This window comes from Schistocerca americana, chromosome 5 (genome assembly GCF_021461395.2).
Source record: "Schistocerca americana isolate TAMUIC-IGC-003095 chromosome 5, iqSchAmer2.1, whole genome shotgun sequence".
In the NCBI taxonomy this organism is placed as follows: Eukaryota; Metazoa; Arthropoda; class Insecta; order Orthoptera; family Acrididae; genus Schistocerca; species Schistocerca americana.
Window position 1 is genome coordinate 594,825,193 of NC_060123.1, and position 72,089 is coordinate 594,897,281.

The window sequence follows — 72,089 nt, forward strand, 5'->3', positions numbered from 1 at the left end:
AGGCAAAGATTTCTGTCCTTGAGGCAGAGCCTGAGGCCAGAAAAATTGAATTACATTTTTTATGAGGTGGGAGGTTGTGGGAGAAGTTGCAAGGAAAGGGTCAGAAATGAAACAGTTGGGATAGCCCTGTTTTCATTGAATTAAAGAAAACATATAGCCTGTTATCTGTTGAAGGATAGTAACCTCATTCAGCTGTACAGCAAAATAGGCCACAACAGACCATGAACAATTATTCAAGAGATAGGTCAGAAACTGACTGGGGGGGGACTGGCTTACTGCTCAGTAGCACTCTGGGAGACGTGTGTGAGACAACACCTGCAGGGAACACATGGATCAGGATACCAGTTCACAAATATTGTAAAACCAAGTGTTAGCTTAGTAATATAGGATACTGAGGCACCAACTAGAGATTGAGCAAAAAGGACCAGGCATTAATTGTTAGGCTCCAGTGTGTCGTATGGGCACATTTTTGGTACTGATAGTTCCCGCTTCTCAAGCTGTTTGTTGCCTGCAGAAGGCAGGTCTGCTGGCCAGCATTTATGTGTTGTCACGGCCAGGAGGCACTCTCAGTGACGGGCAGTTGAGCAGTGTGCTTGGCAGCAGCTGGAGAAAACGCTGTGACGACGTGGCTGACAGTATCCTTGGTCCTGTACTAAAAGTTATGTTTTTGGTCACTGCAGGTTTGGTGGGACTGAGTGTTGGCTGGGGCCATAAAAATTGGTCACTGAAAAGCACTATCTGTGTGCAAAACATAGAACACTACTCATTCTCAGCATTTGAATTTGCATGACATCTGTGTACACTTTGGTGCTGGGTTTTCAAGAACAGAGTGTTGGGGCAACTTGTGAATAGCATCCATTGATTCCTGATTCTCAGCTAACTCATCTTAAACCTATTTGATGGCAGCCCTTGCTCGAGCAGTTATCAACTTACTCTTCGATCTCTCAGAAATTATGGTAAGCACCAATTTGCAGTCTGCATGATTATGTTGCGTCACACAGTAGCTATTGTAACTCACTATCTTTGTTATCCATTGTGACATGTAAATATCTTCATTCATGGAAACTTTAAATTATCTCACTCAAGTTACATTTTTGTGAATGTGTGTAACTAAACTAGCAGTTCTCAAGCTGTTCGACTATGTTTGGCTGCACCTATAATTAAAATTTGTTGTTTATTTTGAAATCAGGTGTTTCATTCACTTTTTCTAAGTTTATCTACTGTGTCTATTTGTGTTGTTTGTGCAAATTGTTAATAAGTAGTTCATATGTTACAGGATAGCTTGATGTATCTGTTGTTTACATTGTGGTTCCAGCTAAAGAGGCCTGGGTACGATAAATGCCTTTACTTAGAGTATCTATCTCTCTAGCGGTGATTTCCATCCATACTTAAGTGAAGAAAGGGAAATTGCTTGGCTTTGCAACTCCCTCTTGTATCATACTTTGAATTTAATGTTGTCAGGTTATTCCATTTGCTTGGAACCAGTGGCCTTCATTCTAATTATCTGCAGTCACATGATAGTGGATGGCTGATGTTAATGACCTGTTAGTAGCTATTTTCAGTATGTTTTTGAAACTCGTAATGTGGAATATGCAGGTTAATTTTATACATTTGTGATCTGATTAGTCCTCTGTGCTAAGCATCTATCCATATTTTTAACTTAATGTTGTTCTCAAAAAAATAACTTATTTTAATTTTGTTCAGTCATTTCTGAAAGTTATGTAATATTTACCAACTGTTGTGTTGTTGGAAATTAATACCAGGGATAGCTGCTCAAATTGTCTTGCATCATTTTTTGTGTTTTAATAAACTGGTTTGTGTTTTTAATAAAAATGTTAATAACTTTGTGACCCATTATCCTTCCACTCAACATTGACTAAATAACACATTTCAGGGAAAAGACAACACTCTGGCTAAGATTAGGGGATACAGTATCAGGAATCACCCGGAAAAGTTAGGTGCAGCAACAACACACAGAAGTGTGGGCTTTGTTACAGTTCTGCAGTGATACGAGGGTGGATTTAAAAGTTCTCGGAATCACCACAAGATGTCAGTGCTAGTGCAACGAGTTGTTCATGTGATATTCATTGGACTGTTCCCTGCAAACACGAGCCGCGTCAGTGCTCTTGAAAGAGAGCTGTGGCAATGACGTGGCTCTGTTGTTCCCAAGTAGTGATTTGTGAAGATGGAAAAAATCGAGATTCGAGCAGTGATTAAGTACTTTGTAAAGAAAGGTATGAAAGCAAACGACATTCATGCCGATTTCCGGAATACACTGGGGGACTCTGCTACTTCATGTTCAACTGCTGCCAAGTGGACAAATGAATTTACATTTGGTCGGTAGAGCTTAGATGATGATCTGCACATTGGTCAGCCAAGATGTGTCACTACTCCATAAATCATTGCAAAAGTGCACAAAATGGTCATGGAGGATCACCTATTGAAAATGTGTGAAATTAATCATGCTTGACAGATGTCATCTGAAAGGGTATATCACATTTCAAGTGAAGAATTAGAAATGAAAAAATTATCTCCAAGATGGGTGCCGCGACTCATGACGCTGGATGAATAACGCACGCCGTCGCCATACTGAGGTATGAATTGTTGCCACACCAGCCTTATACAGCTGATATGGATCCGTCAGACTTCCATTTCTTCCCACAACTGAAAATTGTTTTTGGTGGATGAAGATTCACTTCAAACGAAGAATTGATAGCTGGAGTTGACTGCTATTTTGCAGGCCTGGAGGAAACATTTTCAAGATGGGATAATGGCACTGCAACATAGTTGGACCAAGTGCATTAATCTACAAGGATGCTTCATTGAAAAATAAAAAAAAAGTTTCAGTGATGTAAGTACTTTTTTCTATTCGGTTCCAAGAACTTTTCAAACCACCCTCGTACAATCAACCCTGGATGAACAAAGACATCATGTAATGTTTATCACAAACTGCCCCAAAGGAAACCGTAATGCTGACCAGACCAAGTGTGAGCTACGAGGTGTGCATCAGCTGCTACGAGGTGTGCATCAGCTTTAGAGAACTCGAGATGAGCAAATAGAATTCTAAAATGTGTGACCGACACTGTACATATCCAACTGCATTCTTAAAGTGAACTGTCCAGCTGTTGCTCCCCTGTCCCCGCCCCCTCCCTGGTAATATGACAGCTTTATTACAGCTTTTAGGGGGGAGGTGTTGCAGTCAGGTGAGCTAAGCAGGAGCTTTCAGAGTTGTTGAGTGGAGTTTACATGGCCTAACCTTGAGATAGCTGAAAATATGGTCGTGGGAGGGGGGGGAGCACCATCACCAATGGTTGAATTACTGTGAGAGAGAAGCCTTTTTAAGTTTAAATAACTCATACTGCTTCAAACAAATAATAATACTTTATTCTACATCGAGTGATTCATTGCGTATATGTATAATAACTGGCTACAATTCTTGATACGTAGCACAAAAATACATTCTTCTGAAAACATCACTGATTAACAAAATGATTAAATTACAAATACAATGGTTTGCTTAACACAATTTACATATTTTTTGAGCACTTCTTATTCTGCATGTAAGTATGGCATTCTTCTAATGTGTAAAATGGATTTTCTAACAGGAATTTCTTTAGGTGAAATGTAAGCTTCATTGTGGGTAGGGTCATAACTTTACTGGGCAGTGCATTGGCTATCTTTAAACCTGCATATTGTGGACCCTTTTCATAGAGTGCTGTTTTGTGGCTGCTAAAGTTATTTCTGGTATTGAACTGATACAAATTGGAACAAATGTTGGGATGCAGTCTTTTAACAAGTAATATGGCTTTTAGAATGTACATGTTTACTACAGTTAGTATACCAGTTTTTGGAAACAAGCTATTACATAATTCCTTATATTTTGCTCCACAGATGATTCTTATAGCCCTTTTCTGAAGTAGTAATAGCTTATTTAGATTTGCTCTAGTTGTTGTTCCCCATATTTTTATTCCGTAATTCAGGAGAGAGGAAAATAGAGCATGGTATGCAGTCTTTAGGGCAACAGTGTCTTTGCAGAACTTGCTAATCATATTGATTGCAAATATATTCTTATGCAACTTACATGCTAGAGTGTCAACATGTGTGTCCCACTTTGGATTGCTTTGAATTGTTAACCTGAGCAATTTTACACTAAGCTCTTTTTTTACTAATTCATTGCCTATGTGTTTAATTTCATCATTAGAACTATCATTGTTAAACTCTGTGAGACACAGTTTACTACTGCTTACATTTAAGTGGCTTTCATTAAAGTACTGTACAATTTAATTTGTCACGATATTACGGTGGATTTCTAGTTCATTAAATGATTCCTTTTAACACACAATGGATGTATCATCCCCATACAAAACTATTTTGGAACTCTGAGTCAATATCTTATGTTATTTACATAAATCAGAAACAGAAGAGGACCCAATACTGAGCCCTCGGGCACTCCATATTATATATTAGTGATTTTGGATTTGTGAACACCACTTTCAGTTTTAAGCAGTACAGACTGCTTTCGGTTACTCATGTAAGATTTTATTAGGTCATGAGCAGTGCCTCTGATGCCAACGTTCCATAGCTTTTCTGATAGGATTGTGGTGTTCACACAGTTGAAAGCTTTCTCAAGGTCGAGGTATATACCTGCAACATGTTGCTTGTTCTCGATGCCATTTATCTCCTCAATTAAATAAGCAGCTGCTGCGCTGGTGATTTACATTTTAAAAAGCCATTTTGATTTTCAAACATTGGGTTGTGCATCTGGAGAAAGTTTATAATTCTGCTGAATATGACCTTTTAACTATTTTGGAAAAGACTGGAAGTATTGAGATGGGTCTGTAGTTCTCAATTTTGAGTTTGTCTCCTTTTTTAAAGATTGGTGTTACCTGAGCTATTTTTAGTCTGTCTGGGAAGTTGCCTGACTCTATTATGTTATTTACTGCTACAGACAGGTACAGACATACTTTATCTGCACACTTTTAATACATTATTACTGAGGCCATCATGCCCTACAGAACTGGAAGATTTTAGAGAGATAATGATTGTAATTATTTCTTTGCAATTTGTAAGGGCTAGATATAAGCTATGATTTGATGAATTTCCTTTAAAATTATACTGCAGATTATTATGTTTGCCTTTGATAGCTTCCCCTACTGAAGAAAAATATCCTTTGAATATATTAGCAATTTCAAGTTGATCTTTTACTACCATCCAATTGTGGTCAATATTTAAGTCCGTACAACATTTGTCTCTGCCTGTTCTAAAACTGTATATCACTCCCCAGACACCAGTAGTAACATTGTGTGAAGTGTGAAGCTTGTTTGCAATGTAGCCCCTGGTCTGCATTAATAATTCTTTATAGTATTCTTGATGAGTTTTGAAGGCCTCCTTTAGCTTGACATTTTGTCTATTACTCAACATTGCATTTTGTTTAACTTTCGTGGCTACAACTGGGCATGTGGCATCAAAACATTATTAGCAGTCAGCAGCAAAGCTATCATAGGAAAACCGATCACTCTCAAGCCATGGTATGTGTGCAAACAAGCATTTCAGTCTATTGATGTTATCATTATACATAATTCTTTTGCTTATACATGGTTTCTTTTTAGTAACAAAGGGCATCTCATTTGCCTCCAATTGAAGCTTTATTGCATGGTGTTCAGAGATGGCTCCTGTACTAGGAAAGATGGGTTATGTTTGTTATATTATCCAGACAAGTTTTGGTGTTTGATCATTGGCTAATAAGTCTATATTTATATCCCGTTATTATAGTATTTACATGGCCATTTAACCCAGAAAATGTACTGTCTACATATTTCAGCAAATCAGATAGATTTTTGAAAAATGTACCCGTACATGCCCCAGATGCTACCCCCATACTTGTTTTTTCTACTAAAGGCAGAACAAAATTTCATGGAGAGTGGTTGACTAATGCTACCCCCATACTTGTTTTTTCTACTAAAGGCAGAACAAAATTTCATGGAGAGTGGTTGACTAATGCTAATTACATCTTCAGTGTACTAGTACTCAGTTATGACTAAAATATCAGGTTTATCAAGACATGTAATAATATCCTGATCATTGTGCTTGTTTTTAAGACTACCGAAATTCTAGTGTATGACATTAAGTCTGCATTTCTCTTGCTGGACTACACAGGATGATGTAGGGCTACCAAACTGTCCAGCAGGCTTTAAAAGTTTCCCAGGCCTGCCTGCAGTGGTTGGTTGTGTGGCAGATTCTGATTTGGTAGGTTGGACCATTCCATGGCAATGCACTTATTTACACCGCTTTGTGGAGAAATTCATCTAATTTCCTTGACAATTAATTTGCTGACAGTCTTTTTGCCTCTGTTATTAATGTACATACCATGAGTTGTGTGCAGGTCTCTTTCTAGATTGCTGACATTAACCAGGGCAACGTTGTGAAATTTATTACATATTGTTTTAAACCTATCATTTGTCTTCTGCAGCCGGCCGCGGTGGCCGTGCGGTTCTAGGCGCTACAGTCCGGAGCAGTCGCAGGTTCGAATCCTGCCTTGGGCATGGATGTTTGTGATGTCCTTAGGTTAGTTAGGTTAAAGTAGTTCTAAGTTCTAGGGGACTGATGACCTAAGATGTTAAGTCCCATAGTGCTCAGAGCCATTTTTTTTTTCTTCTGCAATTCAAAGTTCACTATAGATTGTTCCATTACATCATGTCTCTGGAATATTAATGGTAAATACTTCAGCGTTAATCAGCTTACCGAGTGCTACTTTCATGTGCCTGATAGTGTCATTTGCTTCGTTTTTTGCTACATCATTTGTACTTCCCATGATTATGACACAATCATTTGATGAAAAAGACTCACTATTTTGCACACACAAATGAATTAAGTACCTTACATAAACTTTTTAGAATAAGGTTAACTGTAGGCATCAGAATTTAAGAGGACTAAAAAAGCAAAGTTTAAGAACAACTACTCTGTTTACATGATCTAGAATGTTAAGAAGTTGTTCTATTATATCTGTCTGTTCACCAAGTCCAAACACTAACCCAAGTGTTAAGCAGAGAGAACTATAAATTAGTAAACAATTTCTGTAGACACAATGTAGAGAAATGAGGAATTTTCGATGTGTGTGTGTGTGTGTGTGTGTGTGTGTGTGTGTGTGTGTGTGTGTGTGTGTGTTGGGAAGGGGCCATCAAGTTTCAAATCTAATGATGTCAGTAGTGTCTGCTTTGGATCAACAACTGAAAGTTGGTGCTCATAAACTGCCCACTGGGTAACTTTCAAATATTCTTACAAAAATTTGAGTATAATGACTCAAATGCCATCTAACAAAACAAAAGAAAGCAAATGATAGTCTATGGATGATTCATATGAAAGAAATGATTAGGAAATGTTAATCAACAACATGTGTCTCTTTGGTTGATTTTCTCCCATCAGAATTACACAAGAAAGCAGTACACTAATAGACAACACATTTGTCTGTGAGCACTTAATCAATGATGTAAATGTTTATCCAGTAGTGAATGCCCTTTCAACTTGCCATACCACAAAATGTATCACAATGTAGTGGTATCATGGAAAACAGTAAGAATAATTAATGAACTGGCAATAGAAAGATTCAATGCAGCCTCACAGGGAGTGACAGAAGGAATGTGTATAATGTGACAGATATCAATTCCAAATTTAATTTATTTATAGATGGCTTTCTGTCACTCTTGAACACATTCTTCATTAAGAAAACAATGCATGGAACTAATAAGAGACAAAAAAAGACATTAAAATTGTATTATATCCAAGGAAAAGGTGTTTTTTTGAATTGTTAGGACAAACAGAAATAAGACTGATTACATTTTACAAGAAATATTGTGCTGTCTTAAGCAAGGTGATTAAAAAAAATTTTGTATAATGTCTGACAACGGGAAGTCCAGGGTGAATTAACAGCAATATTACGGAAAGGACAGATTGCCACTCACCATAATGATAACTACAGAAGCACACTGAACAGGAGCTGTCAAACCGTGGCCCACTTTGCCTTTAGCCACATTGTCTCTCCTAATATACTTGATTTCAATGGCTACTTCACAACCCGGGCCATCCAAATCTTCCCCTCCACCACCAGCTTTTTTGAACTGTACATATGGGAGTTATCCTTGCAAAACATTCTCCGCTTCCAAAATCATCCTGGCCTCAAGATATGGTAACCTACTATCCCCACACCCTCCACCCAACTGTTCCCTCGCCTCTGTCCTGTCACCTCCTCACAATTCACCCTCTTTCTGCACCCATAGCCCGTTATCCCTTCTCATTTAACTACCATGCAAACTGTCACTTTTTGACTCTCGAAAGTTAACAGCTATAACTGCACAGCATGCCATGTGAAATTTATTCCCTATGAAGGTAAGTATTCAGTTCTCACTAAAATATCAAAAATTTGGTATACATTGTCCACAAATGATCAACTATTCCAAATAACTCAAAATGTCAATAAATAAATAAACTCATTTTTAACAGGAATGTCTAGAGCTCCAGGCTACATGATCTCTTGTTATAAGAGCTGACCAGATTCCTCTCGACTCATGCATGAAATTCCTCTCCCAGTAACAAAGTGCGAAAGATATCTCTACTGTAATTGCCAAAATAACACAACAGCCAATAAGTTTAATATTTCAATTCACATAGCACGGTACTCTCCCTCTCTGTCAGTCCCTATACCGAAATCATTTCACATGGAATTACAAAATAACACATTCCCAAAAAGCAAATAGAAACAAATTAACCTCATCTTTAATCATCTGATGGGCTGAAGTAAGTTTTGTGTGTCTAAAATAAGAAAAACCAGCTACTTTACAATTATCATCTACCCTTTGTATGTGACTCATTTCAAAGCAATAAATTCAGATTCCCACACTTGCTCATATGTAGTTGTTCATAATTTGCGTGATTCATACTTCACATACACACCACATTCATTTACTCAATTCATTCAGGATAACGAAACAAATGATTATAACATTATCCAGGTGAAATAGTAATAATAACACTCTGAAATTGAAACTATTATGTAAATTTTTAATGTTTTGATCAAAACGTTTACTCCTTTATTTAAAGGTAGTTAATCAATGTTCTTCACTGACTTGTACTTAAAGCATATAAACATATCACGATGTTGTTAAAAAAAAAATAAAAAAAATCGTAAATACTGTGTGTTGGTAATTTTTTGCATACAAGACATGATTTAACACAAAAATCTGGAACGTATACTGTTGTTAAGTATTGTCACTGCAAAAGGTTACACAAAGTTTTACAACAGTTGAGTTATTAGATCTATTGCCAACAATTCACAGCAACGTATGCAATATTCAACAGCTGTTGAGTACACACACATGGCTTGAAAAGCCAGATGATTCAGTGCAAACATATCTTACTTTCATTGTGCAAAAGAGTTCTCTTTGGGTTATGACTCACTGTGTACGCTACGCAAGCTTCTGTCGGATTCCCTACGGACAATGTATATTGTTACCCCTCATAGCCAATGTATTTAATAATAGTTTCCTTGAAGCAGCTCAGAGGATCGGCATGGACAGTTCAAGGTATAAACCAAAATAATGTATGCAAGACGCAATGTGTCCTACATAATGCCAAAGAAATGACAAATGTAATGAACTCCCTAAAAACCAAAAACTCTCAAGTATTAGATATCTCAAATAAAGTATTAAAGTTCTGTTTTTCACACACAACCAATGTATTCATTCACATGTACAACTAATTACTATCGCATGGTATGTTTGGAGACAGACTGAAATATGCTATTGTCAAACCCCTGTAAGTTAGTAAGACATAATGACTGCAAACCAATTTCACTACGTAATTCTTCAAAGGTACAAGAGGAACTTGTGTATGCAAGAGCACTCACACGCCTCTCTCAAAATAAAATCCTTTGTCAGGCTCAGTTTGGATTTCAAAGGGTTATCTCCACAGGGCTTGCTGTTTTTAGGCTGACAAATCAGGTTATATGTAATTTAAATGACAAAACATTGTCAAGTGGTATTTTTCTATTACCTGTCAAAAGCATTTGATTGTGCAGTTAGGCCGGTATTACACTATCAAATTTCTTTGTCAAAGATTTGATCAAGGATGTGATCAAATATTCCATCAAATATATTTGACAAAGATCTTTGACGTAGCGCTAGAAGGGGTATACACTGTCATCAAATTTTTCGTCCAAGTTCCAAGATGGCTGACAACAACTTGTTATTAACCGCAGCAGTTGCACTTACCGCAATTGCATTGTGTGCACATGCGGAAAAGATGTGGGGGAAAAAGAGGAACCATACATACAAGGTTGTCAGTCTTCAATTCCTGGGATTACAACTTGATAATAAATTCAGTTGGGAGGAGCACACCACAGAACTGCAGAAGCACCTTAACAAATCTGTATTTGCAATTCGAGTGTTAGCAGACATAGGCAACATAAAAATGAAAAAGCTTGCGTACTTTGCCTACTTTCATTCCATAATGTCATATGGTATAATATTTTGGGGTAAATCGTAAAGTCAAACAAAAGTTTTCAAGAGTCCAAAAGCGTGTAATACGTATTATTTGTGGAGTAAATTCACGGACGCACTGCAGAAACCTCTTCAAAGAACTGGGTATACTAACTACTGCCTCTCAGTATATTTACTCCTTAATGAAATTTGTCCTAAATAATATATCTCTTTTTCCAACAAACAACTCAGTTCATACATACAATACCAGGAACAAAAATGATCTGCACAAGACTTAAAAGCACTTACTTTAGTTCAAAAAGGGGTCAACTACTCAGGAACACTCATCTTCAATAATTTGCCAGCAAACATAAAAAATTTAGTTACAAATGAAGATCAGTTTAAAAGAAGCCTGAAAGACTTACTAGTGGCCAACTCCATTGACGAAATTTTTAATAGAAACAAATGATGTGCTTATTCATACTATTAGTATTGTTATTTCAGCTTAAAAAAAATTGACGTGTTCCATATCCACGAGGATCTCCTCAGCACGGATCTATGGAACAAAAAACTAATCTAATCTGGGTGAAGCCGTGGGTTTTACGACGACACGATAAAAGCATTCAACAAAACTTGTTACTTGAGCTTGCAGTGGAAGACGTCAAGTCGTGCATTAATTACTTGGGAATGGATGAGCATACATTTCTGTATGTGCTCAGTGAAGTGTATCCTCATATCACAAAGCACAATATTCACTCAAGAACTGCTACATCTTCAGAAGATATGCTCACTGTAACACTCCGATTCCTTGCTACAAGAGAGGGTTATGTTAGGTTAGGTTAGGTCACGTCACGTCAGGTCTCGAATCTTCTTAATCTATTTTTGTATTCAGGGTACCCGACGTTGTAAAGCGCCTCATCAGCTTCATACATCTCTCTTAATTTTGTAGTTGTCGGCACACACCAATTGTATTTACCGGCAATGTTTATAAAAACACTACAGACGACAGAATGCTGTAGCGATGCTAGCGCTCCATGTGGTAACATGTCACATTGCAGTGAACAGAAGACAAGCGATTTCTTTGATCAAATCTACAGCGAGACCCTAGATTTGATCAAATATTGGACGACATTTGACAAAGTCCCTATTACACTATCAAATATCTTTGACAAAGATATTGGACAAAAAATTTGATAGTGTAATACTGGCCTTAGCCATATTATCCTGGAGAGGCCCCCCCCATACACTTGCAAGCTAAATTCCCTCGTATACTCACTTTTCTTACCACTACCTCTAGTCTTTTGGCTTACAACTGTAGTAATCATAACTAAATTGAATATATTAATTTTACATATATAAGCTGAACTGTTCTATATTTAATAGTTCAACATTGTGAGGAATAAAATAAAATGCAGCAGGAATCAAACAACTGACAAACTACCAGTCAATACATTTGAACTACTGTGCCATGGCACTGATATGTCAATTGCTGTTCAGAAATCCCTCATACTTTATATTAAATCTCAGGCAAAATATTCTAGGAACTTGAAAGGGACATCTACCTAATTCTGCTCACATTGTTTGAGCCAAATCTGTGAGCCCCATACCATGCCTTTGGGCTAGACACTTTTGCCACTGATTCTGCAGGCCCATTGTACCCTCCTCATAGAACGTTTCTTTCTGCATGGAAAAAAAAGTCCTGCACTGCAGCCATGACACTATCTGATCGAAAATGGGTTCCAGAAAGGTGTTATTTGTGCTTTTGGGAACAGATGAAAGTCGGAGTGAGTCAAGAAGGGGAAAATAAGGTGGATACTGAAGCATTTCAAAGTCATAGAAATCGATGGCAGACACTGCAATGACATGTGTATGTGATGAAAGAGCACGTGTTTTGTCATCATACCAACACATTTCACATTCAAAGAACACATTTTTTGAGGTATTCAGCCACAATAACACCCCTGAATCCCAAAAAATAGAGATGATGACTTTGCCAGCTGATGTGGCTGACTTGTTCTTCTTAGAGGGGCGTTTCCACGGTTTCGATTGAACCTCGGATTTGGGTTGAAAGTGATGAGACCATGCTTTATCCAATGTCGCAAAACATTTGAGAAATGTGACAGGATCTGCATCAAAAAGATTCAAGTTTTTGGCAGACATGATGTGTCTCTGGTGTTCGTTTTCTGCTGTCAACATTCTTGGGACCCATCAACATGAGACCTCGTGTGTGTCAAATGCAACTCTTATGATGTATCCTACACATTCCTGAGACATGTCCACTCTCTCAGCAATATAGCATTCTGTCACATGCCAGTCTGCCTTGATGATATCCTGGATTGCAGTGACATTTTCCTTTGTACTGGCCTTCACTGGTTTTCCACTGGTGGAGTGCATCTTGGAAAGAGGTGTTACCCCACTTGAATTCTGCCACCCACTTTTTCACAGTGCAATAGTGTTTCCATAATGTCATTCTCAAGCTCTGTGCACTCGTGGCCTATTCCAGCAGGTAATGCACGGCTGCACACTTGCTATCTTAACTAATTTTTCAAAATGTGTACACCTTAGACACTTCTAAAGCCAATATCTGAAACAAAAGAAAGAGATTAATGAAAAATTTAGTATGTAATCTGACAAAGGAATATACTATTAGTTGCTAAACTGACATTCGGCTATGACGAGTATTTCGTGCGTGGGCTGAGAACATTTCAGTCACCTCTCATACTGTAGTGGTAGTGTGTGTCAGCTTGCGACACAGGAAGGTGAGTCAGATCTGGATTAAATTGCGTGGTGGCTTAAGGACCATGGCTGGTGCACTAGCCAAACTAGGTTGGTTTTTAGGCAGTTCCTCTGTTTATTTAAGCAAATGCTGGGCTGTTCCCCATTTTCAACCTCAGAAAATATGATATGCAAGAAGTTAAAATGTGGTCACATAAAGAACACAACTGACAGACATGTGATACACACAACCTCCCTCTCTCGGGTAACTGACGGCTGCGGCAACAAGGCATCTGGCCTCAGTGTTAAATAAAATGAAATGTGCCAATTCCTGTATACAGCGGAGTTTGTTCTAGACGGGTAAACGCTAACAAAAAGAAGTGGGTAAACGAAGTATTCTTATACTTTGTTGTGTTAAAATACGGGGTGTGACAAGAAAATGGGCTGTTTGGCTTAGTCTAAAAGTGTAATGATATTATTGGAACCACTGAATGTTTGTCTCATGATTCAAGTAGGTACACGATTTGCTGAGATGGAGCACTGGAGCAGGCCTGAACATGGTGTGACTGTGAAGGCCTTTTACAAAAATGGTGACTGTGTTGCTGCAGCTAGATGCGAACACCATTTCAAACTTAGATGGAATGATCCTGTACCATCGGCACATGCAGTCAGGTTATAGGTGAAAAACTCTGAAGGAACAGGAAGCGCACTTAGGCTGAAATATCCATGAAGGCCCAGAAATTTTCACCCACAGGAATGAATAAAGGAGGTGAAAAAATAAAATAACAGTTCAAAGCATTATGTGAACCAAACTGCAGCAATAGTAGGGATGTATAATCACAGTGTGCACAGAATTTTAATCAGAGTGTGCACAGCATTTTACATAATGATTTAAACATGCAACCATACAAAGTACAGGTTGTGCAATGGTTAAGTAAAAGTGATGATGAAAACCAAATGGCTCTGCCTATAGAAGTGTTTAAAATTGGGGACAATCAAGGCTTCTTGAACTAGCTGTAGGCGAGAGAAGAAGCGTATTTTCATCTCAGTGGTTATGTCAACAAACAAAATTGCCATTAATGATGCGAGGGTAAACATCACAACATGTAAAAAATTATGACGTACAAAGAGATGATTGAGAAACTGCTAGACAGTATTCTAACTATGGACCTCAGTGTTGTTATAAAAACTAAGCTACAAAATTTGAAAGGAAGTTTCAGAAAAAAATTCATTTGTGTGACCATATTGAAGGTATTTTAAATCGGTCTTTGCAGCTATGGTACAAGAAATAGCAATGCCAGATTGCGAAATATCTAAAAAATAACTTGCAAGCAGAAGCGTTTCCTGGTGTCAGCAAAAATCGTAAGTACTAACATCAACATCTTTTATAACAAACTGTTTTTAGAAGGAGAAAGCAAGCCAAATGGTGTAAGTGTTTCATTAAGACCACTGTTATTTTATTTCAGTCAACTGATACACACACTTAAGTGATAAAAATACACATTCTCTTGGAGTCGCAAGACACATTTAAAATACCTTTGCTGATTTCAGAAATAACCTCAGATGAAAGTATGCCTCTTGAAAGAAGTGTATAAGGTGCGGAAGAGTTGTGTAAACCAATACTATAGGTGACCGACAATAATATGTTGGTTCTACTCTGTTCGTTATTGTCGGTTGTTATCCACTGTATTACATCTATTATTTCACAGGATACTGTGTGATGTTTCTTTCGAGAAATGCATGAGTATATAGCGTACAAACCGCCAGCAACTGCTACAACTTTCTTCTTGTTATCGTCCATACTTTCTGAAATATAAACTACTTCTGAAGTGCCAAAATGTACTAGAATAAATAAAATGTCTATAAAATGTTGCATTGTACTATGTACTTGCAGGGAGACAGTCGCAATTTCTGAAATCCATCCCCCGTGGCCTCTGGCCTGCCGAGGAGCACCACAGTCCTGGTTCTACGGGTAAATCGTGAAAATCCTCCAAATTATGGCACATACAAACAGACCCAGCCCACAGCAGATTGGTGAGACTAGATCCAAGAAGCAGGGCCTACACATCAGTGAGAAATGACGGGCTTCAGATTGGCGACCTGATCTGTTAGAGATACCCGCAGAAATCGCTTGCGGTTTTTGTCTGTCGTGGATATCCACTGGTGTGGCCCGGTGGCCAGCTATATTCACAAGTCACAGACAGCGTGTTGATGAAATGAGACTGCGGTGATCAATCCAAGATAACTTGCGCAAATACTCTGAGAATCAAAAATAATGAGGACATGTAGTATCTCACCATAAGGATGATAGCTGAGCACATAGTAAAGTAGTCACACGCTCACAACTAAATATTCGGCCACAGCCTTTGTCAGAAAACGAGAGCACACACACATTCACACAATCACTCAATGACCGCCGTCTCCAGCCACTGCGTTGACATTCTCTGAGAACTGACTCCGACAGAAAAAATTAAACGTGCAGCCCCCTTAAATTATTGCACACTGGGTTTCGGCTGCCTGGAAATGCACTGCAGCACCAATGATCTTAATAAAATCAGTCAATAATTGCTGTATTTCAAATACTCTGGATGTCAGTGAAGATGATGGGCTCTGGAACGACACCGAGGTTAGTGAATAATGATGAGTAAAGCCTGTAATTTACAGTATGTTGCTTTGTATGTCATGTAGGTAACGAAGTTAGGCGTTCTTTTTTAATAATAAAAATGTCACTTATTACCGTAATGGAACTTAAAAATAAATTATTGTTGTTTTTTGTAGTTCATGTATACATTCACTATTATTTGAAGTAAAGTTAGCATTGCAAAATAAATTTCAACTATACAAAAATACCCTAGCAGTGATGTGACAAAATTCCTTTTTTTGTTAATTTAATTTTTAAAATATGGGTGCGCATTACATTCGATAGCGCATTATATTCGCGTAATTCGATATGTCCTAAGCATCGCCTCAACGACGTGTTTGGAAGAACAGTTTGCGTCTCAAACCCGTGGACGATCGGAGGAAGCTCGCCTTGAAATGAACACGAGTCTATAGTGTATTTAGCGGAATAAACCCGTACATGTTTCAAGACAATATAATGCGCTAGCAGATCTGCACGGACGCAGTCCCTACTACCACGACGTAAAGTAATCAGAACGGATGTCAAAGAATGAAGCTGTACCTTCGAAACGTATTACGTATGCGCAGTGTTCCTATTATTTAGTCCCGCCAACACAGTGGGGCGGGCAACAGCTTGTGATGGGACTTCTTCATATATATCTATATAGCTGGGACTTCTTCATATATATCATCTATATAGCTATGTTTTAAGTAATATTATGACCGGGTCTGCGCGAACGCAGTCCCGACTACCAAAAATTATGCACCCGAGTTACCCACATTAGGGGTAATCGCAGGGGTCAGCCCAACTTATATCCGATCCTTTCAGTACTGCACCTACTACATAATCTGCCTCGGGCTTGTAACATTTCGCCATTTCCTAAAGTTCGTATCGTGTTAAATCCGCACCAAACGGAATTTTATGCCGAGTCGGTCAATTTTTGTATATCTGCTTTACGAGAAGATGTGTTACCCTTTCAACCTAATATTTATCTTTTTCTGTTTCTACATTTGTTTGAAAAACGAAACCCCAAATCTTTCAAAATTTTCCTTAAGTTATTCGTTTCCCTGTAAAATTAATCATCATTCACCTAAACGTAAAATTTTCGACGGGTGGTTTTTTCTAACGTCGTAGTATTATAAGAACTTTCTTTTCACTAAAAACACATATCAAAGTCGTTGAAACACTTCGTTTTCTTCCTCAGTCTTTTCTTTATTGGTGTCACAATTTTCTGACCACTCCGTCTGACGTTCACATTGCACACTCTCCTTACACTCTCCCTTCTGCGGCTGCTGCTTCCCGACAGAACTAAACTACGTTATTTATCAACACTTTTCCTTGTGAGCATACTCTTGCGCGATGACTATCCATTTCAGCAAACACTAACAATACGCGGCATTAACAACGCACCACACCTATAACGTTACTGTACAATGCCGAGCCACGTGCGTCAATCGTGTACTGTCGAGTGTTGTCGGATGCCTTCGGTCCCGTGTGTACGTCTGTCCAGTTCAGCTCCGCGTTCTGCCGTTAGCAATTGTCTAGGGAACAGGGTATACAACCATAGCACGCACAGTGAGTTACGCAACAGAAACTCCCTCCTATGAACCTGCGTCCACACAATGCCCTTTTATCACGATTTGATTAGGTCGCTTTCTTGTTCAACACAAATTTTGCAGTTGATTTTAAACCAACGTCTCATGGAGCTAGAAACTTGAGTCATTCAACATAGCTTATAAGTGGATGACAACTCATATTAACTCGATTAAGTGTCTGGTATGTGGTAACAGTGCTTTCTATACCACTGTGCCTGTCGCGAATGTTTCCGTTTTTTAAGGTTAGCGATTCTCTCTCATTTTTAGCTTCACAGTTCTTTCGCGAGACATACGTAAAAGGAGGCAACATATTGGTTGAATTCAGGTGAAGAGAAACTGAAATCAACCTGAAATTTACAACACGTCTGTTGTAATCTCATCAAAATGTTTGAAATCGACTGAAAAATTTTACACACAAGACTAAAAATCAGAAATTAATTATTTAAATAAAAACTTTTTAATATAATACCTTTTTATAATGGACTGAAAAGTATAAAATATTTTCTCCTAGGTCCATACAGATTCCTAACCTCATATACTGAGTCCTTAAAATTTGTGCTTGTGAATAAAATGGAATGATCGTATGGCATTTATTAGACGGGATATCCCCTTCGGGGTTCGGCCGCCGTATTGCAAGTCTTTTCAGTTGACGTGAATTTTTAGTAGCTAAGGCGTGGGGCGCATGCAGTAGATAATACTTTATTAATAGCAAGGAGTGTAGAGGGTAGCTATCGTTAACAAACATTACGCAACAGTTCGTATCATTTGCACACGGACCAAATTTACGCATAGTAGGCAACAAGGAATTGAAAAACGTCTTCGAGCTCAGGGGACGGAGAAAAAATTGGAGAACTATCCAGAAATTGGCATGATTTAGCTCCAATATCGAGTTTCACATTTCTCACTGTTATTTTGTTTTGTGGAACTAATGACGCTATTGAAATCTGCTCGTGTGTTGCTGGATTACCGGTGTTGTCTTCGGCTAAGGATAATTCCAGGGGATATCCCAAGAGCCATATTCCGTCTTCGCATAGACTCGAAACTGAATCACTTGTTTCTAAACAGATGCCAAAAACACCACTTGCTCAGCGTAAATGTATTTCAAACTTTTTACTGATTCTGAACCAGACGTCTCCACTTTCTTTGTGTATATCCGGTTACAGTCCCAAATTGCGCTACTTTCATTGAGCCTTCTGGTGTACAATATAAAAACGGTAGATTAACATCAACTTAAATTCATTAATTAATGACTAGATATTGAGCGTAAGATGTTTTATGTATTTGACTCCTGGTTGTCACATAGTTGAGCTGCGCTACTTACACAAATCTAGCAAGTCAAAAGCAGTGATATAGGGAGAACAGTGTGCTGCGCGATTTTACCTGTGAGGCAAGTGCCGGCCGAAGTGGCCGTGCGGTTAAAGGCGCTGCAGTCTGGAACCGCAAGACCGCTACGGTCGCAGGTTCGAATCCTGCCTCGGGCATGGGTGTTTGTGATGTCCTTAGGTTAGTTAGGTTTAACTAGTTCTAAGTTCTAGGGGACTAATGATCTCAGCAGTTGAGTCCCTTAGTGCTCAGAGCCATTTGAACCATTTTTTTGTGAGGCAACTGTCTGCCTTAGTCACAGATGAGGAGTGGAAAAGTTTCAGACAGCACAATTGTTAAAAAATCAACACTGTGGAAATGAACGAAAATACGTTTTATATACAGAGCCATCTGGCTTGTCAAATGCCAGTGAGATAGTTGCGCCTTACGTGTTTGTAGGTAACGAAGCATTTGCACTCTGAGAACAGGTACTACGACCACATGGGAATAAAATGTTGGGTAAGGAAAGAATTTCCAAACTATCGTTTGTTGTGAGCTCTTAGGTACGTTGTATACTCCTTTGGCGTATTGTCGTACAAATGACACGTGAACCAGCGATCAACGAATGTAACATTTGGGTTTGCTACTGATATAACGAAAGCAAGTTGTCTTCTGCATAATTATGAATCAGAGAGAGAGAGAGAGAAAGAGAGATAATCACAAAATTGTAGACACAATTGTTGTGAGAAGATTCGAGTTTGTCACAAACTTGGGTGAAGGAAGCAATATTTCACCAATAAGAAACAGAGAAGTAATTTCAAATTATTTTGTAGGAGAGGCAAGTAAAATGGCTTGACAGGACAACAGAATTGAAGGTACATATAAGGCAGAATATGAGCTGTCATACGCATTTCCATTCATAGGTACCATTTCGGTAATTTGATTGTTGTATACTGATTGTTACTTTCGGTAGGCATACTTGTAATTCATTTCAAACATAAAAAATTAATCTGATACTGTTGACCATCTCACACTATCCAGAAACCCCTTTTAGGGCAGTGAATACTGAAAGTGGTTTGTTTAAGGTTCTATTTTTAGTGATGTATCAGTCTTCCTAATGACGTAAGTGACCAAGGCGATCATGTGCCTTAATTTCATGCAGTGCAAAAGAATCGGCACCGTTATTGCAGATTCTTTATGAAACGACTGTGCGAAATTTTAATGCATGCTGCCATCGATGTTTCATTTTAATCGGTCATCCATTGCAGGTGTTGTGCAACTTCACAACAAAATAATTAACAAACTGCACGCTCATATTTATACCAACAATGGGTGAAGCAGACATGTTTCCCGCTATCTAACCTTCTATTATTTAGACCGGGAATACTTTACAAACCATACATACTATGGCGAATTTTGGGAATTATTTGATCTGCCTTGTGCTTGCAAGTCTTCGTAAAAAATAAACTCGTTACTGGATTCCATAATAACTGCAACTGAAATAGGCTTTTCGCTAGGTTCTGTCGGAAGAAGCAAATCAACATGCCTACAATACGAGAAATGTAGGGTCTCTCAAAACTTGTGACTGTTGACGAGTCTCTGAATAAAAATTCTTAACGAGTTCCGGAGAAGTAAACCGCCAATTGCGTTGCAATTCCGACTGGGCCTCCGTACCAAAGTATTATTAAAATAATGAAGAAGTGAAAAAAGTTACCGACAAATTTTCTCTCTCTACGTGAATTCACTGCGAAATCAGGAAATAATTCACAGAAAATGTCATGTCATGCTGTGTCTTTCTTGTTTCTATACTTTTGTTTCTCGGTTCTTTCGTCCCGAACACGAGGCCTCTTGTCCACCTCCGTTATTAGAATCTCTGTGTCGATTTTCTCTATGTCCAGAGGACTCATTGTGAAACACACTTCGTAGTTACGGACACAGAACGGAGAACACAACACTGTTCGGTGTCTGTCAGCTGGCCACCGCGTTCCCAGAGTCGACTGCCGTCAGCTGGTCCTTTGCACACCCACTGCATCGCCCGTTTGAACTCCCCAATTGATGCGTGTGGGCCATGTTGCAGCTGCAACGCGGTGAAATGCCGCAGCTTCACAGACGTTGCGCGGGGCACTGTGCAAAATTCCTCCGAGGCGCTCTTCATCTAAGTATCCTCTCCCCCTCCCGGCCCGTACACCAGTACAGATGATACACTTGTGCCACGTTTAAAACAGCTAAGTTTTGTCGCTGACTTACTACTAATAAATCAGAAGACAATTACTGCAGCAGGCCATGTGATAATAAAATAATTCATGGAAGAATGAATCTTAATAGGTATGCTAGTTAATAAAATTTTACTAATCCTTCGAATTCGAACTCAAATATGGTTTACAGATATTGCTTAGGATACACTCTCAAACGTATTCATCACTTCACTATGCTCTAGATTCACATGAAATAAATGATTTGTAAGTTGTGGACATTAAGGGTTTTCTGCTTTTCACGCTTTATACAGAACACCTTTTTCTTGCTTTCTGACGAACAAATTCATCAACAATATCGTGAAAACTCAGTTCTAAACTACGTCCCATTTCACTGTCAACATGGCAAGAGCAGGCGGACGTTCTGCGAGATGTTGCTCCTGAAATAATTCTTGATCAAATTCAAACGTTTCCAGAATGAGAATTTCACTCTGCAACGGAGTATGCGCTGATATGAAACTTCCTGGCAGATTAAAACTGTGTGCCCGACCGAGGCTCGAACTCGGGACCATCTGGTGAGCAAGATGTATGAGACAGGCGAAATACCCTCAGACTTCAAGAAGAATATAATAATTCCAATCCCAAAGAAAGCAGGTGTTGACAGATGTGAGAATTACCGAACAATCAGTTTAATAAGTCACAGCTGCAAAATACTAACGCGAATTCTTTACAGACGAATGGAAAAACTGGTAGAAGCCGACCTCGGGGAAGATCAGTTTGGATTCCGCACAAATGTTGGAACACGTGAGGCAATACTGACCCTACGACTTATCTTAGAAAATAGATTAAGGAAAGACAAACCTAAGTTTCTAGCATTTGTAGACTTAGAGAGAGCTTTCGACAATGATGACTGGAATACTCTCTTTCAAATTCTAAAGATGGCTGGGGTAAAATACAGGAAGCGAAAGGCTATTTATAATTTGTACAGAAATCAGATGGCAGTTATAATAGTCGAGGGGCATGAAAGGGAAGCAGCGGTTGGGAAGGGAGTGAGACAGGGTTGTAGCCTGTCCCCGATGTTATTCAATCTGTATATTGAGCAAGCAGTAAAGGAAACAAAAGGAAAATTCCCACTCCAAATTTTTCTTTTGTTTCCTTGCTCAATATACGGTTTGAATAACATCGGGGATAGGCTGCAACCCTGTCTCACTCCTTTCTCATCCACTGCTTCTCTTTCGTACCCCTCGACTCTTATAACTGCCATCTGGTTACTGTACTAATTGTAAATGGCCTTTTGCTCCCTGTATTTTACCCCTGCCGCCTTTAGAATATGAAAGGGAGTATTTCAGTAAACATTGTAGGCAACAAAATTCTGCAGGCAATATAAATGTTGGGAAAAAGGTTTCCAATTTCATTTAAATATTAACACTGCAGTTTTCATATGCTTGCGCGCCCTTTCTCTGAATACTTCAATTTCTCTGTCAAAAATTCTGATACAACCATGTCTTTTGAACATTCACTACTTATGTTTATACTTAGCTCTTTCTCGGATTTTTTACATAGCATTTTCAGTTCTTCGTCCAGTATGTACCTTAAATACCCTGGAGAAAACAGAAATCCGAATTTTCGGAATACTTAGCAAATTACGCAAACCTTTCTTTCAAACTTTTTAATACTGCGTCAACGAAATGGTAGAAAAAATCAATAATGTATTTCTGTTTCATATGTTGTGCCCTGCAAACCATGTCGTCACTTTCGTAATCAGATTGCTTCGTCTTCTCGCCAATTCTCTTTGCTTGAAATTTTAGCTCAATCTGTAAACTCTCTCGCAGTTATCTGCGCGTTAATCAGTACCTTCTGCACGGAGATTCCCAAAAGTCACTAAACTTCCGAAGGATTTACTTGTTACTTTCACGTCCATGTTTTCTGCTTGGAGTGCTTTACTGCGTTAAGGCAAGGAGAAGATTGCACCATATGATAACACCTACAATGGGCTCTTAAGTTTCCTCATTCGTTCACAGCAAGCGAGTGTGCTTCGCTCTTTGTTTCCGATTAGCTCACCTCAAGAAGGGCACTTGTTACCTCTCTTGCCTGGTATCTTGTAGCTTTGACATTCTCCACCGTACATTTCCATTGAGTATTTGAAAGCTCCTTCACTGTTAAAATTGGTACCCTGTTCAATAAAATTTCCGATTTCTGACCGGATTCACCAAAAGCAATGTATATTCTATGACTTACACCAAAAATCTGACTGCTTTTGCTGTAGATTTTGCCGCATCCGATAACACAAGATTAACACGGTGGTTAGCGCATAGCATAATAGTCTTCGATTACATTTTAGGATTCGGCACTGAGCACCACTTCGATGACCTTCCATATTTGCGCCATTATCATAACTTTGGTCTCTGAAATCATGAATATCGAGACCTAGTTGATTTAGTTTCGACAAAAGGATTTCAATCAAAGTTCCTGCTATTGTTGAAGTGACCGCTACGGTCGCAGGTTCGAATCCTGCCTCGGGCATGGATGTGTGTGATGTCCTTAGGTTAGTTAGGTTTAATTAGTTCTAAGTTCTAGGCGACTGATGACCTCAGCAGTTAAGTCGCATAGTGCTCAGAGCCATTTGAACCATTTTTATTGTTGAAGTGACGTCCAGAAAGTTGAGAAAGTGTTCTTCTATGATCACTGCGGCTTCTGATACATTCACAAACCTAACAGTCAATGTCACGTTTTCATTATGGCTCGTATCAGGAGTACACTCAAGTACGACTGAGAATTATTTACTTTCTTTTGCAAAATTAACAATGCTGTCTTTGTCTTTGTAGGCAAGCATATTTATAATTTCATTCTCAATATTTTTTCCAAGACAATAGTAATGATTTCTTGAGTTTTTATCCTCCATCAATATTCCAGCAAGACAGGGTCAAATTCTGCTATCATTTCAATCAAACAACGAAAATCACCAATATTATTTTGATAGTGCTTGTCGCTTTTTGAGCCAGCCGTATTATGCTGAGCGAGGTACCTGACGGGGAGTGTAATTCTCTTTAGAACCTGACCCCAATGTTTCTTCCCTTCTGCCAGTAGTTCGAGATCAATTCGATCAATACCATTTTTTTTGTTTCAACCTCATCGCGCAGTCTATCCATTTTTTGTACAATCTACACTACTGGCCATTAAAATTGCTACACCACGAAGATGACGTGCTACAGACGCGAAATTTAACCGACAGGAAGAAGATGCCGTGATATGCAAATGATTAGCTTTCCAGAGCATTCACACAAGGTTGGTGCCGGTGGCGACACCAACAACGTGCTGACATGAGGAAAGTTTCCAACCGATTTCTCATACACAAACAGCGGTTGACCGCCCTTGCCTGGTGAAACGTTGTTGTGATGCCTCGTGTAAGGAGGAGACATGCGTACCATCACGTTTCCGACTTTGATAAAGGTCGGATTGTAACCTATTGCGATTGCGGTTTATCGTATCGCGACATTGCTGCTCGCATTGGTTGAGATCCAATGACTGTTAGCACAATATAGACTCGGTGGGTTCAGGAGGGTAATACGGAACGCCGTGCTGAATCCCAGCGGCCTCGTATTGCTAGCAGTCGAGATGACAGGCATCTTATCCGCATGGGTGTAACGGATCGTGCAGCCACGTCTCGATCCCTGAGTCAACGGATGGGGGGACGTTTGCAAGACAACAAATGGCTCTGAGCACTATGCGACTTAACTTCTGAGGTCATCAGTCGCCTAGAACTTAAAACTAATTAAACCTAACTAACCTAAGGACATCACACACATCCATGCCCGAGGCAGGATTCGAACCTGCGACCGTAGCGGTCACGCGGTTCCAGACTGAAGCGCCTTTAACCGCACGGCCGCAAGACAACAACCATCTGCACGAACAGTTCGACGACGTTTGCAGCAGCATGGACTATCAGCTCGGAGACCGTGGCTGCGGTTACCCTTGTCGCTGCATCACAGACAGGAGCGCCTGCGATGGTGTACTCAACGTGTAACGTTCCCTGGCAACACACACACTATTAATAAACTAAAATTTAATTGTACTATATACGCCGCTATGAAGCAATTTGTATATACTGTAATTATTTAACAAAAAATATTATTTAATTTTGTGTAACGGACATTCGTTATTATTGTAATATTTTCTGTAGTAATATTCTCGATGTATTTATGATTGTAATATTTCTATACTCATAATGTAATTACGAAATGTGTCAATAGCTGCGATAACAAAAATTTAAAATACAGCCGCAGATTGCAAAGAGACATTAACGGTTGATAGTGATATAAATAGGAATACATAGTGTGCATTCTTTGTCTTCTTCCTCGAGAGCTGAGAGAGAGAGGAACCTGTGACGTAGCATTTTATGAATGGGTAGACTTCATTTGTCTGTATCTAGGTTTAGCCGCCATTAGAGGAGAAATTACAAACTAATGTAAGTTGAATTATTGTTGTGGTCTAAATACATTATAATTTATCAAAAGTGTGTATTACTAATGTAAATTAGCTTGCCCATGTCATCTATAATATTTCTTTAAAGAATTTTCAGCATTTTTAGCAATTATCGCTGTTGCTGGGCTGTGCCGCGACCGAACGATTTGCAGCGGCGGCACATTTAAAAAATTGTTCCGCTAAGAAGAATTAACCAAACCCGTAAATCGGGAGCAGATAAAAATTAGCAGTGAATTAAGAAAATGTTTTTCTTTTACAGCGATCCTGAGACTGACGGAATTTATTACTAGTTTCACATTTGTGCATTCATAGGCGGATAGTTAACGTTGAAATTTAACAATTTGTTAGTTCTTTCAAATAACTTAAATGTATAGTGAAGTGTGTTTTATCAATGATAATTAAACGTCGGCTTGGCAATATTTAACCATTTTCTGCTAATAGAGACAGTCTTGTGTTCCATAGCTAACGCCGGGAAAACATTCAGTAAATAAATATTAAAAAAAAGCCCACTGCATTTAGAAAATGTGGGCCAAGGCCGAATTATGTAAAAGATATAATTCTCAACTAAATATTCTTAATCAGTTAATATGAATTTATCAGCATGAGAGGGTTGACTAAGTTCACGTAATTTTAAATGTACTTAATGCTGTCTAAATGGATTTTTATTACCACACGAAAATAAGAGGTTCTACAAGAAAGTTCGTACTGACTGAAAGAAAGAGCAAATAAAAAATAACAAAAACAATTTAAAAAAGGTAACATTTGAAAACAAAATCATTTCATTAACTATTTATTTTTTATTTAATTTTATTAAAAACGATGAACCTGGGTGCACGAATGGCAAAACGTCATTTTTTCGGATGAATCCAGGTTCTGTTTACAGCATCATGATGGTCGCATCCGTGTTTGGCGACATCGTGGTGAACGCACATTGGAAGCGTGTATTCGTCATCGCCATACTGGCGTACCACCAAGTGTGATGGTATGGGGTGCTAGTGTTTACACGTCTCGGTCACCTCTTGTTCGCATTGACGGTACTTTGAACAGTGGACGTTACATTTCAGATGTGTTACGACCCGTGGCTCTACCCTTCATTCGATCCTTGCGAAACCCTACATTTCAATAGGATAATGCACGACCGCATGTTGCAGGTCCTGTACGGGCCTTTCTGGATACAGGAAATGTTCGACTGCTGCCCTGGCCAGCACATGCTCCAGATCTCTCACCAATTGAAAACGTCTGGTCAATGGTGGCCGAGCAACTGGCCCGTCACAATTCGCCAGTCACTACTCTTGATGAAGTGTGGTATCGTGTTGAAGCTGCATGGGCAGCTATACCTGTACACGCCATCCAAGATCTGTTTGACTCATTGCCCAGGTGTATGAAGGCCGTTATTACGGCCAGAGGTGGTTGTTATGGGTACTGATTTCTCAGGATCTATGCACCCAAATTGCGTGAAAATGTAATCACAAAAAAAAAAAAAAATGGTTCAAATGGCTCTGAGCACTATGGGACTTAACAGCTATGGTCATCAGTCCCTTAGAACTTAGAACTACTTAAACCTAACTAACCTAAGGACACCACACAACACCCAGTCATCACGAGGCAGAGAAAATCCCTGACCCCACCGGGAATCGAACCTGGGAAAATGTAATCACATGTCAGTTCTAGTATAATATATTTGTCCAATGAATACCCGTTTATCATTTGCATTTCTTCTTGGTGTAGTAATTTTAATGGCCAGTAGTGTATGTAATTAAATCATTGTTCACGTTCTTGAAGCTGATTTCCTAAGTGAACCAAATTAAATTGTCCATCATTTGACAGCTTGTTTGAAAGAGATCTACAAAGTTAACAAAACAGAAAAAAAACCTTTGTCGGTAGATGTCGAATACAAGAGCCATTTTAGATCGCTTTGTTCTCCATTGAGTAAAGTTCTGCTCTAAAACTGAGCTGAAAATGTTCTTCTCGTGTCACTGAAAGGGTAATCAGAATTTTCAATTTTAGTAGGGCCTATCATGGAGGATGGTAACGTATTAGGCCATATGCCTGGGCCCAAATTTGTGATTTTTTTCACGATTGCTGCAAGTACCACGTACTTGAATGTGAGATAGCTTGAGTTTAGCATTCCATTACCTCATTTTCATTTTTATGTAAATGCCATCGCCATTTAAGCATACTTCAGTTTTATTTTTAATTTGTGTGGATGCTGATCGATGAAGCTTATCGAGAGCGTCTTTTTGTGAGTTCAAAAATTGCTCATGATGTAGCTCTTCAGATCAGGCCATGTGTGGCTGTTCCCCTGGTAAACCCTATCCTGCAGACAGCCCAACAACCAGAAATTACAGGGAGTGAAATCAGGTGATCGTGCCAGCGCTCTCCTGTACGAGTATATCGTGCTGATGAACGCTGGCCAGTCTCACTGCACGTCTTTGGTCCTGGAGCGCCAACCTGTTCAAAAAGGAATCAGCCAATGACGAACTTAGCCGTGAAGCCACATCATACGGGGACACGTTCACCATACAGAGGAACCTCAAGCACAGTGACTGGAGGTGCAGACCCCCACACTCGGCAATTCTGTGTCTTTACTTCGCCCGTCAGAGAAAAATGAGCTTCGTCTGACCATAGGATGGTTCAGGGCCAGACCTCGTCAACTTCAGTCCTTGCGAGAAAGCAGAGAGCGAAGTCGACACCATTTACGGATACCATTTGAGAATGATTCGAAGCACCTTCCGTACAGTAGACCACGGGATGTTCAACTGTCGTGACACAGCACGCGCACTGCCCGACTATCGGGAATTGCGCGCAGCGTTGTTTGCCATAGCAACAGCAACACCTGTGGTGCAACCGGTCGTCGGCCTCTTCCCGGAGCGACGCCCAGTTCTCCAGTTAATTCGAACTACTTCATCACGCTCCGCACAGCAGGCAGAGAAATCCGTAATCCTTTCAGCCGGCAACGTTCTCGAAGTGCAGCTGCAGCATTGCTGTTGTTTTGACCGATAATGCCCTGCTCCTTTTGTCCAAGTCATGTTGATACGTCAACAGGTGCGCTGTGACTGGTCAGGTGTGTGAGACTATAAATCACGATGACTGATCGTGGCACCTGGTGGCCATAGTTGGAACTGGACGGTGGCGCTGTGACGCATGGAAATCAAGCCCTCCGCACTCTGGACACTGAAGCTGCCAAGGTTGTTTCCCGTATGGCAATTGTTTCCCTGTTATAATGTGTTAAATAGGGAAAGTTTAATTATAACCAATGGGTACATTCCATTACTGGAACTGTCATCTGCTAGTTGATGACGAGTCAATCAACAAAAGAGTCCACGTAACCATCCCGGCACCACATTTTCTTTTATAAATTGCCTTTCTATATCACGCCAGTCCTTCATCAGGGCAATTTCCAACACCTCCCCCTCCCGGATGACGAACTTCGCCGTGACACCTACCCTTCCTTCCAACTATAACCTGGCCTTGCTCCCCCCCCCCTCCCCAGGGCTCTCTTTTCTCCTCTTCCCTCCTTCTCCCAGAGCGGATTTTCCTCCTTCCCCCCCCCCCTCCCCTGAGACCCTGCACCCCATACTTGCCTCTTTCCTTCCCACATCCCTCCCTACCTGGCCCTCTTCAGCGCGCCCCCCCGCTCACCTCCCCCATCTCTTCCCCTCCCTCCTTTCTTCCGGTCTCCCTCATCTCCTTGCGCCTGGCAGATCCTCTGTTTTGATCATCGTCAGTGTGCCACATCAGTGTTGTGTTTAGTGCTGTTTCTCGTGTGCGTCAAGAGGTGTGATTTTAATTGTGTACTGCCTTGAGGTTCGCCGTCAGTGTTTGTTATGTGCTACGCCATCCGTCGATACCTTTTATGCTCCAGTCATACTGTGCCTTGTGTTCTTTTAATTGTCGCGGTGTGTGGCTTTTGTGTGTGCTACTTTTAAACAGTTTTTTATCTCCATTTTACAGTCACCCCGTTTTTTGTCTATTGTCTTCCATGATGTTCCCCCCTTTTTTATATCTATGTTCACCATATTCTCTCCTTTGTTATTTTTAAATGTCTTCTATTGTTTGTTCTATGTCTTTCGGCTGAAGAGCAGCGCATATGCTGCTGCCAGCCCGCCCCGATGGGGAATTGAAATACAACAAAGAAGAAAAAAATCACGCCAGTCTTCGGCAGTGACGTCTTACAAAGCTTCGTGCATTAGTTCCAGCACGTCTGGCACCTTAAATGTCTTGTTATTTCTCATAACAAATCCTGTAACTTGGCTCCGGATGAGTGCTGTTGTGTTCATGTTCCAACAGCTGTAAGAATGCAGCATTTGTGCTGTGTGCTTGATGCCGTAAAAATTATGTTTTCCATGTTTATACGACACTTTCTAGTTGGTGAGAGACCACATCTGTGCAAAAGAACAATGGGCACAATCCAGAAAAACTGTATCTGATTTTTCATTTTTGTTCGAAAACTTTAATTTGTTAAGTTTTCTTAATTTAGAAAACCTTACTACTATCCTTTATGAGCTGTCAATAATTAAGAATTTAAATTTGCAATGGAAACTGGAATTACGTAATTAGAAATAAGATGATGTTCATTTTTCTTAAAAATGATGTTTACGCACGGCTGATTTGGCTACGCATCTCGTTCACAAAAAGTCTTAACTTCAATAAGGAAAACTTCGAAGCCGATTTTTTTCTAGAAGCTTCTGAAAAACATTGAGAACTATCTATTTCTCGATGCTTTTTGACGATGTTCCACGCGCGTTCCGCTACGGAGAAGGAAGCAGCGTCAGCCATTTTCATAGTACGTATTAACAGCGCGACAATCTCAGCTTAGATTTTTTAAATAAAATCTGCATAGCTAAAATAAGATTAAGAAAAGCGTTGATGGCTGTTAATACGTTAGAATGTCTTAAAGTTTCATTTACCGTAGCTTAGTAAGATATCTGATACATAAATAGGGCTTAACTTCCAAGAGCGTAACAACACCAATGCATGCGTGCTACGGTTACTGACCAACAATCGCGTTTGTGTTTTTTTACATCAGGTTCATTCCTATGATGAGAAAAGTATACCGCCAGAAGGCAATTGCGCTAGTTATGTTTCTTACATGACAGAATGTAGAATAATACCTGGATGAAGCTCGTGTCACTTGAAACTTAATGTGATGTCAAAAGGACGTGTCTAAACTCAACACGAACATCAAACTCGATAGCAGTCGACAAATGAATAACCTTGGAGATAACATATTAGATTTCGCCGTAATTCATTATTTTCGTATCATAACTTGAGTGTTATGATAGTGTGCTGTTTCAAGGCAACAGCACATTGAAGATTTATTACAAACATGCCACTCTTGGTGTGATTTGTTACAATTAAATGTCAGTCAACGACACATCAATGGTAGAGCGTTTAGGAGGATGAAAGACACAGTTGCGAACCTGTTCTGTGTGATCGCCGTGATGTAGTGGCTGGAGATATTAAGTAGTCAACGCAAGTAGGTTTTGCATCCTACCATATTCAATTGTTGTATACGTTTTGATTTTTGCAAAATATTCTGAGACTTTTTTATTAAGGTAATAAAGTGTATTCTGCAATTTTCGATGCTACATACATATATGAGTGCCCTACCTCAGGACTGAGTTTGTTTGATTTTGTGACTTCAGTCTGATTAAAAACGAAAGATGAATTTGCTGCAGGTGAAATGAGCAACAATGGAATTTGCATTCTTGCTTGTCTCAAATACTTGGTGATTTATTTCCAAATATGTCGCGATTTCATAGAGTGTTGTTAGGTAGGAACCTAAGAGCACTGCTTAAATCATATTCTAGCTTAGCTGTTTTTATCTGCTGGGCGTTACTTTGATGTGAAACTAGCTCCTCCCTAAATTAACTTCTAATTTCACGCATGTGCTCTGGTGTCAAGGTCGCGCATGTGCATTGCTCGAGAGGTACGATACATTCGCTGTTTCTAGCTGCTAATGTTTTAAGAATAAACAAAAGATATTGCTTGGAAATCTTTCAAGTCTGGGAGCCATCGTGCTTCTCTTGTGAAGTGGCGGTAAAAAATCTGTTCAAAGAGTTACAGCAATTGGCAAATGACGGCATAGGCCTAACTCATTCTGCAATGAATTATTATGAGAAGGTTATACAAGTTATATCTGTCTCTCGCATTAGCTTTATTCCTACTATGGTAATTTATGCAGCAACATTCTATGGCAGGAACAATGTAGGACGTGTTGTTTGCTTCGTAACCAAATGGTTCAAATGGCTCTGAGCACTATAGGACTTAACATCTGAGGTCATCAGTCCCCTAGAACTTAGAACTACTTAAACCTAACTAACTTAAGGACATCACACACATCCATGCCCGAGGCAGGATTCGAACCTGCGACCGTAGCAGTCGCATGGTTCCGGACTGAAGCGTCCAGAACCGCTCGGCCACCGCGGCCGGCGCTTCCTAATCAACACTAATTTTCCCTTCCCAGAGGGAAATGGGATACACCACTCGAACAGTAGTGAGTCTCACCCAAGAAGCTTTTTATCATACAAGATAGCAAGAGTATAGTTTAATCTGTGCAGACACCTCGTAAACTTATTCTAGCTATCAAGCAGAAAGCTGAAAAGAAAAGACGCTGTTGAATACCTTTTATGTAGGTGAGTGGCCACATAGGCATAATACTCAACGGGGAAGTAGATGGGCTAACTAAAGAGACAATGAAAATTCCACAAACACACGATTCCAGACATTATGAATTGAAATGAAAGTATCGTTAAATAAGACAAGAATGATAAAGCACACGGACTCAATCTAAAAGCAAGGGTCTACTGCACTAACACAAAAACCACGAGGGTATTATCCGATTGAGATCGGTATATGTGAGACACATGTACAGACAATCAAGTGATTAAAATTACAGAAAAACTGGATGATTTATTCAAGAGCTCCACAAACTGAGCAAATCAATAATGTGTTGGTCCACCCCCGGCCGTTACGTGAGCAGTTATTTGGCGTCTCATTGATTGACAGAGTTGTTGGATGTCCTCCTGAGGGACGTCGTGCCAATCCTGTCTAATTGGCGCTTTAGATCGTCAAAATCCCGAGTTGATTGGAGGGCCCTGTCCTTAATGCTCCAAACGTTCTCAATTGGGTAGTGATCCGGCGACCTTACTGGTCCAGGTGGGGTTTGGTAAGCATGAAGTCAAGCTGTAGAAATTCACGCCGTGTGCGGTGGTTGGGGGCGGGGGAAGGGGGGCATTTTTTTCCTCAAATGTAAGCCCAGGATGGCTTGCCTTAAGGGGAACAAAATGGAGCGTAGAATATCGTCAACGTATTGCTTTGCTCTAAGGATGCCGTGGATGACAACGAAAGGGGTCCTGCTATGAAAAGAAATGGCACCCCAGAACATCACTCCTGGCTGTCAGGCCGCATAGCGGGTGACAGCGGTGTTGGTGTTCCGCCTCTGTTTGGGACGTTTCCAGACACATTTCCTGCCTGAAATTTCATTGACTAGAGTGTAATTGTCATCCGTGATGAGTCACGCTTTGCACTGAGCTGCGATGACCAGCGAAAATGCCTCATACTGACAATATACCGACATAAATAAAATTCCTGCTACGGTGCAATGACTTGCAGTGCGCATCAGGTTCGCTTTGCAACAACTGTCGTTCTGACTACGTCACCGAAGTTATGCGCTGTCGGACTTGGCTGGGTGTACGTCTGGTACTGGTGAGCGCTGTTACCGAGCGGGGTACACTCAACCCGTGTGAGGCCAACTGAGGAGCTACTCGAATGAAAAGTCGGTTGAGGGTGATAAGGCGGTCGGTCGGTACCAGTGGGCCTTTCCGAAGCCTGTTGGACGGAGTTTAGGGCAGACAGAAAACGTTTCACGGCAGATAAAAAATGTAGTTCAGGCTCATCGGCTCTTACGACATGCGTAATGAGGCAGCAATCCACTTCCATGCAAATGCACTTACATGATGTTTACTGTGACCTAGGGATAGAGAATGATGATCTGTAGCAGATCTTTCAGCAGTAAACCTTACTTTTTCGCCTGACACTAGCTAGCATTCTTGTTGACCAGATTTTCGTTGGTCAGCGTCTCATCATAAGTGTCCAACATGGTGATCTCTCGAAATAGAAGGCTTCTAGCCCGTATGTTTTACATTGGATGTCACAAGCCTTTAGGGCCAAAGTGATACACTAGGTTTCTTTCTATCTTTCTTTGAGTCATCACTCTTCTGACTGGTTTGATGATACTCACCATGAAGTTCTCCCTTGTCACAACATCTTCATGGAAGTTGTATCAACCTGTCGATTCTTCTTACCAGTGTTATCCATATGCTCCTTTCGCTGCCAATACTGCGAAGAACCTCCTCATTCCTTACCTTATAAACCCACCTTTCTTCCAACTATCTACTAAATAGTCTAATTACCCATCTATATCAATTTAAAGTTTAGCAACGGAGTCATTATTTGAAGACTTGTACAACTTTGGGGTTGCAACGTTTCAGTATTTCACAAGGCAGGTGATGCGTGAACATCATTACAAATAACATTAAATTAACATCAATGCAAAAAATACACTAGGATTTGCCTGTGTCCCCCAAAAATCGCGTTGGTCATCAAATATATCGCCCAAATGGCAATGGTTCATTTCATTAAGTTGTTTGCTCAAAATTATCTCATTAGTAGCACTAATGGAAAATATCGCTCAATTTGGTCACTCAGTTATGAAAACCATTTCCGACGCGGAACGATGGGGAACGATTTGTGGAGAGCGGAAGGGGTATGGTTCGTTCGGTTCTGAAAGATTTTTTCGGGGGCTTGCTTTAATTCGTCCGAGCCTGCCGCGCCCAACATCCTCCTCCCCCCTCGTTTTCGTCCAAAATCTAGTTACGCTCTTGTAATACTACAATTATGGAAGCTTTTTCAAATGTTCTATGACTCTCTCCAATCTGTAATGTTTTTAAGTTGCAGAAACAACGATATAAGAATCATATTTTCGTTACTTTTGTAACAGTACATAATTTGATTTAAGGAATAGTTTTTTTCACGGGCAGATGGTATTTAATTTTAACGTTGGTTTCTGTACGATTTCCACAATACGCGTAGTTAAAGGATGTTTACATCGAAAGGCTGCTAGCGATCGTCATTTTGTACTATGTACCAGTGCATAAAAATGGCTCACTTGTGGAACAGCGGTGTATCATGTCTTCAAGTTTAACTACGACAAAGATGCTCTACTGTGAAATTTCTTATCTGTAATATACTTGGAACACTGAGTCCAGCTGTTACAACGCTAATGTATTTGTAATAAACCTCATACAAACGACAACGTACGTCGCACAATATAGAGCAATTTATTATCATCAAAGACTGTATAACTATATTATTGTTGTTGCCGTGTTTAGTCCAGAGACTGGTTTGATGCAGCTCTCCATGCTACTCTATCCTCTGCCAGCCTCTTCGTCTCCGATTAACTAATGCAAACTACATACTTCTGAATCTACTTACTGTATTCATTTCTTCGTCGCCCTCTACGATTTTTACTCTCTGCGCTTCCCTCCAGTACTAAATTGGTGATCCCTTGATGTGTCAGAACATGTCCTGCCAACCGATCCCTTCTTCTAGTCAGGATATAACACAAATTCCTCTTCTCCCCTATTCTATTCAGTACCCCCACATTAGTTACGTGATCTACCCAACTAATCTTCGGTACTCTTCTGTAGCACCACATTTCAAAATCTTCTTTTCTCTTCTTGTCTAAACTGTTCATTGTCCATGTTTCACTACCATGCATGGCTACACTCCACACAAACTAAAAAAAAAAAATAAAAAACAATTTACGAGACCGGAGCCGCTACTTCTCAATCAAGTAGCTCCTCAGTTTGTTTCACAAGGGCTGAGTGCACTCCGCTTGCCAACAGTGCAGGGTAGTCCGGATGGTCACCTATCCAACTACTAGCCCAGCCCGACTCCGCTTAGCTTCGGTGATCTAACTGTAACCGGTGTTACCACTGCGGCAAGGTCGTTGATACACTTTACTTTCAGAAAAGACTTCCAGTCACTTAAATCTATACTCGATGTTAACAAGTGTCTCTTCTTGAGAAACGCTTTCCTTGCCATTGCCAGTCTACATTTTATATCCTCTCTACTTCGACCATCATCAGTTATTATGCTCCCCAAATAGCAAAACTCCTTTATTACTTTAAGTGTCTCATTTCCTAATCTAATTCCCTAGGCATCACCCGACTTAATTCGACTAAATTCCATTATCCTCGTTTTGCTTTTGTTGATGTTCATCTTATACCCTCCTTACAAGACACTGTCCATTCCGTTCAGCAGCTCTTCCAAGTCCTTTGCTGTCTCTGACAGAATTACAATGTCAGCGGCAACCTCAAAGTTTTTATTGCTTCTCCATGGATTTTAATACCTACTCCAAACTTTTCTTTCGTTCTCTTTACTGCTTGCTCAATATACAGATTGAATAGCATCGGGGAGAGGCTACAATCCTGTCTCACTCCCTTCCCAACCACTGCTTCCCTTTCATGTCGCTCGACTCTTATAACTGCCATCTGGTTTATGTACAAATTGCAAATAGCCTTTCGCTCCCTGTATTTTACCCCTGCCACCCTCATAATTTGTATAGCGTATTCCAGTCAACATTGTCAAAAGCTTTCTCTAAGTCTACAAATGCTAGAAACGTAGGTTTGCCTTTCCCTAATCTATCTTCTAAGATAAGACGTAGGGTCAGTATTGCCTCGCTTGTTCCAACATTTCCACGGAAACCAAACTGATCTTCCCCGAGATCGGCTTCTACCAGTTTTTCCATTCGTCTGTAAAGAATTCGTGTTAGTATTTTGCAGCCGTGAATTATTAAACTGATAGTTCGGTAATTTTCACACCTCTCAACACCTGCTTTCTTTGGGGTTGGAATTATTATACTCTTCTTGAAATCTGAGGGTATTTCGCCTGTCTCATACATCTTGCTCAACAGATGGTAGAGTTTTGTCAGGGCTGTCTCTCCCAAGGCTATCAATAGTTCAGATGGAATGTTGTCTATTCCGTGGACAGCCGGCCGCGGTGGCCGAGCGGTTCTAGGCGCTCAATCCGGAACCGCGCGACTGCTACGGTCGCAGGTTCGAATCCTGCCTCGAGCATGGGTGTGTGTGATGTCCTTAGGTTAGTTAGGTTTAAGTAGTTCTAAGTTCTAGGGGACTGATGACCACAGATGTTAAGTCCCATAGTGCTCAGAGCCATTTGAGCCATTTTACTCCGTGGATAAATACTAACCCATTTATGAGGTCGCGCGATTAGAAGTCTAGCTGTAATCAGTGTGTGAATCATAGTTACGACTGCATAACTGTAGCTCATAGTATTAGTGTATTCCGTTTCGTTTTATAAATACATAGTGCACATCTGTAGGCGAGTTGTCAGTGCGACAGACCCTCTTGTGGAGGACCCAGGTGCGAATTCTGGTGCAGCCAGAAATTTTTCCTTGGTGGGAGAACTGGATCAGGTGTGCTAAGCTTCGTGATGCCAGTTGAGGAGCTACATGATTGAGTGATAGCTCCTCTAAAGTCGTAACGTCAACAGCAGGAGTGCCGCTTCCGATGATGAATGACTGAGGATGACACGGCGTTCGCTTGACTAATGCGTGGTCTTCAAGGTCTGATCGTGTGTTTCCTTTTTTTTTTAAAAATAAATTTTGTTGACATAGTGTCGTGCTGACTGTTGAAATAATCATTTAAAAAGGAATTACTTGATCACTGAAGGAGACCGAAGAATTTTAATGAAAAGAAAGATACAATAATAAAATCTGCGATAGAATTGAGAAGTTGGTATACTTTGATGTGCTGAAGGAATTCTGACTTGGTTTCAGATAAGTCGTAAACTCAAATGCAAGACGGTGGTAGGAAAGAGATAGCTCTTTTCGAAAGAGACTTGAGCCCATTTAACTGTATAAGTTACCCGACCATTAGAAGACAGCTGTGGTGTGCAAAGAGGCACTACATTATATCAGAACTTCAGTTCATTGGGAATAAAATAATTGTGCATTTTCTCACACACTCCTAAGTAATATATATATATATATATGCTGGGTGAAGAAAAATTCGCGCACTTGGATTTCGCAGCGCGATTTACCACACGCTAACAATGCAAAAATGTCTGTTACAAAATTTCGTCCTGCGTATATTTCCTACAGCAAATGGACGTTAAATACTGGCAATTTGGCAATACCGTAATCACGTGTACGGTAACTACCTCTGTGAGGATACAGCAGTAGTGCTGTGTAGTCGGTGGCGCGGATAGCGTTTTGGGGTAGGATGCAGGAGGTCGAGGGTTCGATTGTGGATCGAGGCTTATTTGTTTTTTTTTACTAAAAGTAGTCTGCGTGGTGCTATATTTGACGTCTTAATAGTTGCATAGCGATTACAATGTGTAGGGAAGCAGCCTACTCACGCTGTAGTAAATTCACATCAGTTTCCATTGTGTGCCAGCCAGTCTGCTGTAACTAGCTCTGAAGTCATAAATGTTGCGCAATACCTTAAAAATCAAGCAAATGACCTAAAACTTTTCTAGCATGTCAGGAATAATACTAAATTAATGTGTGTTAAATATCAGTTCGATAACTTCAGCCATTTTCGAAATTTGGACGTTTTTCTAAAAAAATCATTGGCGCAACAGAAAAGAGCTAGAGACTTCAAAATTTATATTTAGATTAATCTTTCATAATGATTTAATAAAAACAGTATTTGGATTTCATAAATTAAGATTTTAGTGGAAATTCATGATTTTCTGGTTTTCGTCTCAAAACTGAAGGAAGCAAGATAGATTAAGTAGGCTAGTAAATAAGGCTAGGATGTTTAGATTTAAATAGGTTGGAGGTCCGCTATGACTATGAAGACGTGAAAAGTTTCTTTTGAATACCTATAAAATTATAGCGATAGCGGATCTCAAAAAGGACAGTTCAGAGCTCATCTACTGTGTGCAGGGCAATTAAATTAATACTCTCGCCCAAAATACTTAACTTAGCCACATCAAAAATTTTATTATCAATACTTACCTGCGTGCTGAATGCACGTTTAAATTAAGAGCTTCATCGGCCGTCAGCAAAAGAAGCTATAAATTATTATGTAACTTGAATACTAGCCCAGCGGCTAGTCGGGAGAGCCGATTTGATCAGGCGTTCCCTTAGTCGTCCGCACCGCGGCTATATATATAAGAACGCTGCGTGAGGAAGGAACAATTCGAGGGTTGGATTCCCTCTCTTCTTCATCGAAGAGCTTCACTGCCTGGGCTACTCTCAAGGTGCGCCTTCGACGTGGAAGATCCCTGCCGTGTCGTCTGCTTGCCGCCGCCGCCGCCGCCGCTTGGTCGCCGCCTTCCGGTCCTCGCCGCCGCCGCCGCCGTCGCCGCCTGCCGGGGCTCGCCGCCGCCTGCCGGTGCTCGCCGCCGCCGCCGCCGCCGCCGCAGCCGCCTGCCGCCGCCGCCTGCTGATCGCCGCCGCCGCCGCCGCCGCCGCCGCCTGCCGGGGCTCGCCGCCGCCGCCGCCGGTGCCCGCCGCCGCCGCCGCCGCCGGTGCCCGCCGCCGCCGCCGCCGCCGCCGCCGCCGGTGCCCGCCGCCGCCGCCGCCATCCGGTGCCGCCTGGTCGCCGCCATCGCCGCCGTCCTGACCCTGGTCTACGGCCGTCTTCGTCTTCATCCGTCTTCGTCTTTGTCTGTCCCCAGTTTCTGTCCTTTCCTCTTCGTTCTGTTCGTTCTTGTTTCTCTCTCCCGTCATGTCCGCCCCCACCACCACTGTCACTACTACCACCACCGCCATTGTCTATACCTCCCCTTCCGCCGCCTCCACCACTATAACTTGGTGTGCCCAGTCCCACCCCCCTCCTTCCATTCCGCCTCTCCTCACTCTCCCTTCACCCTCTATCTTTGTCGCCCCCTCTCCCGCTTCTTCCTCCCGCTCCTCTCGTTCTGATCCCTTCCCCCCACTCCCCCAGCCTGTCACTGCAGCTCCGGCTCGGGTGGTGGCCCGTCGGGCCACTGCCCACGCCCAGCTCTCCCCGTCACCTTCGCCATCACCGCCGCCACTGCCACTGTCATCGTCATCGCCGCCGTCGCCTTCGCCTTCACCGTCACCGTCACCATCTCCGGCGCCGACTCCGGCCCCGGGACCTGCCCCTCCCCGCCACATTCCCGTTGTTCCCGTCCCCCACACCTCCTCCTCCGCCGTCAAGCGCCCCTGTGGCACTCCTGCTTCCTCTGCTTCCAAAAAGGCTGCGCCTCGTCCTCCTTCCCCCACCCATGATGCCATGGAAGTCTCCCCGTCTGTCCCTGCCCCCTCATCCTCCTCCTCTCTCCCTTCCTCCTACCGCTACCTCCTCTCCCGTCCTGATCCCTCTCTCCTTGAAGCCCGGAACCTCACCCTCTTCCTTCGCCAGCATTGTCCTGGTGCCCCCATCTCCCTCCTCACTCCTCGCCGAGATTCGGTCCTCATCTCCTCCCCCAGCCCAAGCCTCCACACCTACCTCCTTTCCAGCATCCCTGTCACCCGCTTTGGCCCTCATGCCTCTCTCACCCCAGCTCCTTCACCACCTCCCTCCCGCCAACCCCAACCTCCGCGTCGCCCGCCAACTCTCACCGCCGTGATCACTCGGCTTAGTCCAGTGATCACGGAGGAGGAGGTGTTGGCGGAGCTCCAGGCGCATCCCCATTTGGAGGTGCGTGCGGTTCGCCGCATACATAACGCTGCCGGCCCCACCCGCCTTCTGCGGGTTTTTTCTGAGCACGCCCCCTCCATTGACCGTCTCCTGAAGGAGGGTGCCCTCCTTTTTAACCAGCGGTACAAGGTCGACCCCTCCCGTTCCCCTCCTCTATCCCTGCGCTGCCAGAGGTGTCTGCGCTATAACGCGCACCCCACAGCTGAGTGCCGCGAGGCCCCCACCTGCCCGCATTGTCGGCAAGCGCACTTCCTCAGGCAGTGCCCTAACCTCCAATCCCCTCCTTCCTGCAATACCTGCAATCTCCCCCATCCCACCTACTCCCAAAAGTGTAAAGCCCGACCCCCTCCAACCACTCCTGAACTCACCGTCCCTGTCCGTCCCCTGGACGCCCCCACCCCTCCTGGCAATTCCCTTCGTCCCCCCCCCCCCACCGCTGAGGACATCATCAGGTTCCTTACCATCGTCCTCCAGAATGTTCATCCCTTTCAGCGCCCACACACCCTCCAACAGATCTCCCTCGCCGCCCGTTCCATATTCCAACTCAAGATGTACGCCACCTACTCCAACAACCAGGCCCATTTCACCTTCTCCCGCCTCGACACCCTCGTCTAAATCCCTATCATGGCGCGACAGCAACGTATCCTTTTCAACAACATCTGCTCTCTACCCGCCAACAGGAACCTCTTCCTGCACACCCTTGCCACCCACCGCGTGGATGCCTTCCTCCTTAATGAAACCTTCCTCCAACCCCACCACACCATTCACACTTCGCCCTACCTCCTCCACCACTCCGATAATCCCCTCCCGATTGCGCGTGGCGGAGTTGCCATTGGTCACCACCGCCAGATCCCCGTTCGGCTCCAACCTCTCCTTCCCGACCCCACCGAACACCTGATCCTTAGTCTCTTCTTCCCCGGCCTTACCGTTACCTGCGCCACCATCTATGTCCGCCCCAACGCTCCTATTCCCTTCGACTTCCTCTCCCACGTCGATCGTACCTTTTACCCCTACGTGATCGCCGCCGACCTCAACATCCATAGTCGTTCCGCTGCCCAGTTACGGCGATGGCATCGGTTCCTCTCCACCCTTCAAGGTGACCTCGTCCCCATCCCCCGGCATACCCGTCCTGAATCCAACTCCACTCCTGATGTTATCCTCTCCTCCCCCAACCTCCTTGGCCGCATAACGGTGGATGTCCTGGAGCCTATTGGTAGCGACCATCTCCCTGTCCTCCTCACCGTTTCAGACGGTCGTCGCCCTCGCCTCGACCCTCGTACTGACCCTCCCCCTAAGTATGTCCACGACTATTCCCGAGCCGACTGGAATGCCTACCGGGATACCCTTTCCACCCAGGTCGATAGCCACCCTCTCACCTACCACCACCCTGATGATGTCACCCATGCCGCCTCCTTTCTCCAGCAGACCTTGTCTGAGGCCGTGGAGGCCCACGTTCCTACTGTCGCCATCCACCCCCACCGTCCTACCTTACCCCCACAGGCCGTTCTCCTCCTCCGTGAATCCCGTCGTCTCTACCGTGCCTTCCTCCGCACGCGTGACCCGGACACACTACGACGCCATCGGCAACTCCAGCGACACGTTCGTAATTTGCTCGCGGCTAAGAAACGCCGGGACTGGCGACAGACATGCACCCGTTTAAATGCAACCCTACCAATCAACTCGTCCAAGTTCTGGACGGCCTTCCGTCGCCTTACCGGAACTAAACCCTCCCCCTACTATCCTCTTCTCCACGATGATCACCCCTTCCCTGACACCCTTAGTAAGGCCAATCACTTTGCCTCCTACCTCTCCGATGTCTTCTCCATCCCCGACGATCCCCAGTTCGATTACTCCCTCTTCCCGGATATCCGCGATCGAACTGACACCTCTGTCCCTCCCCTCGCTCCTGGTTTCCAGTACTTGGACAACATTACACACACGGAACTCAATGCCCCTATCACTACACAGGATCTCATTGTTACACTCCGCACCAAACGCAACACCGCTCCTGGTCACGATCGTGTCACCTACCGTCACCTTCGTGAAGCTCCTGTCTCTTTCCTCTCCACCCTGGCCAGGCTCTACAATGTAGTCCTGTCCACCGGTTACTACCCCGACCTGTGGAAAACCTCCCGTATCCTCATGTTCCTTAAACCTGGCAAACCGCCGTCCGCCGTCTCCTCCTACCATCCCATCAGCCTTACCTCGGTCTTCAGCAAGGTCCTGGAATCTATCCTCACCCGTCGCATCCACCAGCATCTCCGCCAGCACCGCCTCCTTCCCGTCACCCAGTGTGGCTTTCGGCCGTCCTTCTCTTCCGACGACCTTCTCCTTCACCTCACTCATCTCCTTTCTGAACAGCTTAATTCCCGTCGCTCCGCAATCTTCCTCTCCCTGGACCTCGAACGTGCATATGACCGCGTATGGCATTCCGGTCTCCTCTTCAAGCTCCAAACCTTCGCCCTTCCCATTAACTACGTCCGTCTGATCGGCTCCTTTCTCTCCCGCCGTCCTTCCTATGTCACCATCCATAACACCGATTCCTACACCTTTTTCCCCTCCGCCGGTGTGCCCCAAGGCTCCGTCCTCTCCCCCCTTCTGTACCTGTTGTACACGGCGGACATGCCGCCGCCGTCACCCCCCGTCCACCATCTCCAGTTTGCCGATGACACCGCCTTCCTTGCCCTTGCCCCCACCCTACAGCGCTCCCAACGCCTTCTCCAGTCCCATCTTGACCGGTTCACCGCTTGGTGCAACCAGTGGTTGCTCAAGGTCAATCCTTCCAAAACCCAGGCGATCATTGTAGGCAAAACCACCCCTTCCTTCCGCCTCCTTGATTTCTATCTCGCCGTCTATGGCCGTCCCATCGCCCTCACTCCCACCCTTAAGTACCTTGGCGTCACCCTCGATCGTCGCCTCTCCTAGACTCCCCATCTCCAGACAATCCAAGCCAAGGCACGTTCCCGCCTCCGTCTCCTCAAGCTCCTTTCCGGCCGTACGTGGGGTCTGGACCCCTCCACCATCCTCCACACCTATAAATCCCTCATCCGCCCTATCCTTTGTTATGCCCATCCAGCATGGATCTCCGCTCCCCCTACCTTTTATAAATCCCTCCAAATCCTTGAACGCCATGCTCTCCGCCTCGCCTATCGCATCCGTCTTCCCTCCCCCACGCGGATCCTCTACGATCTCATCCCCTTCCCCCACCTCCTCCTTTTCCTTGAAAGGATACGGATCCTGTACACCTCCCGCAAACTCGATCCTCCTCACCCGCTCGTCTCCCCGATCCTCTCCCACCCCCGCCCGCTGCCGCGCCTGTATTCCCACGTTCCACCCGGTCTCCATCTGTCCACCCTCCTTACCCTCTCCCAAGGTGGCTTCCGCCAGCTCCCTCTCCCTGATGATGTCCTCGTCCCCTCCATCTACCCCTCCTATCAACTTTGACCCTGCCCCGCCCCCCACTTCCCGTGTCCTTTCCTTTCAGCACCCTCCCTCCCTTCTCTTCTCTTCCCTTCTTTTTCCGTCTCCCCGTCCCCTCCCTTCCCCCTCTTCCCCCGGGCTTCCTCTCCCCCTTCCTCCCTCCCCCCTATCTCCCCTGCCCGTGGCATCTCTGCTCTCCCCTCTCGCTCTCCCACTCCCCTTCCTCCTCCTCCTCTCTTGGCAGGTCCCCGGACTCGCACACGCATAGTGAACATTTGCGCGCCGGAGATCGTCGCCTTCTGTGTCTCATGTGTGTGACGTCGTATAGTGTTTTTGGTGTCCACCGTCCCACTCCTACGTTCACTTGTGCCGTCGGACTCATCAGTTTTTTGTGCGCCGTGCCAACGTGTTTTCAGTGTTGTTATCGTCACATGTGAACGACTCCGTGTTTTTTGTGTCTCTGTGTCCTCTCTCTTTTGCCCGTCACTTTGTTCATTGTCATTCACCATTTTTTATCCTCTTGTAAAACGCTATGGCTGAAGAGCGGCGTAGTGTGCCGCTGCCAGCCTACCTGAGTTGTACAGGTTTTAAAATAACAATAAAGTAAAAAAAAAAAGAGGAAGGAAGGCCCCAGTTCTCTCCGGACGCTGAATAACACGCCATCTGTGTCGGGAGTCGCGTCGCATCGGTATCACTGCTACAAACAGCCTCGGGTGCCGTATTAAGTTACTAGAGATACGCGGAACCATGAAATCATTTCAAGTGAAGGGTTAATTCTGGGATGATTTTCATTATCTAGCTTCAGTTTGCGTATTGTCGTATTTTCACGTGCCGTCGCGGGACAGACATTCTACCAAATATTTAGCGTGGCGTTTGATGAAATATTTTCATCAAATTATGGCGAGCATTCATTTCAACATTTAATTCGGACATTTATAGTTGCATCAGCGCATTAGACTCTGAACTGCTCTGTTAGTTAGGTTGAAAGGATACTTGTGTTTTTTATCAGTGAACTTCAGAATATACTCAACTATTTTGGAAAATCGTTTTTGATTAGAAATTCCGGACAATCTCCTAATTTCTCAGAGCTATAAGCTGCAGCTATAATTGTATTCTCAGATGAAATGGGCACTAGGAACTCTAATTACAGGCCTCACGTTTTGTTAAATCACTTTCTGGGTGCTAAATAGTAAATAGAGAGCCAGTGTTGAGAACGGCGAAAGACAGCATTAACAACATTCTAAAAGCCAGAAACTGATTCAACATGCAAGCATTTATACAGCAATTATATTTTTACAAATTATTCGCCGCCCCACAAGTGGGTCTTCTACAAAACATTTGCAATTACGTGCCACGCACACAAAAGTGGAAAAACAATCGTTTCCATTGGCCAGCTTTTGAAGAAACCTTTTGCACGTCGTTGGTGTGAATTGTTTCACACTACTGCATTTACTATATTTCAAACTTGTTTTGTGTGTACCCTCCCCAAACGGTCCCATCGATTAATACGAACTATACTATTCTTGCCACGGTCAGGCGCATTATATTTCTTTAGGGCCTACGTCACCAGCAGGGCTAACAACGTCCTTTCCAAATAATTTCAGTGGGTCCATTCGGGGAGCACGCGCAGAAAAATGGTTTGGAATCTAGCAGACGCAATGGCGTGAAAAAATTCGCATCCACGACGTGCAAAAGCCTTCTTTAAAAGCTGACCAATGAAAACGATTGTACTTCCATTTCTGGGTTCGCAGTACGTAACTGCACTTATTTTGTAGCAGACACTGTTATCGCTGAATGACGATTAAGACGACAGATATCGTACCACGCAAACTACTTTCAGCAAATACAAACAAATAAGCCTCAACCCATAATCGAACCATCGACCTCTTGCATGCTAACCAAAAACTGCACCAAGTGCACAGCACTGCTCTGTCTGCTGACAGAGGTAGTTACCAAAAATGTGATTGGAGTGTTGCCGGATTGCCAGCCCTTAACGTCCATTCACTGCCCGATATAAGCGCAGTGTGAAATTTTGTGAGGCATTTTTGTATTTGCAGTATGTGAGGAATCGCGCTGCCAAGTCGGAGTGCGCGAATTTTTCTTCACCCTGTACATATAATAATAATTGCTGAGTAAATGTTATATTTTTTTAAGAAAAGCTTTATTTTGTTAAATTTTGTAGATGAAATGCTATTTGTATGATGGTCACCCGGAAACAAATTATGCACTTAAAATTAAAAAATAAATGTGCTTTCAGAATGAATAAAAAACATGGACCTTTCCGAGTTCCTCTTTAACAAATCGGACCCCCCGCCCCCTTTGAGAAAAGCCTGGTTCTTGCATTGCATCTGAGCTGGTAACAATGACGTTTTCTAGAATGGTGGAAAAACGTGTTTGCCGATATCTTGGAAACATTCTGTTACTGCCGAAAACTTTGAAGAGCTGGCTAACTATATGTAAGTTGATGTAAATCCGTACTACTGTATGAAGACAAGTCATGATTTGACGTTGTTACCAAATATCTCGAAAATTTCTTGACCGATTTATGTCAGAATTGTACACGATACTCTAATAAACGTTCGAATGGAGATGGGCTACCTATTTCTTAACATATGTGGTGTATAAACACAGTGTGTTCGGAAATTCCCGCTGAAATTTCTAGGACTTGCAGAGGGGAGTGAGTGCATAATATTTTGAATAGGAACCCTTGTCCAGAAACCAACTGTTTGCGTTCTACCGCGGGCTCAGTTCAGATGTTTAACTCATCCAATTCTGCTTCAGGAATTGAATTAGGCGCACTACAATTATTCGGTAACCCGTCCGATAATGAAACATCCATTTCTCACATAAGCACATTTCTTTGTATTATCCTTTAAAAATTATGTTTTTACATTATACCAAAATAAAAAAGAACTCACTGTACATACAGAACAGTACCTACGTATTACAACGGCGGCTTGACGTGACGACCATCAATTCTGTTTCAGACATTGTACCTACGAAGCATGTCCCGGTGCACACTCTCCATATCAAATGGTGTCTCTTCAGTTTCTAGTGCAGCGACCAGAACTGATGCCAGTGAATCTTTCTCTGCCTCTACTGGAGTCTCATTAATTAAACTATACATACGATCCACAAGAAACAGTCCACGCAATGCTGTCTACTCTATTCCACATCACGACAAGTAACTCTGAGACCTTTCTCTTTGCCTCAGCAGAAGTGGACGCGTTACACATCTGTACTGAAACCGTCGTAGAACGGAAATGATACTTTTCCGGACACGGTTTCCCGTTCAAAATACTATGAGCTCACTACCCTCTACACATCTCAGAAGAAGGTAACGGTAATTTCTGCACACCCTGTATAAATACACTGTATATATGGGAAACGATTTTAGCAAACATTTCAAAAAGTTCTTGACCGATTTACTTCAAATTTTAACACGATACTCTAACAAACGTTCGGCAGTATATATACACTGAAGCGCCAAAGAAACTGATATATGAATGCGTATTCAAATACAGAGCTATGTAAACAGGCAGAAGACGGCGCTGCGGTCGGGAACACCTATACAAGACAAGTGTCTGGCGCAGTTGTTAGATCGGTTACTGCTGCTGTAAACTCAGAAGAGTAATCCTGGAGCCACTCAGTAGCAATTTTGGACGTGTCGGGTGTCGCATTGTCCTCCTGGAATTGCCCAAGTTCAAAAAAAAAAAAATGGTTCAAATGGCTCTGAGCACTATGGGACTGAACTGCTGTGGTCATAAGTCCCCTAGAACTTAGAACTACTTAAACCTAACTAACCTAAGGACAGCACACAACACCCAGCCATCACGAGGTAGAGAAAATCCCTGACCCCGCCGGGAATCGAACCCGGGAACCCGAGCGTGGGAAGCGAGAACGCTACCGCACGACCACGAGATGCGGGCAATTGCCCAAGTCCGCCGGAATGTAAAATGAACATGAATGGATGCGGTTGATCAGACACGATGCTCTCGTACATTTCACCTGTCAAAGTCGTATCTAGAAGCATCAGGGGTCCTTCGGCTCCGAAAGCCCATATCGATGATGTTTCGTTGAATGGTTCGCACGCTGACATTTTTTGATGGCCCAGCATTAAAATCTGAAGCAGTTTGCGGAGAGCTGCACTTGTCACGTTGAATGATTCTCTTCTGTCGTCGTCGATCCCGCTCTTGCAGGATCTTTTCCCGGTCGCAGTGATGTCGGAGCTTTGATATTTTACCCAGTTCCTGATATTCACGGCACACTCGTGAAATGGTCATACGGGAAAATGGCCACTTCATCGCTATCTGGGAGACGCTGTGTCCAATCGCTCGTGCGCCGACTATAACACCACCCTGAAACTCACTTAAACTTTGATAAGCTGCCACTGTAGCAGCAGTAACCGATCTCACAACTGCGTCAGGCACTTGTCGTCTTACATAGGCGGCGCCATGTTATGCCTCTTTACATATCTCTGTAGTTGAATACGGATGCCTATACCAGTTTCTTCGGTGCTTCAGTGTATTTAATGATATGCAGGGTGAGTCACTAACTATTGCCACCAAGAATAACTGCGAAAATATGATAGGAGCTGAAAAGTTTTTGGAACAAAAGTTGCATGGGATAACGGGGGCCATAATATGACGTTGACTTTTAGTTGCTAGGTGGGGTCGTTTCAGAGATATGAAGGTCCACTTTATTTTTTTAAATGGGATGCTATAGTTTGATAATTATTTTCTGATATCGAGACGAATCCGATAACGTGTAACAGTAAGGTCTTTGAATGTCAACGAAGGTCACAAAGCTGGCATGAACGTCCATTTACAGAATGTGTTCGAAGTGATGACCATTTGTATCTATGCAGTGCTGCAATCTTCTCATCATGGATTGAGTGGTGTTTCTTATCAAATCGACACTTATCGAAGCACGTACTCTGACAATTAACTCTCACATATCTTCATGTGTACTTGGAACGTTATTATAAACAACATCTTTTACGAACCTTCAGAAGAAAAAATCCAGAGGAGAACGAGCCGGCCACGACACATCTCCTCCGCGTCAAATTCAACGATTATGAATTGTCCTTCCAGCTCATTTCTAGCCATCAGCGCAAAATGTGCCGGACACCCATCGTGTTGGTACCACATTCTTTTCCTCGTTCCTAAAGGTATTTCTTCCAATAATAGACCTAATGTTTCTTGCAGGAATGTGGTGTACTTCCTACGATTAAGATTTCCTTCGATGAAATAAAGTACTCCGTCTTCATCGGGACCATCCGACCGCCGTATCATCCTTAGCTGAGGATGCGGATAGGAGGGGCGTGTGGTCAGCACACCGCTCTCCCGGTCGTTATGATGGTTTTCTTTGACTGGAGCCTCTACTGTTCGGTCGAGTAGCTCCTCAATTGGCATCACGAGGCTGAGTGCACCCCGAATAATGCCAACAGCGCATGGCGGCTGGATGGTCACCCATCCCAGTGCCGGCCACGCCCAACAGCGCTTAACTTCGGTGATCTCACGGGAACCGGTGTATCCACTGTGGCAAGGCCGTTGCCTCCTTCGATGAAATAGGGGCCTACAATTCTGTCCTCCAGAATGCCACACCACACGTTCACCGACCGCGGATTTTTTTGTGCAACTTGCCACAGCAAACATGGATTTTCAGTTGCCCACTAATGCATGTTATGCAAATTAACATTTTCATGGTTCGAGAATGTAACGTCGCCAGTAAATAAAATCAAATTAATAAATGTGTCATCCCTCTGAATCTTTAGTTGGCCCCATCGCCAATGCGATGCATGCAATCTGTACCAATTAATTCTTGGTGGAGACTGATATGGTAAGGATGATATTTATGGTGATGCAAAACACGAACAACACTACTCTGGCTCATGTTGGATTCCCTTGCGATTTGACGCGAACTACCACAAGGATCTCGAACCACAGTGGCAAGAGTTCCAATTTCCGTTTCCTCATTCCTAAGCCGGATATGTTTCCGATGCGTTAAGGATCCAGTTGTTCTCAATTTATCATACACATATTTAAATGTACGACGTGTAGGGTGAGTACATGGAGGATATCTTTCAGTGTATAAGTCTCTCGCTCTCACCTAATTTCGCTGTCATTCTCCGTAAATGAGAAGCATATCGACTTGTTCTTCGAAGGAATACATCATTCACATTCGCCTGATTTGACGATACTTACCTTAACTGTTCCTATTAGTGTAGTATTGCGAAACCTTCGAATGGTGTTTACATGTCAATGGCACGTTAGAGGGATATGCCGTATTCGGTGAATATTTACTGCCGGCCGGTGTGGCCGTGCGGTTCTAGGCGCTTCAGTCTGGAACCGCGTGACCGCTACGATCGCAGGTTCGAATCCTGCCTCGGGCATGGATGTGTGTGATGTCCTTAGGTTAGTTAGGTTTAAGTAGTTCTAAGTTCTAGGGGACTAATGACCACAGATGTTAAGTCCCATAGTGCTCAGAGCCATTTGAACCATTTTTTGAATATTTGCTATTTGCACGATATACGAGAGAGAATTGTCAGAGAATGTGCTTCGATAAGTGCTGAAGTGATAAGGTATACCACTCAATCCATGATAAGAAGCTTCTTCCAGCAGAGGAGCCAGTGTCACCTGTAAGAAACGTTGACAGTTACGGCCTGTTAGGCGACATGGAAAGAAGACTGGTCCAAAATACGGTCGCCAATTATCCCGGCCCACACATTCTGGCTGCACCAATGCTGATGATTCGCTGGAGTTTCTGGATGCTATACCACAGATGCCTGTTATGAAAGCTGAAGATACCACTCTGCGTAAAGGTGGCCTCATCTGTGAATAGGATGGATGACACAAATCCCGGGATAGGGGCTGCCTGGTGAAGAAACCAGTGACTAAACTGATGCCGATGTGGAAAGTCAGTCGAATTGTCTTGGAGAATGTTCCACATGGTCATCTGGCTTACCCTGTACTAGTGGGCTAGCTACCTGGTACTGACATGGCGGTCGCCTTCCACAGCGTTCATCACATTTTCTTCTAAGTCTGGTGTCTGAACATTTCGGGTAGCTACGACCATCATGATTTCCTGCTCCCTGAAACGATCCTGTCTCAGACAAAAGGCGAAACACTGTTGCCGACATTGAACGCTGTGATTGTTGTCGGCGGGGATGGGTTTAATGACACAACCTCGTTGCCCGCCACATTGCCATTTGCTTTTCCGTAAGTAAACCCCACGTCGGCAAGCTCTAGATTCGAATACGCAACCATTGTATACAACGCTGAATCACATCCTCTACAAGGTGCGTCAGCAAGAGAAGTGAATCAGGCACAGCATTACCAATTACTACGGCAGGAGAGGGCGTTAGAGTGTGATGTATGAGGAAGAAACCAGGTATGCTGTAACTGTGGCTGCATGGTACAGTGCGTGTTAGACCGCAGTCTATGCAACAAAATATTGAACTAATGGTCTATAGCATGGAAACCATGCATTTCCAGACATAAGTTGATTGAATTAATGGTCTATAGCACGGAAACGATGCATTTCCAGGCATAAGTTCTCTAGACTTTTTTTGTTCTGTATCCTGTCATCGATCAACCGCTAGAGTTTGTACACGGTAGAAAAAATCGCCGTGTAATATCGATTTCTTGGCCGGCCGCGGTGGTCTAGCGGTTCTAGGCGCGCGGTCCGGAACCGCCCGACTGCTACGGTCGCAGGTTCGAATCCTGCCTCGGACATGGATGTGTGTGATGTCCTTAGGTTGGTTAGGTTTAAGTAGTTCTAAGTTCTAGGGGACTGATGACCACAGACGTTAACTCCCATAGTGCTCAGAGCCGTTTTATCGATTTCTTTATTCCTCTCATGCTCGCTCAGTGGCTGTTTTCGACTAACGTCTGAAGTAGAGCTGGAGGGAATTGACACCATAAATCCGTAACAGTGCGAGGGGGTGGAGATCTCTTCTGAACAGCACGTTGCAAGGCATCCCAGATATGCTCAATAATGTTCATGGCTGTGGAGTCTGGTGGCCAGAGGAAGTGTTTAAACCCAGAAGAGTGTTCCTTGAGACACTCTGTAGCAATTCTGGAAATGCGCGGTGTTGCGTTGTTCTGCTGGAATTGCCCAAGTCCGTCGGAATGCACAATGGACATGAATCGATGCAGATGATCAGACAGGATGCTTATGTACGTGCCACCTGTCAGAGTCGTATGTAGACGTATCACGTGACCCATATCACTCCAACACGCCCCCCCCCCCCCCCCCGCCAACATTACAGAGCCTCCATCAGCTTGAACAGTCCCCTGCTGATGTGCAGGGTCCATGTATTCATGAGGTTGTCTCCGTACCCGTACACAATTTGAAACGAGACTTGTCCGACCAGGCAACATGTTTCCAGTCATGAACAATGTCGGTGTTGACGGGCCCAGGCGAGGCGTACAGCTTTTTGTCGTGCAGTCATCAAGGGTACACTAGTGGGCGCCAAAGAAACTGATATATGCATGCGTATTCAAATACAGAAATATGTAAACAGGTAGAAGACGGCGCTACGGTCGGCAACGCCTATATAAGACAACAAGTGTCTGGCGCAGTTTTTAGATCGGTTACTGCTGCTGCAAAACTCAGAGGAGTGTTCCTGGAGCCACACTGTAGCAATTCTGGACGTGTCGGGTGTCGCATTGTCCTCCTGGAATTGCCCAAGTCCGCCGGAATGTAAAATGGACATGAATGGATGCGGATGATCAGACAGGATGCTCACGTACATTTCACCTCTCAAAGTCGTATCTCGCCGTATCAGGTGTCCCATATCACTCCAACTGCAGCTGCCACACACCATTACATAGCCTCCATGGATTGAACAGTTGCCTGCTCCACAGATTCATGAGGTTATCTCCATAAGCGTACACGTCCGTGCGCTCGATACAGTATGAAACGCCGGCAATAGTGGCCAAGCGGTTCTAGGCGCTGCAGTCTGGAACCGCGTGACTGCTACGGTCGTAGGTTCGAATCCTGCCTCGGGCATGTATGTGTGCGATGTCCTTAGGTTTAAGTAGTTCTAAGTTCTGGGGGAGTGATGACCTCAGATGTTAAGTCCCATAGTGGTCAGAGCCATTGGAGCCAATATGAAACGATACTCGTCCGACCACGCAGCATGTTTCTAGTCATCAAGAGACCAATGTCGGGGTTGACGAGCCCAGGTGAGGCGTAAAGCATTGTGTGGTACAGCCAGGAAGGGTAGACGAGTGGGCCTCCGGCCCCGAAAGCCCAGATCGATAATGTTCATTGAATGGTTCGCACACTGACATTTGTTTATGGCCCAGCATTGAAATCTGTAGCAATTTGCGAAAGGGTTGCACTTCTGTCACGTTGGATGATTCTCTTCAGTATTTTGACTAAAGTTCAGTATTGATCACACCATTTATGTTTTAATGATATAGGTAACCGGTTTCGGTTCTTTTTACAAAACCATCATCAGACCTGTGAATAAATTTTAGGAAATACTAGAAACCAATCTTTAAATAAAATGAAAGTGTCTAATGATGTCAAAATTTAACAAGATAAAATAAAATTAATTATGCCCATTGCTCCCTTAGGATGGTAGGCGGAGCTCTCCTCGCTGTTACGCAGTCAACTGATGGTTATGAGTACTGAGCACGAGCTTAAATATGCAGAGGCTCCGCCTACTTCCTGTCAGACTACTTCACAACTGCCAATCAGCGTTCATAATATGACGCTATCGGCAAAGTATAAAAGTAGGAAATACACTAATAACATAAAACTCATTCATTTAAATGTCTGATTAACAGATAGTTAGTATGTGTACAGCTTATTTATATTTTGGATAAAAACAGTAAACTATGATGTGTAATAGTTGTGCTCTCTATGGGCAACCTTAATACTATTACAGTGTCAGTTACAGCAAAGATATGAAAGTCCTTGGAGTTGTATATATCGATTATACCGAGTCGCCTACATCACAATTGCATCTTTGTTGGATGCTGCAGAATCGTCTTACTTTAACTGTAGTTTTCATAGCAATATTCTTTATAGCAGTAGGGTAGCAGCCAAGAGTACGTTCCGCATTATGTATGTCTGAATAACTGATGAGACCGCTGATTAAATTTTTTCTTAACTCATCGATCTAAAGGTTTTTATAATAATCAATGTCAATTTAATAATTATATGTTGAACAGCATATTTTACATACATAGCTTTTGCCATGGGTATAACTAGTCTTATATTTTAAAAAACAAAAGAGTAGATGCTTTTATTATAAAATTTCGTCAAAATGGTCGTAATAATATTTTTCGCGAAAATCTAATTGTTCATTGAGCAGCATTGATGATTTGGTTTTCAAATGAGCATATATCTCGATTTCTTCTAGGATATTCATAAGTAAGCATTTATTTGCATAATGAAGAACTTGTAAGTTCTGCTCTACTGTCCCCTCAGCATGATTATTGAATGCTATATGATGGCCGAATACAGACTTTGTTCATGAGGTACCCGACGTATGTTCTTTGTACCTTACTGCAAAATTTCGACCTGTTTGGCCGATATATATTTTCTCACAGTCTCTACATTGGATCTTGTACACTCCTGATCTGGAAGATTTTCCATTATTATGGTATGTCTTAATTTTTGTTGTAAAGTATTTTCAGTTGTAAATGTTATTGTTATTCCAGAATTTTTGAATAAATTAGTAATTCTATCTGATATGTTTCCCATATATGTCATCTTCATATACACTCCTGGAAATTGAAATAAGAACACCGTGAATTCATTGTCCCAGGAAGGGGAAACTTTATTGACACATTCCTGGGGTCAGATACATCACATGATCACACTGACAGAACCACAGGCACATAGACACAGGCAACAGAGCATGCACAATGTCGGCACTAGTACAGTGTATATCCACCCTTCGCAGCAATGCAGGCTGCTATTCTCCCATGGAGACGATCGTAGAGATGCTGGATGTAGTCCTGTGGAACGGCTTGCCATGCCATTTCCACCTGGCGCCTCAGTTGGACCAGCGTTCGTGCTGGACGTGCAGACCGCGTGAGACGACGCTTCATCCAGTCCCAAACATGCTCAATGGGGGACAGATCCGGAGATCTTGCTGGCCAGGGTAGTTGACTTACACCTTCTAGAGCACGTTGGGTGGCACGGGATACATGCGGACGTGCATTGTCCTGTTGGAACAGCAAGTTCCCTTGCCGGTCTAGGAATGGTAGAACGATGGGTTCGATGACGGTTTGGATGTACCGTGCACTATTCAGTGTCCCCTCGACGATCACCAGTGGTGTACGGCCAGTGTAGGAGATCGCTCCCCACACCATGATGCCGGGTGTTGGCCCTGTGTGCCTCGGTCGTATGCAGTCCTGATTGTGGCGCTCACCTGCACGGCGCCAAACACGCATACGACCATCATTGGCACCAAGGCAGAAGCGACTCTCATCGCTGAAGACGACACGTCTCCATTCGTCCCTCCATTCACGCCTGTCGCGACACCACTGGAGGCGGGCTGCACGATGTTGGGGCGTGAGCGGAAGACGGCCTAACGGTGTGCGGGACCGTAGCCCAGCTTCATGGAGACGGTTGCGAATGGTCCTCGCCGATACCCCAGGAGCAACAGTGTCCCTAATTTGCTGGGAAGTGGCGGTGCGGTCCCCTACGGCACTGCGTAGGATCCTACGGTCTTGGCGTGCATCCGTGCGTCGCTGCGGTCCGGTCCCAGGTCGACGGGCCCGTGCACCTTCCGCCGACCACTGGCGACAACATCAATGTACTGTGGAGACCTCACGCCCCACGTGTTGAGCAATTCGGCGGTACGTCCACCCGGCCTCCCGCATGCCCACTATACGCCCTCGCTCAAAGTCCGTCAACTGCACATACGGTTCACGTCCACGCTGTCGCGGCATGCTACCAGTGTTAAAGACTGCGATGGAGCTCCATATGCCACGGCAAACTGGCTGACACTGACGGCGGCGGTGCACAAATGCTGCGCAGCTAGCGCCATTCGACGGCCAACACCGCGGTTCCTGGTGTATCCGCTGTGCCGTGCGTGTGATCATTGCTTGTACAGCCCTCTCGCAGTGTCCGGAGCAAGTATGGTGGGTCTGACACACCGGTGTCAATGTGTTCTTTTTTCCATTTCCAGGAGTGTATTTTGGATTACCTATTAGTGGAGTACTTTGTGATTGTTGCACTTTATTAAAAATGATATCTACCTGTCGTGTGTCGAAAGACTTGGTTTTTGCAATTTGTTTTAAGATAGCCATTTCCTTTTTGATCTCATTAGCTTCTAGCGGTAATTTTAGTATTCGGTGTATCATAGACTTAAAAAATGCTTTTCTATACATGTCAGGATGACATGATGTGGCATTAATAATAACATCAGTGCTTGTAGGTTTCCTGTATATGGTGAAAAAATGATTTAGGCCTTTTGCTGGGTTTATTTAATCATTTGCGACATAGAAACGTTCGTAGAAGCAAGCCAGGTGACAGGACGCCTTCGTTCAGCAGACGATATCTCGTCAGTCACAGTGGACGCTTAAGCACCTTCAAGTGCAGACATGGCTGAGTGACATCATCGCAGCAATTACATTAGGCAGACGGAAAAATTGCTGCTCGTACGTCATTATCTCCAATAAGAAACGTTCATTGTTAACGCCTTGAGTGCACTTATCTTCAACATGGAGCTACATTGCACATGCATCATGATTAAAAATACGTGACTCCCTCACAGCACTTAAGACAGCCTGGCAGGAAAATTGTGAAACTAACTCCGTTATCTCCAACAAAAAACTACGTTGGGTAAGCCTTATCACTGAAATTTGAACTCTCGATAGAGCTGAGCAACAGTATATTCTTACATCTATTATTTGTAAAACAGTGCTAGTTATGTTGACAAATCTTGTGCAACATGTCACTAGCAATAATTAAGATTATTTTCATTGAAATTAGGAGGAAAATGAAAATATTGTCCACTTGTAGTTTACGAACTGCTGAGTCGATAAAAGCAGCAAGTCACATCTTCTTCAGTAAAATGTTTCGTACATTGTTTAGGTCTTTAGTTGAAAACACGTTATTTCATTGTGCTGGGGAAATCATCACAGGTTTTCTCGCGCAGTGGAAGTATTGCAGGTGAGTGCAAGTATGAGTTATGATTATGTACAGGCTGTCTGGTAAATAACGGTTTACACTTTGGGATGCTGTTCCTGGGGTCAAAGGGAGAGAAAAACTCCAATCAGGGCGGCCCAAAATAATACAGACAGTAGAGATTCCTTAACTGAGACTTTTAAAAACACAGACAAAATGGTCGGAAATGATTGAAACCTGGTAGTCAAGGGAAAGCAGGATTCGGTTACGATTGTGGACGGGGCCGTAATCAGTTACTACTGGTTGCCTTTTACAGTTACACACAATTTATTTTAATCAGTAATTCCATACTCAACATTAAAAAAATACCACACGTTATTAATGAAGGAATACACAGCAATGTAAATAATAGTGTTTTCAGTGAGTCACAGTTTAGCAAATCACCATTAAATACAGACACAACAGATAACGTTTTAAAGCAAGCCACTGTGATCTGAGCAGAAGGCCTTACATGCCAGGAATGGCAATAAATTAAGAATTGTTTAAAACTCGCTGCAACTTACAAATATTAAAGGCAAGTCGCCACAAACTCAGCAGAAGGCATCAGACGCCAGGAATGGCAGTAAATAAGGTTTTAAAGGCTTACTGCGTAAATACAAACACCAAATTAGAATTTTAAGGCAAGTGCCCACAATCTCGGCTGAAGGTCTTACACGCCAGGAAAGGCAATAGTATAAAAAAATTTTGAAACCTGTTGTAAAACAGCAAATACAATAGCAAAGTTAATTAAAAAAAAAACAAGCAACTGATCCAGACAGTGCTTCAGGAATCGACCTCTGAGAAGGTCCGCCAACAAACGCTTTCACGAGCAATGAGCCAGGCAGCCAAGAGTTACATTCACTTGACAAGATGGTAACCCAGACTAGTGGCAGTCTAACGAATGACTAATGACAATCTTGCTGAAACTATCTGACGTCCGATAAACCAAATGCAACGATCAAACAATACGCCAAAGCCAGAACCGGCGGTCTGCACTACGTCCAGGATACGGCCAGCACTGGCAAGGCGAGGAAATGTACACTGCCATTACATACACTAACCCCAAGGGCAGGTAACTGGGGTGTTAGCGGCCACCCGGCAAGAAAATTTACCTCTGGTTGAACTTAACAAATTGTTGCATCGTTAGCAGCAGTAGAATCGTTCTGCAGTCAGCTTCGAATGCCATTACCCTACATTTTCTCAATAGCGTTTCTCGAAGAGAACATCGTCTTCTCTCCAGCGATTCCCATTTGAGTTACCAAAGCACCTCCTAAAACTTGCTTGTTGTTCGAACCTATCGGTTGTTACGTCTGCCATAGACGGCCCCTGCCAGGCAGACTACACTCAAGACGCCCCTGTGTACCATATAACGTACACAAGCACTTGCAGGCGCAACCAAGAGGAAAACAATTCTTCAAAATAAACAGAACTTGCTACAGACTAATGTGAACCTTTTTCTGCAGAGGTCGCCTCACAGACAAAGGGAAAGTTGGAGTACTCCGCCGACCTACACCGGCTTTATAAGACCAGTGCAGCAGCAGTACAGCCAGTTCCTCGCCGATCTAGGACCAGCTCTGATGGACCTCACTGACACTCTTAATGAATAGTCGTCTACATGTTATTTGTTTTCTTTCTGTGTATATAGTGATATTTCGAGAAGTGTGGTTCAGTTTCAATAAACGACATTATACTGAGTGTTCTACAATACTGAGCATTCTTCATCGGTAACAAATGTAGCAGCCACCTCTGAATTGCTTCGATAGCTTCTTTTAAGGTTTTTAACGTGGCTGTCAATCAGCGACTGTTGTATAATACAGAATATTGAAAAACACAGCCGTCAGTCGCGAACACAATTTGTAACCTAGGTTTTGGTGTCACAAGGGACAGCTTCTTTGAACAAAGTTAAAACTAAATGTTGCAGCATAACGTACCAAAAAATACGAAAGCTGTGGTCATACCTGACAGCGTCAGATGGTCAGAATTAAAATAAAATGCAACAGAGGTGCAAGCCACTAGGGGCTGTCATGTGTCATGTGTCACACTTTCTTAAAATTCTCACAGCAAGCCGAAGTCGACTATTGGCCTTCACTTGCTCTTTCCATTTCTTATCGCTTTGCAATGACACATCCAGATATTTAAACGAGCTGTCTGTGTCAAGCAGAACACTAGTCGTACTGTATCCGACCATTATGGGTTTGTTTTTCCTACCCATCTACATTAACTTAAGTTTTCCTACATTTAGAGTTAGCTGTCACACCAACTACAAATTTTGTCTATGTCATCTTGTATCCTTTCACAGCCACTCAACTTTGACACCTTACTGTACACCACAGCATCATCAGCAAACAACCGCAGATTGTTGCCCACCCTGTCCACCAAATAATATTTGCACATAGAGAACAACAGCGGTCCTATCACACTTCCCTGGGGCACTCCTGACGATACCCTTGTCTCTGATGAACACTACCTGTCGAGGACAGCATACTGGGTTCTACTACTTAAGAAGTCTCCGAGCCACTCACATATCTGTAGGACAACGGCGGTGTCACCCCACGTTGCATTGTTGCCAAATTTATTCAAGATGGCGGCAATGGATGTGGCAATGATGCAATGACATCATGGTGGGAAGTTCAAATTTGGCAGGAAAATAGGTCACTTGAGCTAACTCAACTAACATAACCCCATCCACTACCACCTCCCCTCCCCAAGAAAATGGCGGGTAAATAGGTCACTTGGACTGACTCCACTAACCTAAGAAATCCAACCATCACCTTTTCCTTGGAATTTGTGGGAAAAGGACTCACTCTGTGCTGGGCTGCTGGACATAAGTCTTTATTTTGTATGCAGTGTTTATTTAAACAGTCTGAGTTGTCATAGGCAGTAGCTCCATCCAGTAAGTTCACCATGTGGTCCGAGTCCAACTGACCTAGTACATAGTACCGCCAACAGAGGGCACTGTCGTCCCTCCCGTGACGTATCCAAGATGGCGGTTTGGGGAAAAATGATGGGAACCAATAGGAACCCTGAATCTACAGCAAGTAGGTTAGTGGTATCTGGTAACATCATTGAAGGGGGTATAGGGCAGGCTCAGCAGCTCACGCAGCCGGCAGCAGCAGAAGAAGAAGGAGAACCATGACACATCAACAGCAGTCACAGTCCAACACAGCCCTGCACAACAGGAAGAAACGGAAAAGAAAGTACCCCATATGACATCTTTGTCTGTGGTTAGCATTACTATTATTACTATTAGTTGTTTTTGCATCTTGGTCCATATGTAATGCTTCTTCATCTTTGTTCAGTGGTAGCCCTCGACACGTCCAAGCCTGCAGGGTCAAGCACCAACATGTCGACCTCTGCCAAATCTGAACCTTCAACGAACTCAGCTGCCATCTTGTTGAGACCTGCACCGACCTCTGGACCTGCGGCAGCAACAACCTCTAGCCTGTCTGAACCTGTAGCGCCCACATGGCATCCTGTAGTGCATATAGTCCACTTGCTGGAGCAGGACATAGAGCTGAAGTTGTCTGTCCAACTCATAGATTTGTGTGATGAGGAAACGCGGTCTGCTCCCAACACATCGAATGCTGCTAGTGCTCCTAAACAACAGCAAGAGGGACCATCTCAGCAGAACATCCCTGTGCTAGTACAGGCACAGAGTGCATATGCTGTTGATAAGAAAGCATCAAGGGTACCCACGCTTTTCAGTTCTACATACAGTGAAATGAAACATGTAAACGTGTTGAAACATCCCCTTAAAAAATTAATGAATTACTATGCTGATAAACCTCTTACGTTATTTGCTTTTCAAACAGCTGAGCAAAACTGAACGTTCTCAGACATTACTCTCTTTACTTATTCTGATCAACACTAAATTGACACACAATATTTTTTATCGCAACGCAATCTGACTTTCAATAATCCCTACAAGAGAATGGCCCTGACTAAATTAACCTATACGTTTCACAAACCACTTACCTCACAAAAATCTTCGTTACTCAAACTACTGCAATACAGCGAGCGCCAATACTGCTAGCTAAATAAAAGATTCAAACTCCTGGAGGCACTAACTACTGATAGGCATAGTTAGCAAATGAAAGATTTTGATAGAGATCAAACAATGTATTTACCTTAAAAGTGTTCAAAAGTCATAATATATATAGCAGTTCATGACGTCCATTCTTACAAATGTACTGTTTCTGATAGACACACGTCCAGATCATCCACTCTCAAAATTCGGAGGAATTTTGAGAGTGGATGATCTGGACGTGTGTCTCTCCCCACATCCACCACTGCTGGCGGCTCACCTCCAACTGTGCAACGCTACGCACTGTTAACAGCCAACTGCCCAACACTGCAATAGCAAATTCCAACAATGCAAACCAGCCACAGGCTGCACACAGCACAACCAGTGATTTTCATACAGAGCGCTACGTGGCGGTGGCGTTACCAATATAAGAACCTAAGCAGCCTACTTACATAACCCCCACGCTCCCCACAAAAAATTTTACAAATTGTTTTGGGCACTGGCCAATACAGATTTGAATAAATTTTTCATAATTACAATAACAAAGATATCAAATGCACACACTTATTTATACAATGTTGATCAAAAGCTAAAATTTTCTCACAGTCCATAAAGACAGTCCTGATCGTTCATCACAGTAAAATAGCAGTGTTTGAAAAAGTCTGAGCAGTAAAAGAAAATGCACACGGAAGTAGGGATTTCCATGCAGTGTTGAAGAAGTAGTGTTGTCCTTCCAACGGAAAGACAGTGCTGACTCTTGACATGCAGACAGGTTATAGGCCACAACAGAGCAAACCCACTGCAGAGTCAGTCGAAGTTTTGAAGAATGTTGGTAGGTAGGTCATCACAGAGCAGACCCACTGTACTCCTAGTAGAGATTACGGTATTGGTGGGCCACCAGAGGTGCAGACCCATTGCAGTCCTTGTAGAAATAATGGTATTGGTGAGTCATCAAAGGTGTAGACCCACTGTAGTCCTTGTAGAGATGACTAGCAGCCATCCGTTGCGACAGTGCAGGTGCACAATCACCATCGAAGAATCTTGTGGACAATATAGCAAGTCCATGAACCACCACTTGTGCACTCACAAAAATTTTTTTTGACATGTCCTTAGAACCAGCAATGCTGTTATCCAGTCCTTTACTGAATTATTAACACACGTGCAAACACTAACAGTCCCAACTTCTCACATATTGTGCATTACTATGACCAACAGAAACGTGTGCAGTGAAATGTAACTTAATTTGAAGAACTGGTGTCTATACAATTATAAATTTACAACATAAGAATACAATTACAAAGGTACAAAATACATCATTAAAGAACATAACAATACAGATAACATTTATGGTAATGCAGGCTTTACCAAAGAATCGAAATAACATATATATCAGTGTTACAGGAATTACGACATAAGTAAATACATAAAATAATGAGAATAGTTTTAGAAACATTAATTTCACACATGTGCATTGAAACAGAACAGAATTAATAATGTCTATAAACATCTTTACAAAGAAAATAACATATTATTAATGCAAATTATATTTGAGGATGACAGTATTCCTCCTCATAGTGAACATAGCTTAGTACTAGAAAAATTCTACAACATAAATCGTATTAGCTAACACATAAAGACAGGAAAAACACAAATACACAAGAGTACACAAACACATAGCAGAATAACACAGGAGGAAAGGACAGGGTTTGTTTTCAGTGTAACATTTGGTACTGTAGTCCAACCCGAAACTTCATTCCATAGATCTTTCGTCTTATTTCAACATTTGTTTCCACCAAAAAAATCCAACCAAGCATGCTTTCTGCATTTATATGTTCACATATTTCTTACCTCATTATTTATTTTCCATTATCTTACCTCATCATTTATTTCCAAGAAAATCCTACCTAAACCTGTTGTCCCTAAACCCTACTTTTTTGTTCGTATCGTCTTTCAAAATATTTTTTTTTTTGGCCAAACCATTTTCTTATAGCTTCTCAATGCATTTCTTCCAATTCATCACAACTCGTTCTCTCATATAGCCTACACCATCTTAAGCTAACTTAAATCTACTGAGCTCAGATGCTAAACTAAGGGACGAGGCAATGCAGCAGCACAAAACAATTAACACAAACAGCAATGACAAAAAAATGCAAATTGGCAAAGCAAGCAGCATTATAGAAATTAGCAAAGCAAATACAACTAATATGAGGCAATGAGCAGCAGCAAGAAAAATAAATCAGTAGTAAAACTAGCTTAACAGAGTAATACAAAGTGACATTCAGTAACACTATACCTGGCAAACAGCAGCAACAAATGCAATAACTTATACCTAAACATGGTAAAGCTCAAGCAGAAAGAATATTACAGTAAAGATATGAAATGTCTAATACCTATGTCAAATCTTAACACTAGAGTGATGCATCACCTTAACTTACACTACTAATAGTTACCAAATCGTTAAAAAAAATTATGTTTGCAATTCCTGTGAAGGGAAATGTCTATTTGTGCTCTCTTTTCTAAGAAAGTACATCATAAAATTATTCTTTACTGGGTCTGTAGACAGAAAATAGTGATATTACTACATTTATTAAATTTTATTTTAACCAATGCTGCAGTGCAGCTAGAAACTATATATTAAACGATATATATATACATACATATAAAGCAACATGTGAAACGTCATTCACTAGGCAAATGGCGTCTCCAAAGGCAGTAAAAAATCTCTCAACTAGAAAGACAATAGATGTAAAAATGTTTCTCATCATTTCATTAGGCAAATATTTGCGATGATTTCTACAAAGAAATGTCAATAGCGAGGATAATGGCCTCTTTTTTTCCACCTGTGCCTCTGAAAGGCACACATTAATGGCTTTTTTGCAGGCGACTGTCGTGCAGCTGGGTGCTTACAGTGACCTACCTTACTTACTGAAATATTTACAACATCAGTTTCCGCTACAGTGACAGTTTGATACAAATAAAATTTCACAGGTCGAAATATTTGTATTACAAATCTGTAGAAACAAAATCCTATAAATATAACAGTATCCAAAAAACTTTCGCTGGCATTGTGATACATTCACGCACTTACACAAATTTCATAACTCTTAAAGTACGATTCTCGGTTTCCAACAACCTTTTTCACAAATCAGAGTCCCTAACCACTACTCATTATTCCTTACCTTATTCGTCGACACTTCTTCAATATTTCATGATAATAGATACATAGCATACTCAAATAACTCATATAGCATCAGCTTACTGATCATAAACATACCGCAACAGCATAATACACATAGTCATCGTAATAATAACATCATAACGCCTCAGCTAAATCTCACAATCGTCGTAGTTTCCTCCAGTAATTTCAAAACCTAAAGAAAATTCTCTGCTCATTTCAATAGTGTCATCTACCCCAAACATACTTTAAGAATCATGATCCCATACCAAATGCAACATTCAAAGCTCTCATAGTATCACAATGGTTCCAAAAAAATATGAAGAGCTCACAAAGAACAGACAAAATACAATTTCATAAGTGTGAAATTATCCAACTGTGTAATTATGTAAACATGTGTCACTGATGTAGTAAAAAAAAAGTTTGTCTCTCTCAATTAAATGATCAGATAGCTGTGTAATTTATGTGTTAGAGAAACATGGTACCGATGTGTAAAGTTGTATAAGCAAATACCATATTAGCTAGGGCTCCTTGTGCTTGCCAAACACATGGTACACAAAGCAGGTGTGTACCCCCCTGAGGATTAATGTAATTATACCCTCAGGTGTTACAGATTACAGCAATGCAATGAAATGTATCAAGGAAAACTTTCTTTGTAATTCAAAAATCTTTAAAAATAACTGTTTTAAGTACAAAATTAATCACTCAAATACGTGTACTGTAGCGCTAAACTGTGCGTCTTGTTGTAAGATAATCTCTGTGGAAGTGTCGTAGTTATCGTCCTCCAAAAGCTGAGTTCTGCAGAAGTCAATGTACTTACCTCATGATAAACAAAAGTGAAATGCTTTGCGTATAGATATCTTAGTTATTACACTTATTGCCGTGATGAAGAAAGTACTGTGCTGTACCGTATTGTTGTGCTACGGAAAAGGCTGTCTCATTGTAGCTATACCGCAAAAGTTACTACTAAACTATGTTTTACTTTCCAGAATAATACAGAAAAAATGGTTCAAATGGCTCTGAGCACTATGGAACTTAACATCTGTGGTCATCAGTCCCCTAGAACTTAGAACTACTTAAACCTAACTAACCTGAGGACATCACACACATCCATGCCCGAGGCAGGATTCGAACCTGCGACCGGAGCGGTCACGCGGTTCCAGACTGAAGCGCCTAGAACTGCACGGCCACAACGGCCAGCAATACAGAAAAACTGTGCAGATATAAAACAGAAACAGCGCAAAAGCAACATTGTAAATTGTCACTCATTAGTAGCGTCGCGATATAATCGTGTAGCTATCAAAGAAACCAAATGCTAAATCATCTTTAATCTCACCAAATGTACTTTAAATAAAGAGTATCTTTTCAAGTAAAACAAAATGTTGCATTAAAATCTCATTAGCAGTATAAGTTCTAAGTATGTAAGCCTGATAGTCGTTACGTAATCGTGAAACTAACAAGCACCAATGTACAAATAACAACACTGTGTCGTCTGTTCACTATAACAATGCATTCGTAACTTCTGTTTAAATAAGTTATCTTGGTTCTAGACTGGATATTTAACTTCAAACATTGTTGCATGGTAACAGTTTCTTAAGTCTGACAAAGCATACTAGAAATGTGAAGTGAAAAGTTTTATGGCAAAGACAGAGTTAAAAAAAAACAGATTATTTCTCAATAAACGGTTTTACATGTGAAATGTGGTGCAATCCTTTACTCTTCCTAGTACGCAGAGTTTTAACTTCAACACAATTATCAAGTGGTACACGTCAGTAAAGAATACTGGAATTTTTCTCAATGTTAGCTTATGTTATTTTTCTCAAACCCAGCCGGCGCACGTGGCTGCCTGCAGTGCGAGTCATTGTCCATCTCTTTGTTGGCGCGCATCGTTACTGGAATTAGGAGACCTAACTTCTACAAATTCACCTTGCCGAGAGGGCCCAGACCTGTTTGAATCCCGCCAGTTCTGATGAAATTCAGGTCTGTCGTTATGATTATATCGTCTGTAGTCATGTCGGTAGTTCCTGTAGTTTCTTTCTTACCGGTTAAGTGGTAGAGAATTTCTCCCTGAATTATCACTGCACGGTGGACCGTTGCGTCTGAAATTATTCTATCTCCCGTGATAATAATAGTTCTGGATGCCATATTGTCTGTTTCTATGATTGTCTCTGTCATATTCATTACTACAGAAATGCGATCTTTCTCTGTAACTATTATTCTGCCAACGGTTGTCATACGGGTGGTGTCTGTTTTGGTCAAGATTTGCGTTGCAAGAATAGCCTTGTCGTGTCCAGTTATTATTTCTTTCATCGCGGAACTGTGACGGATGTGACCTGCAATTGTTGTGCTCCTGTTTTCGCGTTCCCCGATTGTCAGTGTCAATTTACAATTCTTGTAAGAGTCCCTGAAAAGCTTCAGTGTCGTCTTTGCAACGTCCTGCCAAAATAGTATGTCATAAATGTTCAGGCAATTTGATTAAGCAAATGCAGATGAGTTCTGAGGGGCTGTATGGGTTTGAAAGATACTGATTCTTATGTAACATGTATTCGAAATATTTGACAAGACTAGAAAATTCAGATTGTTCGAAATGTTTCATCATTATGATGCTATGTTTTACTCGGTCTTGTGTAGCTTGAGACCAGTATGCTGAGAGGAAGGCATGATAAAATTCTCCTTCACTGTGACAATCGTGAATGACCGATCGCATTCTTACAGCTGGTTCATTCTCTAAGTAGCCACACATAAATTCTAACCTGTGCTCTAATGACCAGTTGGGAGGAAAACAATGAGAGAATTGCTGAAGCCACGCTTGTGGATGAATGTCGTTGCCAGAATTCTTAAATGTTTTTAATTTACGTGTAGTAATAAACAGCTTATAGTCAAAATCATCATGTCGGCGATTCGCATATCGGTCATTGTTACTTCGTTTCGGCGGTTCCATCTCAAAATTCGGTATACCTTGCCAATTTCTTTCGTAATTTCCGAAGTACCCCGTGTTATTATTTTGGGGCTGTTCCGTATTTCAATGTCCCTCTTCCTGTATTGGAGCGCGCGTGTCCTCTGAAATACATAATTCTTGTATTACCTGTGTCAGCTGATCTTGTACTTCCAGGATTTGTCTTTGGTGTTGCGTATTAATTTGATTCTGATTTTGTTTGAATTTCCTAATTCGTTTGCACTCTTCTGTGTCATTAATGACTACCGGTTTTGTGTCATTCAGATTATTATCATCTACCTTCATAGATAAATTATTTAGCTGATCCGAAAGTTCAACTACTTTCTCTGATAATGAACTAATTTCCTCCACGTGTCTTTCTGAACCAGTTTTCAGAGTATCTACTGTGTCCTTTAAGTTTTCCTGAGTTTTTGCAAGTTGCGTAACCGAATCAGTAGATGCAACTGAGTCAATTTTAGCTTGCAAGGTCTCATGATTTTCATGAACAATAGCTTGCAGTTCTTTTATGGCTCCTTCGTGATTCTGTAATGCATTTTCATTATGTGGAAAAATAGGTTGAAAATGCTCACAAATTTGTGTTTTTACGTCATTACAGACGTTTTGACATTTCAATTCAATGTTATGTAACTCAGTAGTTAAATCTTCACGTGTTTGTTCAAGCGTGCTGTCTAACTTCCGAAGATTTTGTTCCATTGTGTCTAACTTTTGAAGCTTTTGCTGTGTTTGTCCATGATTTTGTTCCATTGTGTCTAACTTTTGAAGCTTTTGCTGTGTTTGTCTCTGATTTTGTTCCATTGTGTCTAACCTTTGAAGCTTTTTCTGTGTTTGTCTCTGATTTTATTCCATTTGTTGCATTAATTGCAATAATAATGTATTAGTGTCTGGAATCTGTTTCTCTATGCTTTTTGGCAGTGCATTTTCACCAGCAACATTCACATTTTGACAAGCAGAAAATGTGTCTTGACTCATTTGAGAAAACGGTGAGGACCCAAAACCTGAGTCTACAGTATTTGCAATATTGTGTTCTGTCATTTCGGATTCCTGAGGCGAGCTGTTGCCGACCGATCGATCGATAATGCTTCCCTGTCCACTACTTGTTTCACTGTCTACACCATTATTTGCCGCCCGCTCCATTTCCCTGTGCACAATTACCAAATTACTACTTCGAATGTCTGTTAATTCATTACACAGTGCTGCTGATAAGCTACGCTCGTCGTCACTATTATTTCTCAGTTTACTTTGGAGCCTAGTGTTACGTTTTTCACACGCCATTATTGTCACAATATTTCACACGATAACACAGAAAAGCACAAATTGAAGAGCAAAAATAAGAGAACACATTAACATAGCACTGAAAATAATATCTAGTTAATTGCAAGCGAAGCTGCGAAATACTTGGTGCAAATCTACATGCATGCCACAACTGTTTTACTATACAACAATGAAGGACTGCAACTACAAAGGAGATTCTCTCTACAATTACGCGCTAGCAATAAACAAAAGCTACACTAATTACACAAACTACAAGAAAAAATCAGAAGATTCCAGTGAGGTATCCTCGGCCAAGGGTCGACATATGAAACGTCCCCTTTGAAAAATTATACATGACTGTGCTTAAACAGATACACAATATTTTTTAGCGCAACGCAATCTGACTTTCAATAATCCCTACAAGGGAATGGCCCTGACTAAATTAACCTATACGTTTCACAAATCACTTACCTCACAAAAATCTTCGTTACTCAAACTACTGCAATACAGCGAGCGCCAATACTGCTAGCTAAATAAAAGATTCAAACTACTGAAGGCACTAACTACTGATAGGCATAGTTAGCAAATGAAAGATTTTGATAGAGATCAAACAATGTATTTACCTTAAAAGTGTTCAAAAGTCATAATATATATAGCAGTTCATGACGTCCATTCTTACAAATGTACTGTTTCTGATAGACACACGTCCAGATCATCCGCTCTCAAAATTCCGCCATTTCTCTCCCCACACCCACCACTGCTGGCGGCTCACCTCCAACTGCGCAACGCTACGCGCTGTTAACAGCCAACCGCCCAACACTACAATAACAAATTCCAACAATGTCACCCAGCCACATACTGCACACAGCACAACCAGTGATTTTCATACTGAGCGCTACGTGGCGGTGGCGTTACCAATATAAGAACCTAAACAGCCTAAACAGCGTGATGCAGCGGTATGGAATACATCACTATTCAAGATTCACCCACCTGAAGGCAAGTATCGTTGAGCATCTGAACAGAACAATGAAATGTCGAATGTGGATGTTTTTAACCTTCGCGCCTCATGCAAATGGACAGATATCCTCCCAAAAACATTTGCTCAGTATAATCGAACCAAACACGGCACAATAAAAATGAGACCAATCGATATTCGTGATAATGGACTCATGGAAACGGTGTACTATCGCATCAAAATGCTGGATCCACGCAGACACAAATTTAATGTAGGTGATTTGGTACGTATCTCAAAAGACAAGACGGCATTTGAGAAATCATACCTACCGAGATGGTCAACTGAGATATTTTCAGTTTCAAAGGTGCAAAGAACGAATCCTAGAACTTATATCTTGAAGGATAGTAAAGGCGAAGAAATTGCAGATTGCTTCTACACCGAGGAGTTATAGAAAAGCTCCGAACCGGATGTGTTTCTCGTGGAGAGAGTCATAAGGCGTCGGGGAAATAGAGCGCTAATCAAGTGGCTTGGTTTCCCTGCAGCACAAAACAGTTGGACTGATGCTAACGACTTGCTACATAATGCGCACAGTTCAGAACCACCGCAGCAGCATAGCATGCGTGTTAGGAGACACATTAGAGGAGGTAGTGGTAGTCTAGACAAACTGCCAGTGGAATCACACATTCCGGGATATAACTACTGTGGACCTGGAACAAAGCTTCAGAAACGCCTGGCACGAGGTGATAATCTGCTCGACGAAGCGCGTATGGAACATGACATTGCATACTCTGCAAATAAAGATCTTTCAAGTCGTCACATTGCAGATAGGATCTTAGCTGATAAGGCTAAGGCGATACAAAGAAGAAATGATATTGGTATAGGTCAACGCATTGCAGCATCTGCAGTTGATAAAATCAAGCGCGGAAAAATTGTGTTTAGGAGTGATGAATTTCAATCAAGTTATGAATGCTACACGTTGCGCACTAAACAAGAAGAAGGACATGGGCGGGAAGCCAGAGCTGTTTGAAGAACTGTGTCCTGGATTCAGCTAAAAACGCACTGATGCAGAAAGCTACGGGAAGAAGAAGAAGACGATCTATTAAAGCACCTCGAGTTCTACCAATACCCACCCATCTGGCAGTTTTCTTTCATTTCTCAAACCGGCCCTCTCCGCTCTCTCGGCGGTAGGGTCCCTCGCCGCTGGTGCTGCAGCTATTGCTCCAACGGTTAAGAATGCGCAAAACTCCCAAGCGCAGTTAAAAAAGGCAAGAAGACATAACCGTATGATGGAAGCCGCAGCCATCGGAAAAGGACTATACCTGAAAACGTACAGGAAAGGGCTTGGTCTATTCATAAATAAAAAAAGCCCATTAGCGGTCCTGCCAAATCGAGCACTCACAAATATTGATCTTCTTAAGTTTTTTAGAAAAAATTCGACATTCCAAGACTCCGTGGTGTAGGCAGGATACTTTACTGGTAAATGTGGCATTGTGAATTTAGATGTTGCTGGAGGCCCCGGCACCCCCTGAGTATCATACACTCCTGGAAATGGAAAAAAGAACACACTGACACCGGTGTGTCAGACCCACCATACTTGCTCCGGACACTGCGAGAGGGCTGTACAAGCAATGATCACACGCACGGCACAGCGGACACACCAGGAACCGCGGTGTTGGCCGTCGAATGGCGCTAGCTGCGCAGCATTTGTGCACCGCCGCCGTCAGTGTCAGCCAGTTTGCCGTGGCATACGGAGCTCCATCGCAGTCTTTAACACTGGTAGCATGCCGCGACAGCGTGGACGTGAACCGTATGTGCAGTTGACGGACTTTGAGCGAGGGCGTATAGTGGGCATGCGGGAGGCCGGGTGGACGTACCGCCGAATTGCTCAACACGTGGGGCGTGAGGTCTGCACAGTACATCGATGTTGTCGCCAGTGGTCGGCGGAAGGTGCACGTGCCCGTCGACCTGGGACCGGACCGCAGCGACGCACGGATGCATGCCAAGACCGTAGGATCCTACGCAGTGCCGTAGGGGACCGCACCGCCACTTCCCAGCAAATTAGGGACACTGTTGCTCCTGGGGTATCGGCGAGGACCATTCGCAACCGTCTCCATGAAGCTGGGCTACGGTCCCGCACACCGTTAGGCCGTCTTCCGCTCACGCCCCAACATCGTGCAGCCCGCCTCCAGTGGTGTCGCGACAGGCGTGAATGGAGGGACGAATGGAGACGTGTCGTCTTCAGCGATGAGAGTCGCTTCTGCCTTGGTGCCAATGATGGTCGTATGCGTGTTTGGCGCCGTGCAGGTGAGCGCCACAATCAGGACTGCATACGACCGAGGCACACAGGGCCAACACCCGGCATCATGGTGTGGGGAGCGATCTCCTACACTGGCCGTACACCACTGGTGATCGTCGAGGGGACACTGAATAGTGCACGGTACATCCAAACCGTCATCGAACCCATCGTTCTACCATTCCTAGATCGGCAAGGGAACTTGCTGTTCCAACAGGACAATGCACGTCCGCATGTATCCCGTGCCACCCAACGTGCTCTAGAAGGTGTAAGTCAACTACCCTGGCCAGCAAGATCTCCGGATCTGTCCCCCATTGAGCATGTTTGGGACTGGATGAAGCGTCGTCTCACGCGGTCTGCACGTCCAGCACGAACGCTGGTCCAACTGAGGCGCCAGGTGGAAATGGCATGGCAAGCCGTTCCACAGGACTACATCCAGCATCTCTACGATCGTCTCCATGGGAGAATAGCAGCCTGCATTGCTGCGAAAGGTGGATATACACTGTACTAGTGCCGACATTGTGCATGCTCTGTTGCCTGTGTCTATGTGCCTGTGGTTCTGTCAGTGTGATCATGTGATGTATCTGACCCCAGGAATGTGTCAATAAAGTTTCCCCTTCCTGGGACAATGAATTCACGGTGTTCGTATTTCAATTTCCAGGAGTGTATGTTATGATAAATGCGGATACGGTCTACTATTTCGACTCATTTGGTGACTTGCAACCGCCAGGAGAATTACAACGATACTTCAGTCGCAGAATACGCGTGTTCTACAATTTTCGGCGCTATCAGGACTTT

General features: G+C 42.7%; 2 pseudogenes; both read right to left on the bottom strand.

The window, feature by feature from the left end:
• Positions 1–16,525: 16,525 nt before the first annotated feature.
• Positions 16,526–16,651, bottom strand: LOC124617177 (annotated as a pseudogene).
• A 32,289-nt stretch (positions 16,652–48,940) lies between these two features.
• Positions 48,941–49,057, bottom strand: LOC124617424 (annotated as a pseudogene).
• Positions 49,058–72,089: the final 23,032 nt, after the last annotated feature.